This window comes from Pongo abelii, chromosome 9, assembly GCF_028885655.2.
Source record: "Pongo abelii isolate AG06213 chromosome 9, NHGRI_mPonAbe1-v2.0_pri, whole genome shotgun sequence".
In the NCBI taxonomy this organism is placed as follows: Eukaryota; Metazoa; Chordata; class Mammalia; order Primates; family Hominidae; genus Pongo; species Pongo abelii.
The window spans coordinates 21453984-21525514 of record NC_071994.2 but is presented as its reverse complement, the minus strand read 5'-3'; the positions used below and the strand labels follow the sequence as shown (position 1 = coordinate 21525514).

General features: G+C 49.1%; 1 protein-coding gene and 1 long non-coding RNA gene across 2 annotated transcripts; both read right to left on the bottom strand.

Moving 5' to 3' along the window:
* Window positions 1–30262: 30262 nt before the first annotated feature.
* CHST1 (carbohydrate sulfotransferase 1) lies at window positions 30263–32311 on the bottom strand. The gene is made up of 2 exons (XM_054524439.1): window positions 31118–32311; window positions 30263–30477 (listed from the first exon to the last, which is right to left on the bottom strand). Exons 1-2 carry the CDS (start codon window positions 32309–32311, stop codon window positions 30373–30375), a joined length of 1299 nt encoding a protein of 432 aa, XP_054380414.1. The 3' UTR covers window positions 30263–30372.
* Window positions 32312–53945: 21634 nt separating this feature from the next.
* LOC129048961 (uncharacterized) lies at window positions 53946–57738 on the bottom strand. Its single transcript, XR_008511678.2, has 3 exons — window positions 55940–57738; window positions 55481–55554; window positions 53946–54043 (listed from the first exon to the last, which is right to left on the bottom strand). It is a non-coding gene; the product is annotated as an uncharacterized LOC129048961 (long non-coding RNA).
* Between the last annotated feature and the right edge of the window lie 13793 nt (window positions 57739–71531).

Genomic DNA, 71531 nt, shown 5'->3' with positions numbered 1-71531 from the left:
AAAGCCAAAATTGACAAATGGGATCTAATTAAACTCAAGAGCTTCTGCACAGCAAAGGAAACTACCATCAGAGTGAACAGGCAACCTACAAAATGGGAGAACATTTTCGCAACCTACTCATCTGACAAAGGGCTAATATCCAGAATCTACAATGAACTCCAACAAATTTACAAGAAAAAAACAAACAACCCCATCAAAAAGTGGGCGAAGGACATGAACAGACACTTCTCAAAAGAAGACATTTATGCAGCCAAAAAACACATGAAAAAATGCTCACCATCACTGGCCATCAGAGAAATGCAAATCAAAACCACAATGAGATACCATCTCACACCAGTTAGAATGGCAATCATTAAAAAGTCAGGAAACAACAGGTGCTGGAGAGGATGTGGAGAAATAGGAACACTTTTACACTGTTGGTGGGACTGTAAACTAGTTCAACCCTTGTGGAAGTCAGTGTGGCGATTCCTCAGGGATCTAGAACTAGAAATTCCATTTGACCCAGCCATCCCATTACTGGGTATATACCCAAAGGACTATAAATCATGCTGCTATAAAGACACATGCACACGTATGTTTATTGCCACATTATTCACAACAGCAAAGACCTGGAACCAACCCAAATGTCCAACAATGATAGACTGGATTAAGAAAATGTGGCACATATACACCATGGAATACTATGCAGCCATAAAAAATGATGAGTTCACGTCCTTTGTAGGGACATGGATGAAACTGGAAATCATCATTCTCAGTAAACTATCGCAAGAACAAAAAACCAAACACCGCATATTCTCACTCATAGATGGGAATTGAACAATGAGAACACATGGACACAGGAAGGGGAACATCACACTTCGGGGACTGTTGTGGGGTGGGGGGAGGGGGGAGGGATAGCATTGGGAGATATACCTAATGCTAGATGACAAGTTGGTGGGTGCAGCGCACCAGCATGGCACATGCATACATATGTAACTTACCTGCACATTGCGCACATGTACCATAAAACCTAAAGTATAATAATGATAATAATAATAATAATAATAAAAGAAAAATAAAAAATAAAAAAATAAAAAAAAAGACTAAAAAAAAAATAAAATAAAATAAAATAAAATAAAATAAAATATTAATATTACGATGAAAAAAAAAAAAAAATTAAAGGAACTCTATCAAGCACATTAGATGCAGGCAAAGAAGCCCAAAGAGGGATAAGAGGTAATAGAAAAATTCATCCACATATCATTGCATGGACCACTGATGTGAAGGTCAGAAATGAGAAGAGGCTTAAATCAATTCTGAGTTTCCTGAGACTGACCCAAAAAAGCCTGGAGGACCATAACTTAGAGATCAGCGGAGAGGAGTCAAAGGACTAAAAGAGAAAAGCTCTAACATTTTTCTCCATGTGAGGCCAACAGCAGACCTCAGACACCATGGGCCAAGCTGTCAAGGACTTTGACTAGGTCCTTTTGTCAAGGGATCTTTGGGGTGTTGCTTCCCTAGCCAGAAACCTCTATGGCCAGTGGTGCCCTTGCCCAAGTTTTGCTCAGGCCCACTGGGCTCATTCCACCCACTCGGCCTGGCAGGCTGCACTCAGTTCACACTACCAGCCTGGATCCCATGCCTTCTAAGAGCAAGCCAGGCATAGAGTGGTGAGGGGGTGCATGAGCAAGTGAACACAGGGTCTGGCCACTGTGCACAGCCAGGCATGCTGGCTGCAGCGAGGCAGGCAGCTCCAGGCACCAGCATGGGTGCTGGATCCCTGCAAGGCTATGGCTGGACCAGGCATACGTCAAGCAGCTTCCACTGCAGGCAACGGGGAATGTGGTGGCACCCAGTGGCTTGGAGATGCCAGGAACTACAGAGCCCCTAAGAGGGTGTCACAGCCCTGGCTCAGGGAGCTCCTAGGTGGGATCCCCAGGGAGCTGCAGTTCTTCTCTCCTTCTCATCACCTGCAACATGGCGAGCAGGGAGGACATGTTGCAGCCCTGTTTGTGTTACAGCTCTTTCAGTCCTGCCATTCGGCAGGTCCCAAGCTCTTTTCCCACATCCAGGAAGAATGAGGTACACAGACAACTGGAGGGTGAGCAAGGTGAAGAGGTGCTTTATTGAATGATAGTACAGCTCTCAGGAGACCAAAAGTGTGTAGCTCCTTTCTGCAGGCAGGTTGTCCCAACAAGTGCAGCTCTCAGTGGAGAGGAGACCTGGAGTGGGTAGCTCCTATTTGTAGACAGGTTATCCCATCAAGTGTGAAGCCCTCAGCAGAGGGGAGACCTGGAGTGGGTAGCTCCTATTTGTAGACAGGTTATCCCATCAAGTGTGAAGCCCTCAGCAGAGGGGAGACCCAGAGTGGGTAGCTCCTACCTGCAGGCAGGTCATCCTGACATCTCTACAGCCCTCAGTGGAGAGGAGATCCGCAGTGGGTAGCTCCTATCCGCAGGCAGTTTGTCCTGATGTCTCTGCAGCCTTCAGCAGAAAGGAGACCTGGAATGGATATCTCCTATCCACAGGGAGGTCATCTCATTATCTGCTGAGTCTGGCTGAGTCTGGGGTTTTTATGGGCTTCAGAGGGGAGGAAGTGTGTGCTGATTGGTCCATGGGTGGCCATGGGTGGGCCTGGAAAAAGCACCGTAAGTTCTCACTTTGGTTAGCAGAACTGGCAGCCTAGCATCCATGCTTCAGGCTGTACCCCACTTGAAGGGTGGGCTTCACAAGGCACATGCCCCTTTCCACCCAAGAGCCTGTCTGCCTCCTGTTGCCATCAATCTGCCATCCACAGTGCCCACAGCACCCAGGCTGTTCGTGCCAAGGGGCACCTGCAGGCCTGTGCCTAGCTGCCCTCAGTCCCCACCTCAGCCTCCCTCCCATGCTCAACAGCACCCAAAGTCCAGAGGGGGCCAAGGCAGTAGGGAGCTGGCATGTCAGCACTGCTCCAAACATGCACCCAGCCAGGTTGCAACAGCACCCAGGCTCAGCCTCAACTTTGCTCTGAAATCAAAGCAGGCACCAGAAGCAGGCATTTCCGAGCCTGTGGGGGCACGGGAGCTTCCAGGGCCCCAAGAGTGCAAGGATGCCCAGATCTACAGCTGCAGCTGTGCCTGGGAGGGTGAGGCTCTGAGATGGCGGGGCTCCCATTCCTCCAACTTGTAAGGGGGTTGTGCTTCTGCCTGCTCCCACCCCCTACTAGCTCCACGGAGCACGCAGCCCTAACTGCACCTCCCCTTCTGCAGCTGGCATCTTCACAGTGACCACTCCATGTGGGCTGCTGCTGCCATCACTTTCATTCATTCATTCCCGCATATACAACTCACCTCTCAGCCTTCTGGGGATGGTTTAATGACTAAATACATGTAAATCCCCTACAACCATCCCTGGCACAAAATAAGCACTTAACAAACTCAACTGTAGCTCAGCAAACATCCACCACTGAGTACCCACCCTCTCACCAGTACATGGGGGCCCCACAGAGAATAATATGTGATCTCTGCCCTCAGAAAGCTCACAGCCTAGTGGGAAGTCAGCAAAGTGAGCAGGCCTTGGAGGTAGCACAGTGCAATGGATGGAGGGTGAGCCTGGGCATGGACAGTACATTCAGGAACACCCAGAGTGGCTTGCAGAGTCAACTAGGCTTGCTGGAGCAGGGACACCTGAGCTGAGATCCCATGAAGGGAACAGGCTGGCTGAGAGATTCTGCCACAACTTGCTGGCAGGCTTTGGGTCGAGCTTTGGTTTACTAATCAATGAAAGAAGAGTGAGCTCTATTTGGGGGGCTTGCTAAATTTAGGGGTTCCATGAATATGCCTAAGGAGTGACTATAATATCCAGAGTGGACAAGCAAGGCTGGCCCCCAGCCCAGCCCCAATTTACCTTTTGTAATGAACACAGAAATATGCAGCCCAGACCCTCCTTCAGGGAAGGGCTTTGGTGCTCCTACTGCTGGGAGTGCCCCTTCAGTATCCACCTTGACTGCAGAGAGCCACCACCAGAAGTCACACCCATCCCAGGGTGGCCTCCATCCAGTGATAGACCAAAGAGGTGGGCAGGATAAAGTCCTGGCCATCTTGGTACATTCAGACAATGCCGATGGGCCAGTGCTAGCTGCAGAGCTCCCCTTGGGGCTGGCCTGGGATGATCCTGGGCCTGCTTCCCAGCTTGACTTCTCCCTCTGCCCAGTTCTGATTCCTCCCTGTCCCTTCCACAGGTCTTCGTCCCACAGACACTCCTTGATAGACATCCTGCACACTAACCTTTGTCTCAGAGCCTACTTCCAAGACAACCCAACTCGAAACATTATTTTATATATTAAGGTTTGCTTAGAAAATGGCAAAAAACAAAATATCAATGTAATTTGTTATTGGATAGTTATTAATTACTAGTCTGCTGCCAAAAACCAACAAACTTCAAAACAGACAGACTCAATTCTCCTCCAGCCACAACATTCAATGAGAGTAGCCAAAGAGTCATTCATCAAATACCACTGACAATCGGAGCGAGGCTTCAAAATGCTGAGTTGAGTACATGCAGGTCTGGAAGTTACATAACAGTTTCAGTGTTATTTTCTATAATAGGCTCTCTTGGGTATTTCCTAGGGATTTCATTTATTAATTATCCTCATAGCCAGAATTATTGATTTATGTGTGCAAAGTTAGGCTTTTTCCTGTTTTTTTTTGTTTTTTTGTTTTTTCACATCAGCATCCTATTGGAATCCTGTTTCCTTACAATGTCAAGTTTACACGAAAAACTAAAGGGGTTTACAACCACCTGGATCCAAAGCAGGATTTGGTTGTGAAAAAGAAAAGAAAAGGAACAACTCAAGGAAGTGAGGGGGAAATAGTACAGTTGATCTTTAAACAACACAGATGTTGGGGACACAGACCTCCTGCACAGTGGGAAATCTGCATATAACTTTTGACTCCCCAAAAACTGAACTACTAAAAGCCTACTATTGACTGGAGGGCTTACTTATAACAGAAACAGTCAATTAACACATATTTTGTGTGTTATATATATTAGATACTGTATTCTTACAATAAAGTAAGTGAGAGAAAGGAAAATATAACATTTTCGGAAAATCGGAAAATCATACATTCAGAAAATCAGAAGGAAGAGAAAATATATTTACTGTCTATTAAGTGAAAAAGAATCATCATAAAGGTCTTTATCTTCATTGTCTTCACGTCGAGTAGGCTGAAGAAGAGGAGAAAGAAGAGTGTTGGTCTTGCTGTCTCAGGGGTGACAGAGGCAAAAGAAAATTCATGTATAAGTAGACCTGCGCAATTCAACCCCATGTTATTCAAGGGTCAACTATAATAACAGCAATCCTCATTAGTTGAGCACTTAATGCCAGGCACTAGATCCCAGAGCTAGTAAGTGGCAGCACCAACACTTGAACCCACATCTTTCTGACTCCAAAGCCCAGGCATAAGCCCCCCATCACCTGTGCCAGTCAAGTCGTTCTAGAAAACTCTGGAGGCAGAAGTCAAGTTTAAGCTACTAGTAGTGCAAGGAGTGAGGTAAGATATACTCTTGAGGCCCTAGAAAAACAGGCCAGGGGAAACCAGCTGTGGTTAGAGCATGGCCTTATGATGAATCATCTTTTGGGGAGACCCTGAAGCCATCCAGGAAGTATGGGAGCCAAGTGTCTGGGGGACCCCATGCCAGGTGGTGTCTTCAGCAGGCCTGCATGCAGGGAGTTCAGGTCAGGCCCTGAGTGCTCTGACCCCATCTACCCTCCATCACAATTTTGCCCCCGAAAGGAGGAGCAGCTCTGCATTGAAGCACACCCCCAAGTCAGGCCGCCCCTGCTCCTCGCAGCACTATGTTTGCCATAGCAGCCATTTGAGGCAGCTGAGATGCTTCTTTCACTAAAGAAGGGGTCCCTCACAGGGACAGAGGGAGATCAGAGGGTGGAGGAAAGGCAGGGCGGGGAGACTCCTGGAGGGTGTGGCGATTTGCCTTGCTCCTTCCCCCAGTGGATAGAGGGATCCCAATCAGTTCAAAGAAGTGGGGAGCTCGGAAGGTTAGAGCAAGATTTCCAAGGCACTTATGCCTCTGCACACAGAGAACATGATAACATTTGCATGGCACATTGAGGTAAAGTGGAGGTAATTTGGGAGCATCTACAGGAAGCCGGGTGAAAAAAACTATATTACTTTTTTGTATATAATTTTGATAGGAAAAATAAGTACAAAGTAATAGGAAGAATATTAAAAATTGAATATGTATAAAACTTTCCAATAAAATCTTTTCAAAAAATGTAATGAGAAAGTTGAGCTTTCTTCCATGAACACAGTTTTTTTTTCATGTCAGGCTTTGTGTGTGAAATGGCCATATGCAATTCTTGACTAGGGCTTTTTAATGATGATCTCTTCAAATTCTTGAAAGTCACTATCAACAGGAAACTTTTGTTCACACAAGTACATGATAAAAAATGTCAGACCATTTTATAACCAGTCAAAAAAGTAGAACATCTGAAATTTTATTAAAAGAATCTAACAGCTCTTCCTTTTCTTTCTTTGACAAATGTAATGTTGAAACTTCTTATGATAAAGTGAATGGATTGTGAATGCAATCAAACGTTTTATATCAAGTATTTAAAAATAATGATGAAGTTCTAGTTTCCAGAATGTGTGTATTGCTAGAGCTCTCTTGCTGTAGCTAACAAGGATGCCACTAAAAGGGAACATCACCCACAAATAGGTTAAAGTTGCCAATTTTTAAAAAGATGGAAATTTGGAGCCTTCTTCTAGAGCTGCTCCATGCTAGAGACTCTATGCAGCTTCCCTGTCACCCCCTTCATTGGACTAGACACTGTGCTTTCAGTCTCATCTGGTAAGGTGACCAATCATCCCAGTTAGCCTGGATTTGATAGGTTTCCAAGGATATAGTTCTTTCAATGCTAAAATTGGGAAAATCCCAGGCAAACCAAAATGTGTTGGCCATTGTACTAGACCATTTTCATGGGGCTGATAAAGACCTAGGCAAAACTGCGAAGATAAAGAGGTTTAATGAACTCACAGTTCTACGGGGCTGAGGAGACCTCACAATCATGGCAGAAAGTGAAAGGCACTTCTCACATGGCCACAGCAAGAGAGAATTAGAGAATTTGTACAGGGAAACTCCCCTTTATAAAACCATCAGATCTCATGAGACTTACTATCAGGAGAACAGTACAGGAAAGACCCGCCCCCATGATTCAATTACCTCCCACTGTGTCCCTCTCACAACAGGTGGAAATTGTGGGAGCTACAATTCAAGATGAGATTTGGGTGGGGGTACAGACGAACCATATCAGTCATCCTACACAAACACCTGAAGGCTGTTAAGAATCAGTTCCTTGCTGCACAACTGTAACCCACTCAGTGCACACCTGTAGCCCATTTATTGCACACCTGTAACCAATAGCACACACCTATTGGAAACTTCTAAGTTAGAGCAATGTTTCTCAAACTTTCATGTGCACATAAATAACCAGGGGACCTTGTTAAAAGTGAAGACTCTGAACCAGTAAGTGTGGGATGGGGCCCAAGATTTCACATTTCAAACAAGCTCCCAGCTGATGTAGATGTGGTCTGTGGATCACACTTTGAGTGGCAAGGGCTTGGACATAGCACCGAGGAGACCAAGGACAACACTCCATCACCATGAGAGAAGATTTGCAGCCAACAGCCCCAGAGTAACCAGGAAAAGAACAGAGAACAGTCATTGAAACCCATCCTCATCATTTGAAAATCATCCATCTCCAACATCCCACAGATTAAAAGAGTTGTTCTATGCATAGGGCAAGGGTTGCCTATGGGAAAAAATTTCCCATTGTGCCTCCAGATCAGTCTGAGTCAAGATCAGTTGACATCAGCTGGACCCTGGCATAGGTCATTACATAAAGTTTCAGGCAGTGATAAACTCATCAGGCAAAGTCTCTGACCTCATGGTGTTTCCAACATTTCATGCAGGCAAAGCAGCGTGCCTACATGTCCATTCATCCTCTTGTTCATTCATTTATCTACCAAATAGTGTCTGAGGACCTACTATGTGCTAGGTAATAGGAAAGAACACCAAGCATAACCCCAGTAGTTCTGTTTTTGGTAATATTAAATGCCAGATGCCCAGAATGACTCTGCTATTGAAAACAACTTTAAAAATCTAGAAAAAAATAATAAAAGGTCTTTTTATATGTAAGATAAGCTGGCAAGAAAGTAAATAATGCACAAGGCAAAAAAATACAGTGAAGGTAGAAACCAGAAAGGTAACAGGAGAAAAGCAGCTGATGTTTTCCCAGAGGACGTTTACTGAACCTTGTGAAACAGAGTTTTGGTATTCCCAGGATCCTAGCACTCAGGGAAGAGCTAACAAAGCCCAGGATCTTCCCAAGTTGGAAAGTCTGATAAGGGTTTCTCCCACGGAATAGCTGAGACTTCCAAGGGGCTGCTCTCAGGTTTGGGACTAAGGAGAAACATCAAGGACCTCTCCTTCATGAGGACTACAAAGAAAGTTGATTGTCTTAAAACTAAGCACTAAGTGGAAAATGGAAAAAGTACTAAAAATCTGGAACAATCAGCCACTTCTTACACAAGTTTGTAAGCCAGTTTCCTACTCTCTGGGTTGTTCAAGACCCCACAAGCCAAGAATTTAATTTGGAGTGGTTGCTACCATGTAGTGCCCCCAGGAGCCTGGCAGGAGCAAAAAATAAATACTCTTTGGAAGAAGCCTCTACAATCCTAGCTCTCACAAATTTCCATAAGCACAAATCAAAGGAAAATGGGCTACTTGCAGTACCAAACTAACCAAAACACACAAGGAAACAAGGCATCATAACAAAGAAGCAACAGAAACAATTGACTGTAGAACAGACCTGCAAAGGACACAGGTATTAGACTTATTGAATAAAATATAAAAGAATTATGTGTATTACTTTCTAAAAAATAAAAAATACACTTTAAAGTATGTACAGGGGACAAGAAAAGAAACTGTAAAGAATAACTAAGCAACATTGATAAAGTAAAAGGTAACTTCTCTGGTCCATTCCAATGGCCAAATAGGAAGAGCTCTGGTCTGCAGCTCCCAGCGTGATCGACACAGAAGATGGGTGATTTCTGCATTTCCAACTGACGTACCTGGTTCATCTCACTGGGACTGGTTGGACAGTGGGTGCAGCCCACAGAGGGTGAGCCAAAGCAGGGCAGGGCGTCACCTCACCAGAGAAGTACAAGAAGTCAGGTATTTCCCCTTTCCTAGCCAAGGGAAGCCATGACAGACTGTACTGGGAAAATCGGGACACTCTTGCCTTAATACTGCACTTTTCCAATGGTTTTAGCAAACAGCACACCAGGAAATTATATCCCACGCCTGGCTCAACGGGTCCCATGCCCACAGAGCCTTGCTCACTGCTAGTACATCAGTCTGAGATCAAACTGCCAGGCAGCAGCATGGCTGGGGGAGGGGTGTCCACCATTGCTGAGGCTTGAGTAGGAAAACATAGTGGCCTGGAAGCTTGAACTGGGTGGAGCCCACCGCAGGCCTGCCTCCCTCTGTAGACTCCACCTCTGGAGGCAGGGCATAGTTCAACAAAAGGCAGCAGAAATTTCTGCAGACTTAAACATTCCTGTCTGACAGATCTGAAGAGAAGAGTGGTTCTCCCAGCATGGTGTTTGAGCTCTGAGAATGGACAGACTGCCTCCTCAAGTGGGTTCCTGAAGCCCGTGTAGCCTAACTGGGAGACACCTCCCAGTAGGGGCCTATTGACACCTCATACAGCCAGGTGCCCCTCTGAGACAAAGCTTCCAGAGGAAGAATCAGGCAGCAATATTTGCTGTTCTGCAATATTTGCTGTTCTGCAGCCTCCACTGGTGATACCCAGGAAAACAGGGTCTGGAGTGGACCTCCAGCAAACTCCAACAGAGGAGCCCCTGCAGCTGAGGGACCTGACTGTTAGAAGGAAAACTAACAAACAGAAAGGAATAGCATCAACATCAACAAAAAGGACATCCACACAAAACCCCATCTGTAGATCACCATCATCAAAGACCAAAGGTAGATAAAACCACAAAGATGGGGAGAAACCGGAGCAGAAAAGCTGAAAATTCTAAAAACCAGAGCGCCTCTTCTCCTCTAAAGGATCACAGCTCCTCACCAGCAATGGAACAAAGCTGGATGGAGAATGACTTTGACAAGTTGACAGAAGTAGGCTTCAGAAGATTGGTAATAACAAACTTCTCTGAGCTAAAGAAGGATGATGGAACCCATCGCAAGGAAGACAAAAACCTTGAAAAAAGATTAGATGAATGGCTAACTAGAATAAGCAGTGTAGAGAAGACCTTAAATGACCTGATGGAGTGGAAAACCGTAGCATAAGAACTACGTGATGCATACACAAGCTTCAGTAGCCCATTCGATCAAGTGGAAGAAAGGGTATCAGTGATTGAAGATCAAATTAATGAAATGAAGTGAGAAGAGAAGTTTAGAGAAAAAAGAGTAAAAACAAAAGAGCAAAGCTTCCAAGAAATATGAGACTGTGAAAAAACCAAATCTATGTTTGATTGGTTTGCCTGAAAGTGACAGGAGAATGCAACCAAGCTGGAAAACACTCTTCAGGATACTACCTGAAGAATGGGAGAACTTTCCCAACCTAGCAAGGCAGGACAACATTCAAATTCAGGAAATACAGAGACCACGAAGATACTCCTCGAGAAGAGCAACCCCAAGACACATAACCGTCAGATTCACCAAGGTTGAAATGAAGGAAAAAATGTTAAGGGCAGCTAGAGAGAAAGGTCGGGTTACCCACAAAGGGAAGCCCATTGGACTAACAGCGGATCTCTCAGCAGAAACTCTACAAGCCAGAAGAGAGTGAGGGCCAATATTCAACATTCTTAAAGAAAATATTTTTCAACCCGGAATTTCATATCCAGCCAAACTAAGCTTCATAAGTGAAGGAGAAATAAAATCCTTTACAGACAAGCAAATGCTGAGAGATTTTGTCACCACCAGGCCTGCCTTACAAGAGCTCCTGAAGGAAGCACTAAACATGGAAAGGAACAACTGGTACCAGCCACTGCAAAAACATGCCAAATTGTAAAGACCATCAATGCTAGGAAGAAACTCCATCAAGTAACGGGCAAAATAACCAGCTAACATCATAGTGACAGGATCAAATTCACACATAACGATATTAACCTTAAATATAAATTGGCTAACTGCCCCAATTAAAAGACACAGACTGGCAAATTGGATAGTCAAGACCCATCAGTGTGCTGTATTCAGGAGACCCATCTCATGTGCAGAGATAGACATAGGCTTAAAATAAAGGGATGGAGGAAGATCTACCAAGCAAATGGAAAGCAAAAAAAAGCAGGGGTTGCAATCCTAGTCTCTGATAAAACAGACTTTTAAACCAACAAAGATAAAAAGAGATAAAGAAGACCATTACATAATGGTAAAGGGAACAATTCAACAAGAAGAGCTAACTATCCTAAATATATATGCACCCAATACAGGAGCACCCAGATTCACCCAGGTCCTTAGAGACCTACAAAGAGACTTAGACTCCCACACAATTATAATGGGAGACTTTAACACCCCACTGTCAATATTAGACAGATCAATGAGATAGAAGGTTGATAAGAATATCCAGGACCTGAACTCAGCTCTGCACCAAGCAGACCTAATAGACATCAACAGAACTCTCCACCCCAAATCAACAGAATATACATTCTTCTCAGCACCACATCGCACTTATTCCAAAATTGACCACAGAGTTGGAAGCAAAGCACTCCTTAGCAAATGTAAAAGAACAGAAATCACAAGAAACTGTCTCTCAGACCACAGTGCAATCAAATTAGAACTCAGGATTAAGAAACTGACTCAAAACCACACAACTACATGGAAACTGAACAACCTGCTCCTGAATGACTACTGGGCAAATAACGAAATTAAGGCAGAAATAAAGATGTTCTTTGAAACCAATGAGAACAAAGACACAATGTACAGAATCTCTGGGACACATTTAAAGCAGTGTGTAGAGGGAAATTTATAACACTAAATGCACACAAGAGAAAGCAGGAAAGATCTAAAATTGACACCCTAACATCACAATTAAAAGAACTAGAGAAGCAAGAGCAAACAAATTCAAAAGCCAGCAGAAGGCAAGAAATATCGAAGATTAGAGCAAAACTGAAGGAGATAAAGACACAAAAAAGTCTTCAAAAAATCAATGAATCCAGGAGCTGGTTGTTTGAAAAGATCAACAAAATAGATTGCTAGCAAGACTAATAAAGAAGAAAAGAGAGAAGAATCAAATAGGCGCAATAAAAAATGATAAAGGGGATATCATCACTGATCCCACAGAAATACAAACTACCATCAGAGAATACTACAAACACCTCTACGCAAATAAACTAGAAAATCTAGAAGAAATGGATAAATTCCTGGACACATACACCCTCCCAAGACTAAAGCAGGAAGACGTTGAATCCCTGGATAGACCAATAACAGCCTCTGAAATTGAGGCAATAATTAATAGCCTACCAACCAAAAAAAGTCCAGGACCAGACGGATTCACAGCCGAATACTACCAGAGGTTCAAAGAGGAGCTGGTATCATTCCTTCGGAAACTATTCCAATCAATAGAAAAAGAGGGAATCCTCCCTAACTCATTTTCTGAGGCCAGCATCATCCTGATACCAAAGCCTGGCAGAGACACAACAAAAAAAGAGAATTTTAGACCAATATCCCTGATGAACATTGATGCAAAAATCCTCAATAAAACACTGGCAAACCGAATCCAGCAGCACATCAAAAAGTTTATCCACCAAGGTCATGTTGGGTTCATCCCTGGGATCCAAGGCTGGTTCAACATACCCAAATCAATAAACATAATCCATCACATAAACAGAACCAAAGACAAAAACCACATGATTATCTCAATAGATGCAGAAAAGTCCTTTGACAAAATTCTACAGCCCTTCACGCTAAAAACTCTCAATAAACTAGGTATTGATGGGAGGTATCTCAAAATAATAAGAGCTATTTATGACAAACCCACAGCCAATATCATACTGAATGGGCAAAAACTGGAAGCTTTCCCTTTGAGAAGTGGCACAAGACAGGGATGCCCTCTCTCACCACTCCTATTCAACATAGTGTTGGAAGTCCTGGCCAGGACAATCAGGCAAGAGAAAGAAATAAAGGGCATTCAATTAGAAAAAGAGGAAGTCAAATTGTCCCTGTTTGCAGATGACATGACTGTATATTTAGAAAACCCCATCATCTCAGCCCAAAATCTCCTGAAGCTGATAAGCAACTTCAGCAAAGTCTCAGGATACAAAACCAATGTGCAAAAATCACAAACATTCCTATACACTGATAACAGACAAACAGAGAGCCAAATCATGAGTGAACTCCCATTCACAATTGCTACAGAGTAAAATACCTAGGAATCGAACTTACAAGGGATGTGAAGGACCTCTTCAAGGAGAACTACAAACCACTGCTCAGTGAAATAAAAGAGGACACAAACAAATGGAAGAACATTCCATGCTCATGGATAGGAAGAATCAATATTGTGAAAATGGCCATACTGCCCAAGGTAATTTATAGATTCAATGCCATGCCATCAAGCTACCAGTGACTTTCTTCACAGAATTGGAAAAAACTACTTTTAAAGTTAATATGGAACCAAAAAAGAGCCTGCATTGCCAAGACAATCCTAAGCCAAAAGAACAAAGCTGGAGGCATCACACTACCTGACTTCAAACAATACTAAAAGGCTACAGTAACCAAAACAGCATGATACTGGTACCAAAACAGAGATATAGACCAATGGAACAGAACAGAGGCCTCAGAAATAAAACCACACATCTACAACTATTTGGATCTTTGACAAAACTGACAAAAACAAGAAATGGGGAAAGGATTCCCTATTTAATAAATGGTGCTGGAAAAACTGGCTAACCATATGTAGAAAGCTGAAACTGGATCCCTTCCTTACACCTTATACAAAAATTAATTCAAGATGGATTAAAGACTTAAATGTTAGACCTAAAACCATAAAAACCCTAGAAGAAAACCTAAGCAATACCATTCAGGACATAGGCTTGGGCAAGGACTTCATGAATAAAACACCAAAAGCAATGGCAACAAAAGCCAAAATAGACAAATGGGATCTAATTAAACTAAAGAGCTTCTGCATGGCAAAAGAAACTGCCATCAGAGTGAACAGGCAGCTTACAGAATGGGAGAAAATTTCTGCAATCTACCCATCTGACAAAGGGCTAATATCCAGAATCTACAAATAACTTAAACAAATTTACAAGAAAAAATCAAACAACCCTATCAAAAAGTGGGCAAAGGATATGAACAGACACTTTTCAAAAGAAAACATTTTTGCAGCCAACAGATACACGAAAAAATGCTCATCATCACTGGTCATAAGAGAAATGCAAATCAAAACCACAATGAGATACCATCTCACACTAGTTAGAATGGCGATCATTAAAAAGTCAGGAAACAACAGGTGCTGGAGAGGATGTGGAGAAACAGGAATGCTTTTACACTATTGGTGGGGCTGTAAACTAGTTCAACCATTGTGGAAGACAGTGTGGTGATTCCTCAAGGATCTAGAACTAGAAATACCATTTGACCCAGAGATCCCATTAATGGGTATATACCCAAAGGATTATAAATCATGCTGCTATAAAGACACATGCACATGTATGTTTATTGTGGCACTATTCGCAATAGCAAAGACTTGGAACCAACCCAAATGTCCATCAATGATAGACTGGATTAAGAAAATGTGGCACATGTACACCATGGAATACTATGCAGCCATAAAAAAGGATGAGTTCATGTCATTTGTAGGGGCATGGATGAAGCTGGAAACCATCATTCTGAGCAAACTATCACAAGGACAGAAAACCAAATACCGCATGTTCTCACTCATAGGTGGGAATTGGTCAGTGAGAACATTTGGACACAGGACAGGGAACATCACATACCGGGGCTTGTCGTGGGGGGGCGGGAATGGGGGAGGGATAGCATTAGGAGAAATACCTAATGTAAATGATGAATTAATGGGTGCAGCAAACCAACATGGCACATGTACACATATGTAACAAACCTGCACATTGTGCACATGTACCCTAGAACTTAAAGTGTAATAAAAAAAGAAAAAAAGATAACTTCTAAGAATGAAAAACGTCATAACTAAAATTAAATACTGGATAGGCATACTTAACTACAGACTAGATACAGCTAAAGAGAGAACTGGTAACCTGAAAGATAATTACAAGGAAATTATCTAGAATTGAGCAGAAAAAGGCAAAGAAAAAGAAAAATTAAGAGCTTTCTTTAATGAAGGATAAAGTATGACAGTCTAATACATGTCTAATTAGAATTCCAGAAAAAAAGTGCAAGAGAATGAAGCAGAGGCAATATTTTAAAAACTAATAGCTGAGAACTTCAGAACTAACAAAAGACATTGACCCACAGATTCAAAACGCCAGTGAATACAAACGTTACATAAAAAATTTATACTTAGTCCCATCATGGTAAAACTGCAAATTCCAATGTCAATAACAAGATTTTTAAACCAACCAAAGAGAAAATATTATTTTAGGAAAACTACTAGAATAATGGCTTATTCTCATCAGCAGTCATGGAAACCATGAAGAAAATAGAACTGTATTTTCAAAATACTGAAAAAATAAATATCACCCCCAAATTCTACACACAGAGAAGATATATTGAAAGAACAAAGGTAAGAAAAAGGCATTTTCAGATATCCAAAAATTGGAAGTTTACCACTATGAAATCTCACTGAAAGTTATACTCCAGGGTAGAAAAATAAATAAAATAAAAAGAAATCCCAGAAACAAAGTCTGAGGTGGAAGAATAAAGTGGTATATGGCTAAATCTAATCAAACATTAACTGCATTAAATTATTTAAAAAGTAATATATCAAAAGTATATATATTATATGAAAAGTAATATCTTTTTAAATATAGAATTAAAAGGCATGAAAAGGGACTTACGCTTTTGCTCTCAAAGCTTTAAACTGCTACCGGATTTGCTCTACCACAGTAAATAATTCAAAACAAAAAAATTAAGAAAGAAATGTTGGCTAGGTGTGGTGGCTCATGCCTGTAATCCTAGCACTTTGGGAGGCCAAGTGATTTGGTTTGGCCATGTCCTCACTCAAAATTTCATTTTGAATTGTAATCCCCTTAATACCCGTGTGTCAAGAGTGGGACCAGGTGGAGGTAAGTGGATCATGGGTGTGGTTCCCCTATGCTGTTCTTGTGATAGTGAGTGAGTCTCACGAGATCTGATGGTTGTATAAGCATCTGGCATTTCCCCTGCTTGCACTCATTCTGTCCTGCTGCCCTGTGAAGAAGGTGCCTTCTTCTCCTTTGCCTTCCACCATGATTGTAAGTTTCCTGAGGCCTCCCCAGCAATGTGGAACTGTGAGTCAATTAAACCTCTTTCCTTTATAAATTACCCAGTCTCGGGTATTTCTTCATAGCAGTGTGAGAACAGACTAATACAATAAATTGGTACAAAGGCAGTGAGGCACTGCTGTAAAGATACCTGAAAATGTGGAAGCAACTTTGGAACTGGGCAACAGGCAGAGGTTGGAGAGTTTGGAGGACTCAGAAGAAGACAGGAAGAAATTTGGAACTTCCTGAGACTTGTTGAATGGTTTTAACCAAAATGCTGATAGTGATATGGACAATAAAGTCCAAGCTGAAGTGGTCTCAGATGGAGATGAGGAACTTGTTTGCCAATGGAGCAAAGGTGACTCTTCCTATGCCTTAGCAAAGAGACTGGTGGCATTTTGCCCCTACCCTAGAGATCTGTGGAACTTTTAACTTGAGACAGATGATTTAGAGTATCTGGCAGAAGAAATTTATAAGCAGTAATGTGTCCAAGAGGAAACTGTGCATAAAACTTTGAAAAATTTGCAGCCTGACTATGCAAAAGAAAAAAAAAAAACTTTTTCTGGGAAGAAATTCATGCCGACTGCAGAAATTTGCATAAGTAATGAGGAGCTGAATGTTAATCACCAAGGCAATGGGGAAAATGTCCCCAGAGCATGTCAGAGACATTGTCAGCAGCCCCTCCCATCATAGTCCAGGAGGCCTAGGATGGAAAATGGTTTTGTGGTCCGGGCCAAGGGCCCCCCTTCTCTGTGCAGTTTCAGGACATGGTGCCCTGTGTCACAGCTGCTTCAGCTCCAGCTATAACTAAAAGGAGCCAAAGTACAGCTCAGGCCATTGCTTCAGAGGATGCAAGCACCAAGCCTTGGTGACTTCCAAGTGGTATTGAGCCTGTGGGTGCACAGAAGTCAAGAACTGAGGTTTGGGAACCTCTGCCTAGATGTCAGAGGATGTATGGAAACTCCTGGATGTCCAGACAGAGGTTTGCTGCAGGGACGGAGACCTCATGGAGAACCTGTGCTAGGGCAGCATGGAAGGGAAGTGGGGTTGGAGCCCCCGCAGAGTCTCCACTGGGGCATTGCCTACTGGAGCCATGAGAAGTGGACCACTGTCCTCCAGACCCCAGAAAGGTAGATCCACCAACAGCTTGCACTGTGTGCCTGGAAAAGCCACAGACACTCAATGCCAGCCCATGAAACCAGCCAGGAGGGGGCTGTACCCTGCAAAGTCAGAGGAGTAGAGCTGCCCAAGGCCATGGGAGCCCACCTTTTGCAGCAGAGTGATCTGGATGTCAGACATGGAGTCAAAGGAGGTCATTTTGTAACTTTAAGGTTTATTAACTACCCTACTGGATTTCAGACTTGCATGGGACCTGTAGCCCCTTTGTTTTGGCCAATTTCTCCCATTTGGAATGGATGTATTTACCCAATGCCTGTACCCTCTTTGTATCTAGGAAGCAATAACTTGCTTTTAATTTTACAGGCTTATAGGTGGAAGGGACTTGCCTTGTCTCAGATGAGACTTTGGACTTGAACTTTTGGGTTAACGCTGGAATTAGTGAAGACTTTGGGGGACTATTGGAAAGGCATGATTGCATTTTGAAATGCGAGGACATAAGATTTGGGAGGGGCCAAGTGTGGAATGATATGATTTGGTTGTGTTCCTACCCAAAATCTCATCTTGAATTGTAATCCCCAAGTGTCAAGGGTGGGACCAGGTAGAGGTAATTGGATCATGAGGGTGGTTTCCCCCATGCTGTTCTCATGATAATGAGTGAGTCTCATGAGATTGGATGGTTTTATAAGCATCTGGCATTTCCCCTGCCTGCACCCACTCCATCTTTCCACCCTGTTAAGAAGGTGCCTGCTTCTCCTTTGTCTTCTGCCATGATTGTAAGTTTCCTGAGGTCTCCCCAGCAATGTGGAACTGTGAATCTCTTTCCTTTATTACACAGTCTTGGATATTTCTTCATAGTAGCATGAAAACAGACTAATATACCAAGGCAGGCAGATTGCTTGAGCCCAGGAGTTTGAGACCAGCCTGGACAACATGGCAAAATACCATCTCTACAAAAAATTAGCCAGGCATGGGTGCCTGTAGTCCCAGCTACTCAGGAGGCTGAAGTAGGAAGATTGTTTGAGCCCAGGAGGTTGAGGCTGCAGTGAGCCATGTTCATACCACTGCTTTCCAGCCTGGGTGACAGAGTGAGACCCTTTCTCAAAAAAAAAGAAAAAGTTTGCAGACACTCGACAACAGAAAGCTAGGACTGTGATCTCTGAAGGAAGAGAAACAAATGGTATGAGCCTTATGAATGTCCTGGCTAACTTTTGAAACTGCATTTCAGGGAGGGGCAATTCAAACAGAGCCCAGTGGTCTCATTGAGTTGAATAGACAATACCAAAGTTTAGGGAAAACAACACGACTAAAATTTGTGAGGCAAATTATCAGAGAAGAGGGGGATGCACAGAGAGATATACAGAGAGCTTCAGAGGGGTCCTGTTGAGTCTTTAGATGAATATAGGTTGATATATGCATGGGGTAAAATTCCACAAGGTCAGAAAGAATCACTGGAAAGCAATAGGCTAAACAATTTTAGGAGCCCACAGAGAGAGGGGAATAGCTTATGTTCCCACCATCCAGAATGGCAACACCTCATAATACACAGGACATTAAATAGAGTTCTTAGAAGGTTCACAATTTAATAGTAGCAGTAAATTAGCTCTTCTTTTGACCCATCACAACAAATCTTAAGATTAGTCTTTGAATGGATCTGAAGAATCCCACGTAACTTAACTCTGTGATAGAACGAAGTCACACTCTATTTAAAAAAAATAACAAAATCCAGCATTCAACAACAGAGAAAGCATAATATCCATATGTCACTTTACTGTCTCTTAGCTCTAAATGCAAGCTTTGTGATACTGGGGTTGGACTCTGTAAACATATCTCCTTTGCCACTTGGTACTATGTTAGATTTTATCTTTAAAGGGTGCATGGGTTGGGAAAGGTGTCGCTGATGGCTATTGCCCAGGAAGAATCTTCTCTTCCCGTATTCTGGTGTGTTTTATCTCCACAGCTATGAGTGGTGTTTAGGAGACCTAATGACACTCATTCTCCAACAAGTTCTCCAGAAACCCAACCAGAGTGTGGAGGAGCTGATGATAAAGCCTCCCCTTTATCCCCTTTAAAACCACTTTTGGAAGACCAGCACTGGCCCACTGGCACCCCAGTTTATTGGCCTCTTGACAAGCAGGTTCTACAGACTAGCTATGGCCCACCTGCACCCTCCAGTGAATTTTTCAGCCATCCAGTGAACTGCTGATATGAAAAGCTTTGGCCTATATCTTCTGGCAAGTTTCTTTTCCAATGGCAGGCTGAGAGTTCTCATGGCAGCCACGCCATCTCCAACAAGGTCTGAATCTAAGCCCTAGAGGAGGGGATATGAGGAGGGATGCCTCTTCCAAGTTTTTAATTCCTTCTTGATATTCTCTCCCCTCAGCCTTGCAGAAAGTAGGGCTTCCTACATTTGTTATTCCTATATTCCTTAGAGTACTTTTACCTTTTTCATAGTAACTAATCACATTTTCTAGCTAATAGTTCTTTATATTAAATTGTCCCTATTCAAATTACTAATGTGGTTTCTTTCTTTGCCTATCCCTTAACTGATACATCTAGCATCCAATCAAAAATTACCAGGCATGGAGAAAAAAAGTAGTTATATATGACTCATAACCAGGAGGAAAAAAACTAATTAATAAAAACCAGAAATGACAGAGCTGATAGAATTAGTCATCAAAGACTTCAAAACATTATAAATACTCAAAGATGTAAAAAAGAACATGAACACAATGAGGATAAAATGGAAGACATAAAACAAAAAGACCCAAAGACCATATAGAGATGAAAAATACAAACTAAAATGAAAAGTACACTGAGTGGGATTAACAACAGATTAGACATTACATAAGAAAAGATCAGTCAACTTAAAAACAAATCATTAGACACTATCCAAATTTAGCACAAAGAGGAAAAAGAATGGAAAAAATGAACAGAGCCTCAGTCTCCTATGGAACAAATGTCAGGGTGCCTAACATAGGTAATTAGAGTCTCAGCTGGGGGATGGGGGTGGGGACAGAAAAAAATATTTGAAGAAAAAATGGCTAAAACTTTTCTAAATTATTTTTTATTTTATTTTATTGTTTTGTTTTTTTTTTTTTTCTGAGACAGAGTCTCGCTCTGTAGTGCAGTAGCCCTATCCCAGCTCACTGCAAACTCCACCTCCCAGGTTCAAGCGATTATCCCATCTCAATCTCATGAGTAGCTGGAACTACAGGTGCATGCCACCATGCCCGACTTTTTTTGTGTGTGTGTATTTTTAGTAGAGATGGGGTTTCACCATGTGGGCCAGGCTGGTCTTGAACTCTTAACCTCAAGTGATCCGCCCATCTCAGCCTCCCAAAGTGCTAAGATGATAGGCAAGAGCCACCGTGACCAGACAACTTTTCTACAGTTGAAGAAAATTATAAACTCACAAATACAGAAAGCTCAACAAACCCCAAACAGGATAAACACAACAAGGCACATGATAATTAAAACTGCTGAAAATTAGTGATACAGAAAATATCTTTTTTTTTTTTTTGAGATGCAGTTTCGCTCTTATTGCCCAGGCTGGAGTGCAATGGCACGATCTCAGCTCACCTCAACCTCCTCCTCCCTGGTTCAAGCCATTCTCCTGCCTCAGCCTCCCGAGTAGCTGGGATTACAGGCATGCCCCACCATGCCCGTCTAATTTTTGTATTTTTTAGTAGAGACGGGGTTTCTCCGTGTTGGTCAGGCTGGTCTCAAACTCCCAACCTCAGGTGATCTGCCCGCCTTGGCCTCTCAAAGTGCTGGGATTACAGGTGTGAGCCACTGCGCCCAGCTGCAGAGAAAATCTCAGGAGCAGCCAGTGAAAAGGTATATAATGTGTAGATTTAAAAAAAGATGAGAATTATGATAGATACCTCATCAAAAAAATACAAGTCAGAAGACACTGAAGCACAAATCTTTAAAGCACTGAAAGAAAAACTATCAACTTGAAATTCTAAATCCAGGGAACATATCTTCTTAAAATTGAAGGCAAATACAAAGATTTTCAGACAAAACCTGGGAGACTTTATTATCAGCCACCCCACACTCCAAGAAATGTTAAATAAAGTTCTTCAGGCAGAAGGAAAGTGATACCAGGTGGAAATTTGGATCCACACAAAGGAATGAAGAGCACTCAGCAATAAAAAGAAACAGATCACTGAAACATTCAACACCATGAATCTCAAGAGCCATCCTAAGTGAAAGAAGCCAGACACAAAAGACTACATAGTGTATGATTGCATTTATACAGAATTTCAGAAAAGGTAAAACTAAAGTGACAGAAAGCAGTTCAATGGTTGCCAAGGGCTGGGGATGGGGAAAGGAAAGGGCACAAGGGAATTATTTGGCTTGATAGAGATATTTTATCTTTTTAGTGTGGCAGTGATTACATAACTATACATTTGTGAAAAACTCATCAAACAGTATACTTTAAATTAATTAATTTTACTGTGTGCAGATGATGTCCCCCCAAAATTGATTATTTTGGAAAAAATAAAAAATAAAAGACCACATATAATTCATTTGTTTTAAAAATTCATCACAGCTGGTCACAATGGCTTGTGCCTATAATCCCAGCTACTTAGGAAGCTGAGGCAGGAGGACTGCTTGAGGCTAGGAGTTCAAGATCAGCCTGGGCAATATACCAAAACCTCGTCTCTTTAAAATATCAAAATGCATCACAACAACATAGAAGTTTAAAAGAAGGAACAGTGGCCGGGCATGGTGGCTCACGCCTGTAATCCCAGCACTTTGGGAGGCCAAGGCCGGCGGCTCACGACCCACTCACGAGGTCAGGAGATCGAGACCATCCTGGCTAACACAGTGAAACCCCATCTGTACTAAACATGCAAAAAATTAGCCGGGTGTAGTGGCGGGCGCCTGTAGTGCCAGCTACTCGGGAGGCTGAGACAGGAGAGGTTGCAGTGTGCTGAGATTGTGCCACTACACTCCAGCCTGGGCAACAGAGCGAGACTCCATCTCAAAAAAAAAAAAAAGAAGGGAATGTAATTAAAGTGTTTTAAGGTATTAAGTGTGTTTCCCAATAAAAGGATAAAGATATTGATTAACTTTACACGCGGATAAACTGAGAAAGGAATCTGCAGTTTCTAAGGTTGCCTACTAAAGGAATAGAAACAGATATATAATATTCTAATTAGTGGAGGGAAGAAAATATAATAAGAAATACTGAATGAAAATGAGAGATGAAAAAGCATACAATGGATGAGAAAAGTAGGAGGCAAAAATCAGATGGCAGATATAAGTGCAAATACATTAGTAATTGCAAGACATGTGTAAACTGAAAGAATAAGAAACCACACGAATAAGAAACCAAAGGAGGCTGGTGTTGCTATACTGACATTAGACAAAGTAGATTTTGAGGCAAACACATACTATGGTCAGCAGGAACACTCTATAATGATAAAAGGTTCAGTTCACAAGAAATATACAATAACTGTAGATTTGCATGCACCTAAAATTACAGCCTCAACATGATACAGCAAAACATGGCAAGGCTACATGGAGAAATAGATAAATCCACAGTCATGGTATGAAATCTTTAACACATTTTCTCAGTAATCAAAGGAATAAACAGATTTTTTAAGACAGGAGAGACAGATATTCAGTCAATATGTTAAACTTTACTGGATGGACATGAGTAGTCCTCTATATCCAATGGCTACAGAAGACACTTTCTTTTCAATCATTGTCCCCTAGCTTTAGCTGGGACGTTGAGGCTCTAGGAAGATTACTGCTTGGTGCAGCAAGATGCAGTGAAACAAGATCTCAATTTGAGTCTCCTCTCACCTGAATCACTAATTTTCCACTTTTTCTGCATAGCTCTAAATGCCTCCTGCAACCCTTAGTGCAAATGTTCCTGTTCCCAAAGCCACACCCAGCATCTCAAAGCCAGCCCAAAGCCAGCGTGACATTGCTGAAGGCTGAGGTGTTATAAGGAAGGAAGAAGGCAGGAAGCAATGCAGGATAAAGGCATTGTTGCCCACAGCCCAGCTGCTAGGGTTTGCCCGAGGAGGATGTCCACAGACTTTCGGTGTGGTTGGCTGGCTGTTCCCAGACCCAGTCGAGGAAGCTGGAAGATCCAAGCTTAAGACAGTTCTAGAATCTCCATCACTGCATACCTTAGACAGTGGGCTCCCTGGGCCTTAGGAGGAAAACATTCTGAATTCCCAATGCTAAAAACAGTCTTTTGTGGATGGAAAAGGAGCACCACAAATACAGATGCCTCAAAGGGGCAGAAAGGCCAAGTTCATTCGACTTAGTGGTGGTAGCTGGCAGCTGGCTTGGGCTACCCCAGGAGGCCATTTTTCCAGGAAGCTAGATGATCTTGGGAATGTGGTCAGAAAATGGCAAGTTAACTCAGCCAACTTCTCCCTGAGGGTTACTGATCCAACAGTGCCTGGAACCTGCAGGAATCTTCCTGTGGGTGGGCCAGCTTATCCCTACGCTTAGTGGTCATTCTGTGGGCATTTCTGGCTGTCCCTCACTTCTCTTCCCTAGTTAGCCATTGGCTCTAGGCCTTGACTAATAAGGAGGTGACACTGTCTGCTGTGCATTTTATTCAGGTGTAACTTTGGGCATTGGTAGCCATTCAAATCAGGAGAGCTCACTAAAAAATGCATTCATTCGACAAACATTCATTAACTTGCTATCATATTCCTGGCATCTTGCTAGGCACTGTGGGTAAAATGATGATGATAATGATGATGATGATTGCTAGCATTTATTGAGCACTCACTGTGTGCCAAGCACCATTCTATGCATGTAAACACATTACTTTACTCAGTCTTCATAGTAGCCCTCTGAAGCAGGCTCAGAAAGCTTAAATGCTGTGCCCAACATCACACAGCAAGTGGCAGAGATGAAACTGGAATCAGAATCACGCTTTACATCACAGAGTTTCCCAAGATGAATAAGACCCCATTCAATCAGAAGTCATCAGCAGATGGCATCTCCAAGGAGCAGAAGGCGCAACTACAGGCAGGCAGGGTAGGCAGATGTTTCTAGGGAGTGCTTCAAAGCTCTGTGACACTTGGGGATTGTCCCATGTGTCCCCTGCTCAGGAAGTCTGTAGGCTCTCAGGCCAGCCAGATCTCTAACTTGGGAATTAGTCTCCTGGCTCCACCACACACAGACACAAAGCCCACCCTGCTGATGACTGCAACTCGACTCCCTGGTGAGCCCAAACCCTGGCTACTTGCCCATGAGGACTTGATTCCAACCTGCTTTGCAATGCACAGGAGGCAGAAGCGTGTGTTTTGGTGTGTGAAGGTGCTTCCCCAACATCTTTTCCTTCCCCAGAAGTAAAGACATTCCCGCAGGGAGAAATCCTTCCCCAGCAAGTGCTTTTCCTGGGAACAAGATGATTCAGGAAGGGCAGGTTTGTTCCTGCACAATACCCTCTAGGATGATAGGAAGTGGGGCCCAGTGAGTGCCCCAGAATCCCAGGGGAGTGTGGCTAGGAGGCCAGTGTTTGTTGCTGGCAAGGAGAGGAACAAGGGTGAGCAGGTGGGAACACACAAACAGAGGAAGTCCATGATGAAAAGAAATAACTGGACACAATCCCAGACCCATGGGGTGAGAGGGGCCCTGAGTCTGGAGACAAGAGCAGGAAGTTACTCCTTAGGATCTAAGCCATCAAGACGTGAAACACAGAAGCGGTGGGGGCGAGGCCTGTCCTGCCGAAGTGGGGCTCTGACCACCATTTCCTGGCGAGAAAGAGGTGCCTCGGCATCAGCAGGGACAGTCACTGTGGAGGTGTGACTAACAGGAGGGGAAGTGTGCTTCATAAACTGTCAAATTCTATACATGTGTTTGTTGGCTGTTATTCTCCTTCGGAGTATTAGCCTTGGAAACTGTAACAAGCAGCAAGGCAGGTGATGGCATCGTGACAAAGAAATAGGAGAGCCAATGCTGGTCTGTAGAGTTAGAGTTGCTGGCTGTGGGGGAAGGATGTGGACTCTTGGAACAAAACTGAGCTCGGCCTCCTTTAAGTTGTGTGAAACAGTCTGTGAGGGCATGTGCTGCTGCGGGTCTCATTCAGATTCCTTGGAGGCGTTAACCACTCCCAAGTGAAGGCCTTGGACAAGACAGCTCTTTTATCAGAGGGGGAACACCTGTTTTATTTATTCTTTTATCCATTCAATCGCTGTTTATTGGACACCTATTTTGTGCTAGGTCTTGTAATAAAAAGTATGATTACAACTGTAGTAAACACTATAAAAGAGATATACAAGGTGCTATAAGGGTCTATAATCCAGACATGTAAGGTATATAGTCTGCTATATAAGGGCCTACCATCAGGATAATTGAACTAGTCTTGTAAAACCAAGGAAGTGTTCATAATGAAGCTGAAATCCAAAGAGTAGGGAGACATCAACTGGGTAAAGAGGAGACCAGGAACAACGCAGGTATAAGGAACAGTCTATGCAAAGACCTGCAATAGGATAGAGAAAGACGTGTATCAGTTAGCTTTTATTCTGTACCAAGTCACTCCAAAACTTAGTGGCTTAAAACATCCTTTTATTTTATTTTATTTTAATTTTTTGAAACAGAGTTGCACTCTGTTGCCCAGACTGGAGTGCAGTGATGCAACCTCAGCTCACTGCAGCCTCCACCTCCCCAGTTCAAGAGATTCTCCTGTCTCAGCCTCCCACTGGGATTACAGGTGTGCACCAGCACACCCAGCTAATTTTTATATTTTTAGTAGAGACAGGGTTTCACCATGTTGGTCAGGCTGGTCTCAAACTCCTGACCTCAGGTGATCTACCCCTCTCGACCTCCCAAAGTGTTGGGATTACAGGCATAAGCCACCATGCCTGGCCTCATCCAGGCAATGTTATAGGTCAGAAATTTGGCTGGGCTGAGCCGAATGGCTTCAATCCTCTGGGTTAGGTTGTGGCTGATCTCAGCGGAGGCTCACTCATGCATCTTCAACAGTTGCCAAGTCAGTGAGGAACTGGCTGATCAGTGGCTGGGGCTCCTCTTGGTGGGCGTTTCTTCTTCAGCAAGCTAACCTGGGCTTCCTGCACATGGCAGTTGAAGGCTTCCAAGAGGCAGCAAGAAAGAGCATGCTCCAAAGCTCAAGCTCAAGTATTTTCACATCTCTGCACTTGCTACTGTTCCACTGACTAGAGCAAGGCAGGTGGCGGAGCCCAGAGTCCACATGGGAAGACACTACTAAACAGTGTGGGTACAGGGAGGCATGAACAAACTGGAGGCTGTAACTGCAACAATCTACCACTGTGTGTTCATGAAATCACCAGAAAGCAGGAAGGCTGGAGAGTGAAGAGTGGAGGGAACCATGGTACTGGATGAACCATGGTACTGGATGAACTGTGCTACAGGGGCTAGAATGTGCAGGCTTCAAACAGTGCTGGGAGAGTCTGTTCATTATCCTGAAAGCAGGCAAGCTCTCTGGTTCCTGAATTTGTCCTGTGGGTGTGGTCATAAAAACTAAATCCCTTGAAGGCTGAACTGCCCTTGGTGAACTGGCAAGCTTTCCAGGCTTGGGGAGCGGAGGGTGGGATCTGGTACATGGTCTGGCCCCACACACCCCTGCCTGAATCCTGTGCAGCTATCAGTGCCCCAGGCCTTCCCCACTCTGTGCCTTTGCACCACTTCTCCCTCAGCTTCTCCATAGGGCCAGCTCCTACATCCCCAGGAATCAATTCAGGCACCACCTCCTTAGGGAAGACCTCCCTGATTTCTCTAAGCTGGAAGACAGGTAGAATGAGACCATGAGGCCTAGTAAACCAACATGTGTCTCGTTACAGTGGCCTTGGTTTTCCAGGACCAAGTTGGTATGGGGCCCAGCCCTGCCCTTGTGGGCAGAACACTTCACCCAGGCTCTCCCCATCTTTTTGCCTGTTTGCCTTCCACTAGACTGTGTTTCTTGAAGGAATGCCCATAATTCCAGTGCCTGCACATATTTGAATGAATGAATGAATGAGTGAATGAATGAATCCATCACTAAACAGGGCTTTCCTCTGAAAGCTCCAGCCAGCCTTATTAAAGTCTTCTGTTAACGGCAGTTGAGAGGAAGGTTTCTCTCCAGCGAGGCCAAGATCTCCACTGTCTCCCACTTCCAACCTGAAGCCACCCACCCAGAGGAAAGAAGTCTCTGGCTCAGGGACAATCCACCGCAGGGCAGTCAGAGGTGAAGACAATTGTCCCAGCATCACTTACTATAAGAGGGGAAGGATCAGCTAGCTGTGGCCATTGGAGAAGGCTTTCCCTGGGTATTAGAACAGCCAGCCAGGGGCACTGAGTGAGACCTACCTGGGCACTGATGCCATGAAGCCAACTGATGAGTCAACTTCCTCATCGCACCCTGGAGAAGCAGCTCCTATGGATCACAGGCTGACAAGAGCCCCGGGACCTGCCCACCAGTCCTGACAGAGGCTTTTCCAAGTCAGCTTCCTGGTCTTAAAGAATGACGGTGTAAATTAACCTGCCTGTCTTGCACAGAAGAGAAACTGAATCTCAGGGAGATCAGCTTTGGACTCATCAGCCACCTTAACAGTTATGGCCACCCAGATAAAAGACTACATTTCCCAGCCTCCATTGCAGCTAAGAATGGCCATGTGGCCAGGCTGTAGCCAATTAGACATGAGTGAAAGTGATGTCTATAATTTTAAGGTTGTGCTCATACATGGCAGAGGTGTACCATCCTTTCCTGTTTTTCTCCTTCCTGCTGCCTAGCAAGCCATCTAGGACCACATAGCCATGGACAACACCTTAGAAAGATGGAGCAGCAACATAGAAAGAGGCAGGACCCTGAAATCTGGGCGCATGACCTGGGAGCCACCATACCAGTCCTGAACAGCTTATGCCTTTTAAATGAGAGTGAAAGAAAATAAACTATCTAACCACTTCCCACCCATTAGGATGGCTAACTTTCAAAAAAAGAAAGAAAATAACAAGAATTGGTGAGGTTGTGGAAAAACTGAAACGCTTGAGCCATATTTGTGGGAATGTAAAATGGTTCAGCTACTGTGGAAAATAGTATGGCAGTTCCTCAAATTATTAAAAATAAAACTGCCACATGATCCAGCAATTCTATTTCTGGGGATATGCCCAAAGAATGGAAAGCAGGGTCTCAAGAGATAGTTGTACACCCATGTTCACAGCAGCATTACTGACAGTAGCTAAGACATGGAAGCAACTCAAGTGTTCATCTAGGGATGAACGGAGAAGCAAAATATGATATGTCCATACAGTGGAATATTACTCAGCCTTAAAAAGAAAGGAGATTTTGACACATGCTACAACATGGATGAACCTTGAGGACATTATGCTAAGTGAGATAAGCCAGTCATAAAAGGACAAATACTGTATGGTTCCAATTACATGAGGTACTAGAGTAGTCAAATTCCTAGAGACAGAAAGCAGAATGGTGGTTTCCAGGTGCTGGAAGTGGGTGGGTAGGTGGGGAGTTTTTGTTTAATGGGTACAGAGTTTCAGTTTTACAAAATGAACAGAATTACAGAGCTGGATGGTGGCACATGTTGTGAATGTATTTAATGAATGGCACACCTTAAAAAGGTTAAGATGGTAAATTTTATATTCTGTTATTTTACCCCAATAAAATTTTTTAAAAAAGAATATCACCTATCTTGATTAAGCCACTATTAGTTAAGGCATTTGCTAGAGCTGTTGAACTGTCTACATCCTCCTGACACATAAAATAGCCCAGGACTGAGTTTCCTCAGGAAGCCCTTCTTCCAGTTGGCTAGGACCCCTGGGGCTGCCTAATCACCAGACACTCCATTGTCCCAGGACAACAAAGCTGTGTCCTGCAGCCACCCCAGGGGCAGGTTTTCTTGGAATAAGAGCTGGGGAAGCTGCCTGGAGGAACCTGCTAGATTGCCACGGAAGGGAAGGGGAGTAAGCACAGCAGATTCTCTGCCAGTGTAGACACCAGTAAACCTGTACCAGTTATTCAAATAGTCAAATACTTCCAGGTCTGTGGGTCAGCAGCCACTGCCCTGAGGCACCCCACCCCTTGAAGTTTCCCCCTCCCTGGCTATCCTAGACCCGGACCCACCAACTAAATGGGTAACATTTAGCACAAGAAGGGATTCCAGGATGTCATTCTTACCTCCAGCTACTCTGATTCAGCAAGCCATACCACCTGTTAAAGACTTTGAACGTTATCCTTGGCTATAAGTTACCTGGTCTCAACTGACTGAAGGAAAAAAAAAAACACGGCCAGGCGAGGTAGCTCAAGTCTGCAATCCCAGCACTTTGGGAGGCTGAGGCAGGAGGAATGCCTGAGCTCAGGAGTTCGCGACCAGCCTGGACAACACGGTGAAACCTCGTCTCTACTAAAATACAAAAAAAAAAAAAAAATTAGCCAGGTGTGGCAGTGTGCACCTGTAGTCCCAGCCACTCGGGAGCCTGAGGTGGGAGAACTGCTTGAACCTGGGAGGCAGAGGTTGCAGTGAGCCGAGATGGCGCCATTGCACTCCAGCCTGGGTGACAGAGCGAGACTCCATCTCAAAAAAAAAAAAAAAAACTTAAACTAAACTCAGTGTTGAGGGTGACAAGAGTTCTGAAAGGCAGACTTGTCATTTAATTCCCACCTCCACCTCTCTCTCGCTGTCCTCCCCAAAGCTAGGAACACCCAGACCCCGCTAAGGCCCTCTCGTACCCATTCAGAATGTCCCACAATCACACACAGAGATTATTGCACTCTTTTATTTACAGAAAACACAGATAAAGCATTTCAATTTCAGTGTTCATTTAGCAAACTGATCCACTCTTTTTTTTTTCTTTTTGGCACAAAGAAATATCACAGATGGACCCCGAGATCAATCAGAAGCTCATAAGATTCATCAGTCATCACTGGTCCAGGGGCGGCCACGAGACTCAGACAGACAGACAGCATCACCACAGACTGGAAACGGAAACAGGTCCACGTTCACCTCACAGTAAAAACCTGCCTCACCGACAGGCAAGGGCGGGCAGGAGGGGGCAGTTTCGCTGCTCTAAGGGGGGAAATGGGCGTCAGGGGCAGGAGGCAGGGATGGGGAAAGGATGGACACCATTCATAAATTAGAGACAAGTGGTCCTCTTGTTTGTATCCTCTTACCTTGAGTAGTAAGACAGTGCAAAAACTAGATAGCCGACCACTCACCCATTCAAAAGCTTGAGAAGTCGCCTCGCGGGTGCCCGTGTGCGTGTGTGGATGTGTAAATGTGGTGCTTGTAAACATTGTCACCGTCCGCACAGAGACCCAACATCCGTGTGTCTGAATGGGGTGGGGTGGGGGCGGGACCCCACTTCACGCGCCCTCTGCCCCAGTGATTCCCGTCCAAGACGTAGTGCAAATTTCAGAGACAAAAAAGGGGCAGAAGGGAGTGGGGTGAGCTGGGGGCAGGAAGGACACGAAGATGAGGTGGGAGAGGGAGGGGGAAATAAGGCAACAGTTAAAAACGGTCCATTTTATCAAAACCAACACCGTGCGCCTCCCGCCCCCACCCGCGCCGCCCGGGTCACGAGAAGGGGCGGAAGTCCCGCTCCTCCACCAGGCTGACCGAGGGGTTCTTCAGCTCCTCCTCCGAGGCGGCGATCTTGTAGCCCAGCTGGGCCAGCACCTGCTGGCAGGCGTTCTGGGCAAAGGCCACGATGTCGTAGGAGAGGCGGAAGCGCCACTTCTCGGCCGTGGCCGCTGAGTTTCGCACGGTGCCGTATTTGTGCTTGCCCAGGGTGGGGTCGCCCCGCGTGTTGTTCTGGATCCAGCGGGCCACGTGGCTGTCCAGCGGGATGCCCAGGAACCCGTAGATCTCCTCGGTCTTCTTCATAGGGTTCCGGGCCAGGTCCTCGTAGCGCACCAACATGTACTTGCCCTTGAGCCACGGGGGCCGCATGAGGCCGGTGGACACGGAGTTGGAGAAGTCCTCGCACACCGTGGTCAGCTGCGTCACGTCCAGGTTGTAGGGTTTCCTCCCGGTGCCGTACCAGAGCCGCCAGAGCCGGTACGTGTCGCGGAAGGTCTCGCTGCGCGAAGCCAGAATGCCGCGGGGGTCTCGGACCAGCTGGATGACCTTGAGGTTTAACCGCGGGTCTTCCACCAGGGCGCGAAGGTCGTTCACCTCGGGCACGCGCACCGTCTTGATAGCCACGTGGCTGCGCTCGCGGCACGCCTCGGCCGCCACGGTCAGGTTGAGTAGCCCGCACTTGCGCACACAGTCCCCCTCCTCCAGGACCAGGTCGGCTGGCCCCGGAGGGTCGCACACAGGCCGGGAGCAGAGGACCCGGCTGGCCCCGCGGCGGAAGATCCTGTCGGTGGTGTGGTTGACCGGCGGCGGCTTGATGTAGTTCTCCAGGAAGTAGAGGTCGCAGTCGTAGAGGCTCCGCAGGAGGTCGCGGCTGGCGCCCAGCATGACCCGCCGGTCGGCCGGGCTCTTGCCCTGGGTGAAGCGGGGGATGAGCGTGTTCTGGACGTGGTAGAGGGGCTCAAACAGGTAGAAGACGTCCAGGTGCTGGTTGAAGAGCTGGCCCACGAAGGAGGAGCCGCTGCGCGTGGTGGCCAGGATGAGGATGTGGGTCTTGCGGGAGAGGTTGTAGGCGAAGGTGGGGCTCTCCTCGCACAGTCGCTCGGCCAGCCCGGCCTCTGCCAGCCCGGGGCAGGTGTGAAAGGACTTGGCGGTGAAGGTGCGGATGGCCGTGTACTGGATGGCAATGGAGGCCAGGGCAAGGAGGAGGACGGCCTTCCAGGAACATTGCATGGCTGGGCACCTTCATGGGGCTGCTTCTCCACGGGGCGAGGTCTGTAGGCAAAGGCGGCCAGCGGTCAGGTGCCTCCACGGCGGGGGCACTGGCTTGTCCCTTGGAAGAGCTGGTCTCCAGGGGGCCCAGGGAAAGGCCCGGCTCCTGTCCAGTGCTCACCACACACCCTGAAGACCTAAGCAGCTTCTACACTAGACTACCGTTCTCTGGGGGACTCCTGGGAGCTTTGGGGAGCTGAACAAACATTCCTTGCACCCCAGGATTTAACCAGCAGACAGCTGCGGAAGGCTCCTATCGTGAGCTCTGAGTTCCTTAGAGGGGCCTCACGGGGCAAGAGCCTGACTTCCCCTACTCCCACACTGAGGGAATGACCAGGGCCTGCCTCAAACACTGCCCCTCCCCACTGCCAGCGTCTCCCACCCCCACGAGCTGGCGCCCAGTTCTCCGGGTGGTCCTCTTTCCTCTGTCCTCTGCCCATCCCTAGGGGAAAGAAGAGTCCCTATCAGATGCCTCCATCTCACCCCAATCCCCTGAGCATGAAGGACCCCTGCAGACCATGGTCGGTGAGCTGCCAGCACGGCCAGGCAAGGTGGACCACTGTGTCAAGCCCCTTCCAACTCATGGATGCAGGTGACCACTTACTCCAGATGTAGACTTCTGGGGCTCGCGGAGTCTCTAAGAGTCTCTGGAGCAGAGACAGATGTCCAGGGTCTGCTGAGAGGCAACCCTTCCCAGCACCCAGGGTCTGCTCCTGGTCTCTAGGGACAAGGGTCCAGGCCATGGAGGTCACATAATCCCCACTGACACAGAGTGAACTAGCCTGCAAAGAAGATCTTAGGGAGTCAGGGGCCCCCACTCTTACCTCCTGTGTCCCCTCTGCCCACAGAAGGGGGACTGGGGAGGGACCACGGAGAAGCAGAAAGAGCAAATGGGGCTGCTGAGAGTCCGGGGCCAGGAGCCCACCTGAGCATCCTGCAGGCACCCTCTCTGGAGGCTGGCTCAGCTACCAGACCCGAGTGGGGGCTTGGGCTGCTCCCGGGGAGAACACAGGAGGGCTCAACCACTTACCAAAGAGGGACTGCTCCAAGCTGGGGAGTCCACAGCCACCAGCGTCTCCAGGTCCAGCTGGCAGTCCCAGCCAGTGCAGCAGTCCTGTGGCCAGCAGACTGCAAGAGACAGGGAGGGAAAGGGCTCAGAAGGTAGAGCTGGGGTCTCAGTGACCCCTCCCCACTCCTTCCCTTCTGTGTCCTGTGCCTCACAGTCTGCCCCGAGGGCCAGGCAATAAGGGTTCTGCCTGCTCTCCAGATCCATCCCTGACTCAGCGCCCCAACCAACCCAGTGCCATCTCTGATCCCCTGAGTGTGGCCCTCTGAGTCCTGGACTGTATCCCACTCCTGTCACCTTCCTCACCCATCCCACCACATTCTTCTAATAAACCGCAGTTCCTCTGCTCACACCAGAACCCAGCAGGCAGGGAGGCTGGCAAGGTTCTGCATTCTAAATCCATGAAATAATCCTAACCCTTTAAAATTCAACTTGTGCAGCGATTCCCCAGGAAGTGGGTTAGCAGAAGTCAGCAAGGGCAGGGGGGCTTACCCCCACCTCCAGGTCGAAAGGGCGCCTCCGGGGATGCAGCTGGGGAGAGAGTCTTCTTCCAACCACACCGAAGTGACACCAGCTACCTGAAACTCAAAGCGAAAGTGGACCAGGGAGCATTCCTGACCTTGATGCACCTCACAAAGTCTGAATTAAAACACCAAGATCGCCACATTATCTCAGTTAGCATTTTTGCACCAAGCCCCTTCCCTGCATCAGCTCGTGTCCTTCTAGCAAGAACCAGATGTGGAAGCCAATATCTGCCCACTTCACAGGCGAGAAAGCCAAGGCACAGAGGTAGAGGAACCGGCATGAGCTCACAGGCCTGCTTTAACCCCCATCTGGTAGGTTCCCCAGAGTCCAGCTCTTTCCCTCTAAGGAGATTTGGCTTCCTGTTCCTCCAGCTTAAACATATTTGGCCTGCAAACATGCATGCCATTACTGGCCCCAGCCCATTTGTGAATCAGCATGACGGGGACTGGGCAGGCAGATGCTTCTGAGACTTAGAGCATGTTCCTCCCCTTTGCTTTCTGGTCCTGTGGATCTGTTGGTTCACAGCTGACAGGGTGAACTCACGTGCTTTGTGAAGATTCTTCCCACACCCCACTATTTGACATGACTCCTTTGGGAGCGGGTGAGTGAATCCTCGTTTCTCAAACCTGCAGTTCTGCCTGGCTCAGCTCACCCAACTTCTAGCACCATGTTATTCCCTATAAGCACTCTCGGAGGTCAGGGTCCTCACTCCCACTGTTCAGATGGAGAAATCAAGTCGTGTTTTAAATATGAAATTTCACTTCTTTAGGAATCAGTACCAGATCACCAAATGGCAGTCAAGAGGGAAAGGGGCACAGTTTAGAGTCTTAGGAACTTCTCAACGTGATCAGAGAAAAACCACAATCCCGACCACACTGCATCCCACTCCCGACCTCATCCCATAGTGGCAGAGGATGCTGGCCTCCATCATGGGGCCGGGCCAGGTATCCAGGGAGAAAGGCCCCTCTACTTTAAACCTGACTCCCCTGCAAGTGCAGGCCTGCTCTGTCCCAGTGCCCCATGGTGAATGTGAATGGCTTTCAAGAAACAGACAGGGAATGTCATCAATAATAGTGCCAGGTCATATTTTTAAGTTATTTAGGAGTCTGTTCTTTGGCTGCAGCATCATTTCATTTGGATGTGCTTCCTTTGTGTTTATTCACAGACATCTATCAGAACTCCTGTATGTGCCAGGCACTGTTCTAGATGCTATGGGTCCAATAATACCAAGGAAGGCAAGCACTTGCTGGGCATTCACAATGTTGCTCCCAGGCACATGCTTCTTTCACAGCCATCAGCTCATCGCACCCTCATGGCAGCTCTATGAAGTTGATACTGTCACAACCCCATTTTACAGATAAGGAAGCTGAGGCCCCTCAAGGTTGGATAACTTCCCCAAGCTCACACCCATAATAAGGAGCCAGGATTCCAGCCCAGGCAATGTGCTAGGAAGTCCACGTTCAAATCCTTTTCCCTAATTCCACTCATATTACACCCTCCTTGGTCCTCATCGAGACAGGAAACAGAATCCTTAAGGAGTCTTCACTTAATTTTGGGGTTCCAATTCCAAAAGCAGAACTCAACCTAGGGTTTTATTTAAAGAGAAACATCTTGCCATCTTGCTGGGGAGGGGGCCGTTTAAGTTTCTTCCCCCAACTCTTCATCCACCCAGAGAAACTTAAGGCCAGGACTGGAAGCTGCTGCTTTGCTAATAAATCAGAAGTCACTGAAGCAGCTGGATGTTATAAATCCCTAAGACGGCGAGACTCGGCCTCACAAGGTGTGGCCTGGACACCAAGGAGGGGCATGTGTTTGAAGGCCCAGCCACAGGCCATTCCCTTGTACCCCCGGGGAGGGCAAAGCCAGGGCGTGGGAACGGGAAGATGGGGGAAGTCCAGCCCTTCTGGAAATGCCCCCGTTCTCCCAGCCTGGCAGAGCTGGGCCCGGGGCTGGCCAAGTGTCCTTGGTATGCTAAAGGCATCTGCCCTGGAAACCAGAGGCCCTGGGGCCAGGTCCTGTTGTTCCCAAGGAAGCCTTAGCCACTACAAAAGACTCCTCAATGCCCTCATCCTCCAAGCCAGACTGTGGCCCCCAGAGCCCATCCCTAGGCTTCTAGCAACCTCTGGCCTGGCCTCCTTCTACCTCTGCTTAGTAAAAATCCAAGCAAACCTTGGACACAGGAGACCAGGATCTATCATTTCTGTTAGAAAGCAGGCAAGTTGGTGAGCTTTCACTCCCAGGAGAAAGCTCAGATTTCATTATCAGCGAACTTGAGATGAGGGCACAGACTGGGAGCAGTGAACAGCTCTATATTGGAGAACTGTAATTCACAGTAAGAGCTCACCCCCTGAACCATGCCTACCTGGATCTGTCACTCAGCAGGTGTGTGGGCCTGGGTGATTCACCAGCTGTCCCTGAGCCTCAGTTTCCTCATCCATAAGGTGGGCATAGCTACAGTAGTGCTGGTAAGAATTGAAGGTCTTAAAGCATTTAGTCAATGCCAGGCATATAGACACAACCCAGCCTCTGACACCAGCCCTGCTGATCCCAGCTCAGCCACTTACTGGCTGAGAGATCTTGGCTAGCTTTCTTCATCTCTCTGGGCCTCTGTGTTCGCACATGCAAAAATGGGGATAATTATAACAAGGCTGTTGTGAGGACTAATTAGTGAGTACAGTGCCTGGCGCAGCGTAAGCACTCACTAAATGTCAATTAATATCATCATCACTAAATGTCTGGTTTGCTTTTTGTCTCAGGAAAGGGCCTAGAACAAATCATCCAGCAGCCCACGGGGTCTGGCTCTGCCCACCGCCCTTCTTCCTGCAGCTCCTCTCCCGGCCTGGGAACTTCTTCCTGCTGAGCCACCGCAGTGGCTTTCCTGCTGCCCTCTAGTGACCACATCCTGCGGTGCAGCCTCGTAGTCCCGTCGTCGCTGCTGTATTCAGAATTCGGAGGCTGTTGGCTACAACATGATGTGAGGATGCAGCCAGCGGGAGGTGATGTTGCAAGATGCAGTGAGGTGTGAGGATGGCACGCCCACCCGGGCTGCAGCCTCTGTTCCGTGCACCCCCACCCTAGCCGCACTGGGAGAGCCCAGCAGCAACAGGCAGCCTCGCCTTCTCCCCAGGGCCTCTCCCGCTCATCTCATGGTGCTCTGGCAGGGAAGGAGCACAGACCTGAATGTCACAGGCAGGACTGGCCCACACAGCCTCTGCCTTTCCCTGGATGGGTGACCTTGGACTCACCCCCTGGCCTCTCTGTGCCTCGGTTACACCATAGATCCAGTGATGACTGAAGGGCCTCCCAGCTCTAACCCTGGTGTTCTCTATAATCCCAGGAAGGCCCCAGACTTCATTCTCAGGCACAGTTGCGGCCACCCACACAGCAGACAGGGGGACCCTCCATTGGGAGTGGGAAAAACCCAGTCGCCTTCCAGGAAGATTCTAGGACTAGGCATTTCTGTCCCCCACCTCGGCCTGATCTATGGCAGCGCCAGGGGGTGGGGGCCGTAGAACCTAGGGGTGCTGCCTTCTGCCAAGTTAGCCCCCACCTCTTGCTGTACAGAAATCCCATGAAACCCAGGGCTGAGGCCTTGTTTCACCTTTTCTGGGCCACAGACCCTTCGAACCACAATCCCTCCCCTTAGAAATGCCATTAGTGCCCATAATTTTACACACACAATTGAGAATTTCCCCGAACCTCTGAAAGCCCACGTGTGGGCACCCCACCCTTTCCTAGAAGCTTAACCCCTTCGTTATTAACATGTCCAGGGAATTGTCTTTCCAATCGACTATATCAGAGAAGCCTCCTCAGATATGAATATACTGATAGAAAATCACCCAGCATATATAAGTTTCAAAAGCTAGAGCCAGAAAACATGTGCGTAATAGTACACCACCTTTTCAGATTTGTTTAAGGAGTTGGACATGTATATTTGTATATATGCATAAACAATCACTGAAAGAGCTTGCTCTGAACTAGTAACGGGAGATGCCCCAGAGGGAGGGGGCCTCGAGGAGACTGGAGTGGGATGAGACACCATTTACACTGAGCTTTTTGATTCAGTTTGAGTTTATTAATTTTGGGGGACACAGTAAAGCCACTCCATGTAGGAAGTAGAGGGGTGATTGGTGACAGGGTGTGGTACTGAAAATCAGCCCTGGCATCTCACTGTGCCTCCCACCCTCCCCGCCGGGCGCTGCCAGCCAGCTCTCCCCACCCCCATTTCCAAGGCACCAGGGTCAAAGGCACTGCTTTTCCACCAGAAATGGGCTTTGTCTGCTCAGGTGGGCCACTAAGGACATTAGGCAGCTGGGGACTGCTGAGATACAGGGCCGGAGCTGAAATAAAGCTGGATTTCAGAGGGGGCCTGCGGCTACGGGAGCAGCTGAGCCCTGGGATGGGGAAATGACTCTTCTCCCAGACATTTCTCCCTAAAAAACTACTGTGAAGCCCTGGGGGATGAACAAGCAGCACAGTGAGGGTGGGGCAAGAACCTGAACATCGTCTTTCCGGACAAAGTCAGGAGCCATGATGAATGGGGCCCCAAGGCTCTGGGGTCCCAAGAACTGGAGCAAGGGACAAGGGAATGGGACAGGGAGGGAGGAGCTGGCAAACAGGCCTCTAGGATGGAGACTGCAGAGGGGAAATGCTTACTCCCTGGCTCTGATGTAGCCAGCACTAATCCACCATAAATGTTTGTTTAGTTAAGGCTAAAACGCATAAAACAGCAAGGTGTTTTTCTTCCTAAGGAAAATGAGGTGATGAAAATGAGGCAAGGCAAGGGGAAAACAAGAGTATAAGAGTCTGAAAGAACCAGAGGCCAAGTCAGTGTACAAGAGTCACACCATGTGTGGGCTACTGAGCTAGGTCAGAGCTTCCTGGCAGCCAATAGGAAAAGGGAAATATTTCATTTACTTGCTTCACAGGACCCATGAGATAAAGATTAAAGCATCCACTCAAGAGATGTCCAGCTATTCCTGACACTGAATCCAGTGCAAGATTTCTCCCAAGGGAGCTCTTACAGAGCTCTGTGCATGTGCCACCATGAACCCGTCCTCAAGACTTTGTACCTAAGAAATCCAAAGACGAGTTTCATGGGACAGTGTCCTAGAGCATCCTTCCATATGGGCAGTATGCCAACACACAATCCAACCAGTGCAACCTTCCAGGGGGGTGAGCTGCTGGGGTCCAGACTCGGCCTCTGTGGTCTAGGTCAGCCCAGGGGACCCCTTCTCTTTGGGGTCATGCCCACCTCAACTTGAAACACTGTGAGGTCTATGGACCCTCTCTCCAGAACCTGGACCACCACAAACATGGTACTTGCGAACAATCCCTAGAATCCCTGGGCCCCACAGGCAGAACCACTACATTTTCTGAGCACCTCCAGTGGGGAAAAGCTCTCACAGTCATGGTTTCCAAGACAAGCACCTGGAGAGCAATTGGTCTACCGATTTTTCACCATCAGCAGGGCTGCCCAGCTGCCTCTTATGAGCTCTGGTGTCTCCAAGGCAGAGCACTCCAATGTCCATATGATACCCATGGATGTCTCAAGCCTCCTGGAGAAGGTACCCACAAGCATTCACGGAGGCAGTCGGGGGGGGTAGTTAGGCACCCCAGCTGTGGGGCCACAGAGGCCTAGATTTGAATCCGACTGCTGTTGCCTTATAGCTATGAGGCTTTGCGTGAGGCTCTTAACCTCTATAGGCCTCACTTGTCCTTATGTAGGAAATGGGAGAAACGATCACAGAATCTTTCTAATATTTGGGCAGTGACACAGAAGGCCGATGGATGCCCACAGCTTAACACAGTGCTAGGCACAGAGCAAATGCTTATTAAGAGCCATGACCATGATTTTTATGGACTACTAAATGCACAAAGGGGCACCATTGGCCTGGAAATGTTTTTAAAAGTTAAAACAGATGCCACAGCCTGCTCCACTGAAGCGCCAGCAGCCTGCGTGGTTGGAGACCCTGACTGTTGTGGCTGCAGAGACCTTGTCTGGGGTAAGGAAGGCACCTCACATCCTGCCGTGGAGGGTGGGGGTAGGAGGCCGGTGGTCCCAGGCCCGACCTGAGGGGAAAGTTTTCCCCAGCAGTGGGGAGAGTGACTGACCTCCTGGCCACAACACAAGGCCCCAGTGTGCCCAGCTCCTCTGGGGGAGGGATGAGTCAGAAGGTCCCGGTTGCCTGTCTCAGGCCAGTCCTGGTACAGCCTGGCCTGCGGTAGGCGGGACTCTACAGCCCCGACACTGGGCGGAAAAGCCCCGGTTTCCTGTCCCCCGCCCCACCAAGAAGCCACAGCCAGAGTTGGAATAGTACCGAGGCCCCACCCCCTGGACACCGGGGCTCCGGCCCATCCTCCCAGCTTCAAGGATGGGAAACATCAACAGGAGCTGGAACTCAGGCAGCTGCTGCCGGCCAGGCTGGGAGAGGGGCCCGCCTTTCTCTGAATCCAGGAGTCTCCAGCCTGGGCCACCTGCACATTAAGCCTGGCTGGCCCCGTGGGGACGAGGACTGCGGGTGGAGAATGAATAGGACCCAGAGCCTTGAGACTGTCACATGGGATGGAGGAGGCTGCCGACGTGGATACTCAGAGATGATCACAGACCTGGCTCCTATCAGGGGATGCATCCCACAGGCCAGAGGCCACTGCCACCTTTCACAGATGAGGAGCAGTGAGGCTCAGCAAATGTGGGAACTTGTTCAAGCACACACAGCTAGTCTGTGGTGGCGCTAGGATTCAGACTCGGCTTTAAAGAATCCCAAGCCCTGGCCCTAATCACAGAGCTAAAACACCCAGGCCACGCCCAAGAGCATCACCCAGCTAGAGGGAAGGAGAGGGAGCACCAGGGCCAAGGTTGCCACCAGGGTCCCAGGACACATTGGTGCCGATCTCGATCACAGCATTCACCCCCGACCCAGATATTGGTGCATCTGATACCTACTGGCCATCCCCCAGGGTCAGGTCCCTGGGGCATCCACTGGTGGGGCTTGGGGGCTGCCAATGTTGCCCTTCCTGGTTGGTTCCCCTGGCATACCAATAGGTGTGTGCCATCTCACCGCTTCCCAGAGGGTTCTCCCTCCCGGGCTGAATGACAAGAATGAAAATGATCCCAAGTAGGTGTGGACATGGGACTGCTGCACCTGATAGGCAGAAGTCCAAACACACTGTGCTCCCCACGCAGTGACTCCGGGTCTGGGCTAGCCAAGCAGTGAGAACTTTGAGTGGTTTTATGACCAGGGAGCCCAGGAATGCCCAAATCCTATGCCACCAAAAAGACACCAAAGAATGTCTTTATTACCATCTGGCCTGAAACAGTCTGGAATGGGGCATCGGGTTTGGGCTCTCCGCCCAGTTGAGGCTTCCCTGCTCTCTAAGCCCAAAGCTTATCACCAGCCCACAGCTGGTCCCAAGGATGCCCCTGGGCCGGGATGCCAGTGAGGCTCACCCTGTCACCCCTCTTCTGTTGGGTGAAGGGCGTTAGGAGGGGCCACAGCTCCATCCACTGGGCATATGGCCAACCAGATGAGTGTCTCTGCCTGCCATCAACAGGGACCTCCATTGTAGAACACAATGGCAGCTGCTCATATACAGTGGCGGCCTAGCACCATGGTATGACCCTTTCACGCCTCACCTCATTGAATCCTCTCCACATGCCTAGGGGTAAGAACTACAGCTGAATCAATTTCACAGGTGAGGGACTGAGGCTCAGAGAGGTTAAGAGATTTGTTCATGCAACTCAGAAGCGGGGACTGAGGCTCAGAGAGGTTAAGAGATTTGTTCATGCAACTCAGAAGTGGCAGGAAGAGAACGAATGGATTTCAGGCTGTGGAGGTTGTATGTGAGGTTCATATGCGAGTGAGGTCCTCACCTCTCCAAAGCTTTTGCTAGAGGCTTCCCTTCCATCCCCACTCTGACCTCCTAAAATGTGCAAATCACTCCATTCAGCTTTGTTGACCCTTTTTGCCTGTCTTAAATGGCTAGGAGCAGCAAAACAGCATAAACAGAGGGTGAAACCCAGACCTTGAGTCCTGGGCAGCCTTAACCCTTTCTGATTCTCAGATACTCAGGTGAAGGGAGGTCACACTCCTCTCCCAGGGCAGGAGAGGGGCTTAAATAGCATCTGGCATATCAAGCTGTTAGCATAGTGACTGGCACACAGTAATCTCTCAATCAATGGTACCTTCAGAATGTCTGCAGCAGGCTCGTCAGTCTGTTTCACCTGCCCTGCAGAATCCTTGAAGGACAGCACCAGCCCCCCTCCATCTCCTCCCCTAGCTCTCTTCTATCCCTCCTCCCCAAGTGCCCAGCTTGGGGCCCCCCACACACTGCAGGGACTCAGGGAGTCCTAAACAACTCACTGACACTGGCAGAAACTCGGGAGAAAAGAAGCCATGCCTTCTTCCCCATCCCTGAGAAGGAGACAGCATTCCTGACAATTCCCAGACCACCGCCTTCCAGCTTTAATCAAGGAGCAAACACAAAGAGGGAATCTCTAAACATTTAGAAAACGCGGGAACCCTGTGCCCCCATGCGGCACCGTGGGGATTTATAAAGAACAAATCATGCCTGACAAACTTGATAGCTTTCTTGATAGAATTACAAGACGGGTAGATGAAGGAAACGCAGGCAGGGTAATATATCTTGATTTTTAGCAAAGCATTTGATACAGCGCCTCGAGTAATCTTACAAAATTAATTCAAACAGACTTGGCCCTAAGCACTTGTCATGGGGCATAATAGCAGGAGGGGGCAGGTCCCAAGGGCCCCGGGTGGAGGAGGCAAGCCCAGAGGAAGGGGCTGGAGGGCCGCAAGTCTGGGAGTGGGGGCAGGGCTGCCAAGCCTCAGCATTGGGTCAGATCTTATCTAACATCTTCATTAATGATCCTGAGAGAGGGAGTAAACAGTCTGTTAATGAAATTTGCAGAGGATATTAAATTGGAAGGTGTTGTGAACACCAATGAGGACAGCAAAACGGTCCAGAGAGACCTGCCGGGGGTAGAACCTTGGCAGGAACCTGAGAGCTGGCAAGGGGTGTCCATGGGGGTGACGGGCAGCAGCTGGGGCTGCTTGGAGAGCCGGCAAGAAGGGAAGGGCATCCCCAGGGCTGGTGTGTAGCTGAGAGAGGCTACAACTAGTTTGGGCTCTGGCCATACAAGCAAATCCTAGAAATCTGTTTTCCCATCTGTGAAATAGAAGGGTCAGCAGCTAAAGTGCAGGCTTTGCAGCTCTGACAGCTGGTTGTGATGGGCATGGGATGTCTTTAAGGAGCCTGGAGCTGAAGCCCATCTTACAGGAGGGGAGGAGGGAGCCCTGCCAAGGAGCAGGGAACCTGAAAGCCATGGAGGGGAGGGCTGCAGTGAGAGAGAAGGGCCGGTAAGGGAGACCGGCTAAGGCATCAGTGGCACTCAGAATCTCCCCTAGCTGCACTCCTCAATGCTGCTGAGGCAGACACTGAGACGGGGTGCCCCTCACCCTGCCCCAGCAGGCAGGACAATAACAGATCAGCAGCTGCTCAGGCTGGAGCCCCAAGCCTGTCCAGACTCTCAGGGCATGCTGGGAACAATTGAGCACTAGAGGTTCTAACTTGGGGTTAGGAGAGTGTGCAGGATCTGTTACCTTTCTGAAGAGCTCCCTGTCCCTCTCTCGTTGATCAAGAGGGAGATAGATGCTTCTCCCGATGAACCAGCCTCTCTAGGATCAGGGACAGTGGCCTGCCCCCCCCCCCCACCCAACCCCTTCACTCTGTCACAGAGGGCCACCATCTCTGCCTGGACCTCTTCTGCTCCTCTCCGTCTGCCTCAACCCCTAGGGGCTCCAGGGCCGACCCCTCTCTTTAGCGGGAAGGCTGAGGCAGGAAGCTGCCTGTCCATCTGGATTCACTCCCACAAGGCTCCTAGACAGGTAGGGTCTGAACAAAACCCAGGGCTGCCTAGCACTGTGCCAGGCCCTCAGGAACCTGAAACAAATGCTCTGTAGAAAAAAATGGTTGGCTGCTTCCCAGCTGGGGGTGTGCCGGGGCCGCTGGGGAGAGGCTGTTTCAAAGCAGGAGGCCAGCCCAGCCAGATGTCAGGACCACCTGCTGGGACCTAGGGTAAGGATCTAGGTGAGCATGCTTGGGGAGTTTCTTTCAATGTCCTGACTTAATTCCTAGGAATGATGCTTTGGAACACTTACTATGGCACCATTCTAAGTGTGTCTCATATATTACTGCATTTGACCTTCACAACAATGCTATCAGCTCGGTGTTATTTTCTCCATTTACAGAGGGGAAAACTGAGGCAGGGAGAGGTAGCCATGAGCCCGGGCACCTAGCCAGAAGGTCCGTGGGAGAAGCAGCAGCCTGCCAAGAGTCACAGCAGCAGCTGAGCGACATCCAATGGCGGGACCCCAGTGGGTGGGGAGAGGCAGCCCCTCCGACAGGGAGGCCAGAGCCTTGCCCACCCCTCACAGTCCCCACCGAAGGGAGTTGGTCCAAGTCCCGCCACACTTGTGGAGCCTGGTTTTACTATATGTTTCCCTTCTCCCCCACCACAGCCGCTACACAGAGTCCTCTGAACAAGTCTGTTTCCATGGAAACCATACAGTGACTCAGGGCTTCGGGACCTTCTCTGAACCAGATTATGAATATCAAATGCTCCCTCCCCGCACCGATGCAGAGTGGAGTTGGGAAAGTAAAGAGAGATCCACAGCGGGCAAGGGAGGGAGACAGAGGGGTAGGCAAGGGGAATCCAGTAGGGCATGAACCTGGCCCCCCAGGGAGGGCCTGGCACTTGGGCCCCTCCTGCAGACTCAGTGGAACACAGAGGTACTCCTCCTCCAATGCGGCCTGACACACACCCCTTTATCAGTGTGTCAGCACCACCCTTGCCCAGGAGCTAGGGCCCTGTCGGCAACGGTTGAGGGGAGAGTGGTCAGGGAGATACATCCCTCTCCCAGCAGGGGCCTGTGCCTCACAGAGATGGCTCAGGGGCCAGGACAGAGGGAAGCTTGATTTTGGATGTTGGGGAGGAAACCTCTGGTCAAAAGCATTGCAACTACTCAGCAAAGAGGGAGATTTGGATTTTAGGGAAAATGCATTTCTGCTTTGAGATGGGGAAGCTGGGTGTTGAGTGAAGGGGGCTGGGGGTGGCACCTGGCTGTGATTTTGAAGACCCAGCAGAGTTTGGGGGATGATTAGCAGAGACTTGCTCTCCCTGGTTCCCCTCCCCTCCCTACCCCATCACTGTGAAGCATCCTGGCCTAGGGCTGCTCACCGCCAGGATGAGGGACTGGCAACAGGAAAATCAAAGGTGCCGTGCCAGGCTCCTGGCCTCCTGCAGGGGTTCAAGGCCCAAGGGCAAATCCACCCATTCCTTTCCCCAGCAGCTCCCTAAAGACCCGGTAGGGAGGGGAATGGAATAGGTTGGAAGCCTGATACCTCCCTGGTGAATGTGATGTGTGAGTCATGACGGTGAAAGCACTTTGAAAAAGAAACAGGGTCATCATGATGCCTGGAAGTGTCCCCACTGCTGAGGACAGGAGCCTGGGAACTGCCTGCCCAGGTAAGGTCTCTGCCTGAGACAGCAGGCCCCACCGCAAGGGGCTGAGGAACCTCTGGAGGTAGACACCTGGCCCGCTCGTTCCCACCTGCTTGCCTCTGACGTCCCTGTGCTGGTCAAAGCAGCTTCCTCCCAGCCAGGGTGCCTGACTCCTGCGCCCAAGCCTGCCCCCAGCTCCTCCCAGCCCTCCAGAAGATGCTGGACTGAATTTCTGTCCTTGACTGGACAGCCACCTCCCCTGCCCCAGCCTCCAGCTCCATGTCAATGGCCCAAGCCCATCTTCCAGCACCTGGACCCTAGGAGTGGCCCTTCCTAGGCAGTCCCCTGCCGAGGAGCAGTTTTAAGTCCACCAAGAGGAAGCCGGCCCCAGAGCTAAGGAAGGCAGTCCTGTGAAAGGGCAGGCCCGGGGTGGGGGAGGGGGCACACCTGAAATCAGGCCAAGGTGCCACTCCAGGACGACCCCTGGGTCTTACCTTCCTCAGGCAGCCTGGCCTTTTAACGCCCAGCAACCCAGCTAGGGTTACTCTGGGCTGTTACCGCGAAAGCCAGCACTGGGTCCCTGGAGCCTGGGAGGGGTGATCCCCGGGTCCTACCCAGAGAAGAGCGTGAGGGTTGTTCCGGCTTTCCGTGGTGGGCTCTGCACCATCCGGTGGCTCCGGCCCCACAGGGGCCCAGCTCATCGCAGCGGTCTGGGTGCGGAGGCCGGGCCAGGGCTGGGAGCAGGAAGCAGGGAGCGGCGCCCCCGCCTCCGGGTGCAGCTGGGTTTGGAAAGTTGGTGCGGGCGCGGGGACCTCAGGGTCTCAAGGCGCCTCCGCAGACCCGAGCCAGGCGGGTCGTGGGACAGTGAGCCCGGAGCAGCCCCCCAGTGCGCTCCGCAGCGGAGGGGAGCCAAGTGCCTCGGGGGCCACCGCGCGTCTCAAGTTTGCTGCCCTCCTCGAATGGGGGCAGGGAGGGCTGAGGTGATCGCGGCGCTCACCGGCCACCAGCCCCGGCAGCCCCTTCCTGCGCCCAAGACGCCGCCGTTCCTCGCCGCCGCCACCCCTCCGCGCACCGCCGGTAGCTGCTGTCCCCGAGCGGAGGGGCGTCTCCCACCGCGCCCGCGCCCCTCCCGGCTGCTGCGGCGGAGTGTCCGCTCCCGCCCGCCCCGGAGCCCGCGGGGCCCGGCCAATACCTGGTCGGGGGCGCGCCGGGAGCAGCTGCAGCGCCCAGCGCCGGCTCCATCCTCGGGTCTGGAGTCAGGGTCGCCGGGGGCCCGCGAGTGGCGGCGGCGGCGGCGGCAGCAGCCTCGGCGGCATCCTCCGCCTCCCGCGCCCTCCTCCTCGGCCTCCCTCCTCCCTCCTCTTCCTCCGACTCCGCGCGCGCCTCACGGGCCCCTCTTCATGGCCCGGGGGCGCGAGCCCAGGGCGGCTCGAGCAGCTGAGTGCGTTCTCTCCGGCCGGACGCGGGACCCGGGGCCGGGGCTCAGGGACCCGAGAGACGCCGGGACAGGGGCCGGGACCCGGAGCGCCGCAGCCCCGGGCGCCGGAGGAGAGCAGCAGCCGCAGGCACCAGAGGCTCTCGGAGCGCCCGCCCGCGTCCCCGAGCCAAGAGCAGCGGCGGCAGCGGCGGCTACAGCGCCGAGCGAGCGACAGGCGCTGCGGTCCCGGCTCCACCCCCGAGCCGCCCGCCCCTTCTCCTCCCCACCCCTTCGGCGCGCGCCTTCCCGCCCCCCGCGCCGCCCCAGCCGCGAGCACCCCGGACACCCACTACGCAGCCAGGCTCCGGAGCCCGCCCCCACCCACCCGCCGGGGGCAGCCACGCCCACCACCCGGACTTCGGGCGGCCGGCGGGCAAGGGCACCGGCTGTCTCTGGCACTTCTCCGCGTAGCCTCCCTTCCCCTTACCCCCGAGGGCGCTGCTGGCCGGGCCGCCAAAGCCTTTCGCCCCCCAGCGCCAGCCGCCGCGGAAGTCCGGCTGGAGTCCCAGCCTGGCCCCTGGCCCAGCTGTCCTTTACCTCTTCCCCAGCCAGCGGCACAGAGGGACTTCAGAACCCAGAACTGAAGCCAACCATCTCTGTGTGCAATACCCTGACACACACCCCTAGCCCTTCCTCCTTCCCCGCCCCTCTGCTTCTCAAGTGTGGGGATGAATCATTTGTCCCCGCTGCAGTTGTCTCTTTTGGGCAGGGTCAGGGGGTGTCTTAATGGGACCTTGGAGTGGGTTTGCTGGCTGACTGTCTTCTAGGCCGCTCCTGCACCCTGCCCACCTTCTTCTTACCAGACTGCCCCTGGCTTTCTAGGCGGCAATCTGGAGCCACTACTGCTTTTATGGGTGAGGGATGGGAACAGAGCTGGCCAGCCGAGCACCTTGGTCCTTTATCCTCTGCACAAATATTGACTGAGCATCTTCCACAGGCCTGGCCTGCATGGGCGCCAGGGACTGGTTGATGAACCTCTCAGAGTGGAGTGGAGGAGAAGCAGGGTGCATGAGCGGAGCAATATCATGTGATCAGTGGCCCCTGGGCTGGAGAGGACTGCCAGGAATCCCAGCTCTGCCACCACAACTGACATGACTGAGGCTGCCCACCCCAGTGGCCTGTTTCCTCATCCGGAGACTGGGAAGGTGCTTCGTCTGGCTGAACCTCTGATGCTCCTCAGTTATGACCAAATGGTTATTTCTGAAGCAGAGGAACAGTCAGCCTCCATCTCCACCTGGAATCTCTGATTCCCGACTATAGCTCTCCATCACTCCTGGACTGGGGGGCAGAGAGCAGTGGATGGCTTGAAAACTCCAGGCATTCTGGGAAAGCCTCGTCCCCGATGTATGGGCAAGCAGCTGCTGCCTCCATCCCACACAGTGAAGCACAGCAGAATGGTTAGTACAGCACTTTCCTGGGTCAGAGGAACCTGCTGTGTGTTTGCTGGGTGACTTTGTGTGAGTGACTCAGCCTCTCTGCGGCTCAGTTTCCTCATCCAGAAGACAGAGGTACTGGTCCTCACCCTGTAGGGGTGCTGTGAACACTGGATGGTAATGTGTGTAGAGCACTCAGCAGTGTCTGGCACGGGGGTGAGTACTTAATAATTGCACATTGTTGGGTTCAAGGTAGCCAGGAACAAACATTCATTCACTCGCCAAGAGGAGAACATGACAGCTGCACTTCCCTGGAGGACTGGGGTCTCGGGTCATCAAGAAAGTCTCCCTCTCTCCACCCAGAGCAGATGGTATGAAGGCCCTTGCCCCAAGGGTCCCACTAGACCAAATGGTCATTTATCTTGGTCACAATTGCAAACTCATAACTATAAACTCCTCTCCCCCATCTCCACCCCCATCAAGCTGGAGCGGCTAACAGCACCTTCCAGTGCGCATTCCTGTAGCCACAGCACCTGGGATGGCAGAGTCAGTCCTCAGTCCTGACTCCAAGGCTAGCAAGTCTGTTTCTCCACCTGCCTTCCCCCTCCCCACCCCCGCCCAGGGAGTGGCAGCGTACTGAGATGCCTAACAAGAGTGGTGCTGACCTTCAAAAAGCTAAGACTTCATGTTTCCAAATCGCGACTGTCCCTCTATAAAAAACCAAGCTCTAATAGCCTTGGGCTGAGCCATCAGAACCTTCCTTTTCACCCAGAGCTAATCCCTCCCCAAGTTTTCAGGCTGACGAGAATAGTCAGGGTTTAGAGAAAGCTTTCTCTATCTTGCACTACCAGATCCAGCGCCTCATTTTTCAAATTCTGGTGTATTTCGGGTAGAGAGGAGGGAAAAGTACATCTGGCTGACATGAAAAGATTGGTGTGGTTGTAATGTAAAGACAGAGTGGAATTTGGGAAATTTTTGAAGAACATTTAAACTCTAAAAATAGACAAAAGACCCACTCTCAGAAACACTAGGATTCTGTCTCCAGTTTCCTGGAATCCCCCACTTGACAAACACGGGTGTTTTAGGAGCACCTATGGTGTGGATTGCACTGTGACAGGTGCCGTGGGGAAAAGGGGGAGGGGAAAACAGAAGCAAAGGGCTTGTGCTCAAGGAGTTTGGATCCTACACAATGAAGCAGCAAAGAAAAGTCACTACAAATATAATCAAATACAAAAAAAATTAGCCTTGGAAGTCAGAAGGAGGTGGAGCCTTGGAGGCTCATTCAGGGAGGGCTTCCTGGAGGAGGAGAGAGTTGAACTGAGGCTTAAGAGATGGTTGGAATGTAAAAAGGCAGAAAAGCAGGAGAGGCTGTGAAAGGAAACAGCAGCTGGGTGGGCTCATTTATGGGACAGGAGGGAGATTAATATTAGTGGCTAATGTTTGAGGTCTCAAGATGGGCCAGGCACTGTGCTGTTTGCTTTGTGCGAATTATTTTATTTAACTCTCAAAATAACCCCGTGAAGTAACCAATGTCATTCCTGTTTTACAGATGAGGAAACTGAGAGCCAGAAAGGTTAAGCAACTTTCCCAAATTTACAGAGCTGGTGAGCAACAGCGCGCCACAGCAGTCTGGCTCCACGTACCTGGGCACTCTGCTCTGCCACTCTGGCCAGGCTGACTCTAGTAGGGGCACCTGCAGGGAGGAGCTGGAGGTCAGGCAGTCTAAGGAGGCCAATGGCAGGTGGCAGGGCCTTCAGAAGCCCTCAGACAGAGGCGTTTCCTGAAATGCAGCCCCCTGGCCTTCCTAGGGAACTCTAAAATGAGATATTCCCTCTTCTCTCGTCCGCATGCAGGTCCCTGAGGTATTTGGAAATTTGTTAAGGGATTTGGGGGCTCAAGATTCTGGCTTTTTAATATCTTTCGACTGTCCATGTGGCGGCGATCTGTGCCACCCACCTTGTTATTTCAGTCTGTTCTGGGAGATGGATGGCCCAGGCTCTGATTTAAGATCTGCCGCGGCAATCCTCAATTTCCCATGTCTCATGGGGGACAGTGACAAGGCAGCAAACACACGGAAGACGGCTTAGCTGTGACCAGACTCCAAGCCCAAGAGCCCACAGCACCTGCAGAAAAAGTTCCAACCAGAAAAACCTGGGCAAAAACAGACAGGCCCAGCAGACCTTTCCCCCAGGTGATGTGGAAACCCATTCATAATAGAGCCAGAGGGGCCCCAGAGGTGAGCTGAACCAACTGCCTTATCTCACAGCTGGGCAAACTGAGGCCCAGAGAAGTTGCGTGACTTACCCAAGGCCATGCAGAAGTGAATTGAGCCTCCAACTGTGTCTCCTTTTTCAGGAAAAGCCCTCTTACTTGCCTCCTATCCCCCAGTTCTGCCCTGTTCTGGATGAATTCCTCTTCTGGATTAATCAATCTCTTTGTTGTTGAAATTAAACAAAAAGGTGGGGGCCTTACTTCTGCCAGCCACTGTACATATGATCCCATTTCCTCCTCTTACCATCCCCATGGGTCAATGGGTCCGAGGTTGCCAGGCCTTGCCAGCTCATGGATTCGGAACACCGCATCTCCCTGAAACCCCCTTCCTGCCCCACCAGGTCCTCCAGCCAAAGCCCCTTGAAAAGCTACTTCACCTACAAGGGTTTCTGTAAATCCCTCAAAGGGACATTAAGTTACTCCCAGACCAACCTGTCACCTGCATTCACCTCTAGCATGTTCTCTGCTCCTGCTCTAAGAAACTGCCAGAGGCAAAGCAGCTACTTGAAGGAGTGACTCATCCTAGCCTCACCAGGCTTCCCTCGTTATGTCCCTTGTTGGGGAGCTAATGTTCAGGCCAAGGGACAAGCCCTGATGCTCCCATAGCTCCAGGCTGAGGCCACCAGAAGCAGGGAGAATGGCATCTTCCCCAACACAGAGGCCCTTGGGCTCCAGGGCCCCCAAATGCATTGCCACAGTGTCCCAAGGCCTCTCTACAAACAGCCTAGTTGGCTTTGGCTGCAACCTCTAACCCCAGCCTCAAACCCAGGCCGAGAGGCCAGGGAGAAGGGCACCCTTCCCTGTTTATTCTTGGAGCCACAGAAAGTGCTCCTCCTTTCCCAGTTACAGAACCAAATCCCCCAGATAAATTAGAGGATGCCAGCAAATCCTGGTGGGGGAAAACAGAAACTAAGGGCTTGGAAGTAGCCACGCCAGGATTTGAACCCCTATCTTGTGACCCCACCCCCCTGCACAATACACCTGCTGCCCAAACTGCCCCAGCCACCCCAGGGTTCTTGGCCCTCCTGGGACTGGTAGGTGGGAAGGCAGGGAGTGGTCTGTGCTGGGGGAGATTTGATCCTCGGCTCATCAAAGGAGGCTCCACACTCTGGGAGTTTTGTCTTCCTTCCTCTGGCCTCCTGGGTCCAGTCCAGAGCTTGCCGAGGTGAGTCTCTTCCAAGCCCAAAGGTCTTGGGAGGAAGAAAAGATCAGAGGAAGCCAGATATCCCTTCCTTCTGAGGAAGGAGCCTGCTCCAGCTAGCCTTTGAGGAAGGGATCCAGCACAGACGCTGACCTTCCTTAATCTACTCTGCTGGCCATTGCCACACTCTCCCCTGTGGCCCGAGAGCCACAGTGAGTGCTCTCGTCACCCAGTGCTTCCCCCAGTTCCCCACTCAGAGCCTTCCTGCAGTGGAAACGCAGTGCTGTCCATAGGCCCATGTTCATCTTAGGAAGGTCCCCACCTCCCACTGCCCACCCCAACACACCTGGCACCAGGCTACATCCTGAGACACCCAGCCACAGGGCCATGAGGAGACAGACTGACCAAAAGCAAACAAGGCCAAAGACAGGCCCCCGACCCTGAATCTGATCTAAAAATATGACACAGCGAACATCTCACAGGGCCTGGGGTTGGGGAGGTGATGGGAGTTGGGGGCGGACTGCAGAACAGGATCGTGGGCTGCAATTAAAATTCCCATCCCGGGTAATTCCCGGGCCTCTGTGGGGCTGTTTCCATGGCAAGGGAGGCTGGCCCAGGGAAGGCAGGCTCCGTGCAGGGCTGAGCTCCCTCCTCTGCCCCTGCCCACAAAAGCCTCAGCCCTGGGCCGGGCAGTTCCAAGCCGGATCTGTGATCCAGCTCAGAATGTGGCAAGGTGCAGGCAGAGGCCCAGGAGACAGCCCCTGCTCCTAAACACAGTCGGCAGGTGCCCAAACTGGCAGGGAAGGAAAAGAGGGACAGTGTCTGTGCCCAGGGAGCCACTCCGTGACATGTCCTAAAACAATATGAAGCCACTAGGGCCCTGGCCCTAGAGCAGCCAGGTAGCAGGAAGGAAAAGTGAGGAAGAAACCTTCCACCCTCAGGAAGCGTGCTCCTTGTCTGATAAACCCTTCCCACCACCAGGGTCCTTCGGTACCCCCACTGGCCTCCAGGCAAGGCTCCCCCATCCTGCCTCCTGCCCACTCACCTCTCACACATCGTCACCCCTAGTCCTCACTCCCTCTTGCCCACACGGGCTCACCACCTGCTGGACCCCAAGGCAGCCCTTTCTGCAGCCCTGGCTACTGCCGAGAAGGCTGGAGGCCCTTCTTGCATGTTCCCTGCTGGCAGGTGGGGATGAGCAGGGCAGAGTGGGTACACATCTCCACAGGCAGACATCGGAGGTGGTAAGGTCAGGAGAGAGATGCCAGGGCTGTCCCTGAGGCCTCACCTCTGAGGAATCCTGCAGAAGCTCAGTGGGCTGGACAGATAACGTGTAATACCAGTACACAGCACTCCCGCATCTGGAGAGTCTGGCCTGCAAAGGCCACCACAGGTCCTGCCTCCTGGGGGGTGGTTCTGGAGCCTGGGTTCCCTGGGAGGGGAGGCCTGCTTCCAGGTGGTTCCCCTGCAGGCTGCTTCCACGGGGCCCTCAGGCTGCCCATACTCATTCCTCCCAGAAGGGGAGAGAAGTGGAGATAAGTGAATCTGATTTCACTTCCTTTCTCTCACCTAGTCCCCATTCCTGATCTGCCCCCAGCCTCTCTGCTCCAAGTGCACCATCTGCAGGCGGTCCCAGCCCCTGGCATTCAGGAGCCAGTGGACAGCTTGGAGAATGGGAGGTGTCCTCAGGCACCCTGCCCAGCCCCAGCCTCAACTGGTGCTCTTTCCCTCCTCCCTCTGCGGAAGGAGGGGGAGTGGGTGTCCCCGCCAGGTGTGGTCAGCCCTTGGTCAGGAGCCCATGGGCACCTCCCACTAGACAGCCCAGCCCTGGTCAATGCCACACGGGCGGCTCTGGGAACTCGGCCCAGGAACAATGGGGCCATTCACTCAGCCTGGGCTTCACACAATGACCCTCTTGGTCTATCTCCGTGGCTAGACGGTGTGTGAGTGAGAGTGAGTGTGTGTGTGTGTGTGTGTGTGTGTAAGAGACAGAGGGGAACTGGAGGTAACTAGAGAGCCCAAACAGAGGCAGGAGAAAGAGTAGCAACCAGGGATTTCATGATATTCATGCCGGTATCTATCCTATGTGCCAGGCACTGTACTGGGTACTTGCATTATCCTCACAACAGCCCTGTGAGTCAGTCCCAATAGCAGCCCCATTTTTAAGCTAAAGAAACCGAGGTAGGGTCATAGAAGTCAGAATAATAGGAACATCTTGGCGGTGGTATCCTCTAGTTTTATTTGGGTGGTGGTCCCATGGGTGCATACTTATGCAAACGTTCATTGTGCTGTCCACTGAAGAGTTGTCCATTTTGTTGTCTGTAAATTGCATTTCAGTAAAAAATAAAATAAAAATGATGTTGCATCAATTGAATTAAATATTACCCAGCCCTGATTAAAGAATGAGGAAGCTCTTTGTATGCTAATATGCATCTCCAATATACACTATTTAATGAAAAAGAGCAATGTGCAAAACATTGTTTCGCAGGTAGTATGCAAACACATATTTTATTTTATTTATTTATTTATTTATTTATTTTGAGACAGGGTCTCTCTCTGTCACCCAGGCTGGAGTGCAGTCATGAGATCATGGCTCACTGAAGCCTCAACATCCCGGGCTCAAGTTATTCAAGTTATTCGTCCCATTCCTCCCATTTCAGCCTCCCGAATAGCTGAGCTTTTTTGTTTGTTTGTTTTTCTTTTTTGTTTTTGGTGAGATGTGGTTTCGCCATGTTGCCCAGGCTGGTCTCAAACTCTCGAGCTCAAGCAATCCTCCCACCTCAGCCGCCCAAAATGCTGTGATTACAGGCATGAACCACCATGCCCAGTCCTGCAAACGCATATTTTAAAATACCATCTATACAAATCTGCTTGTGCATGTAGATTATCTCCAGACAGACACAGAGAAACCATGCTTCCTCTGGAAGAGCAGCCACGTGGCTGAGACAGAGGCAGGAGGAAGACTTTCCAGGATATACCCTTTTTCTTAACCCATGGGAGTGTATTACTTATTCAAAAATTAAGTGAAATTAAAACAAACAATAAAACAGTGCCTGAGTTGCTGATTCCAAGGCTATTATATCAATTGCTTCAATGCACTTAATTCCAAAGCAAATGGCCTCTCCATTCCTCCCACTCCTTTCCAGCCTGTCTCCCTTCCTCAAACCCAACCAAACTGCACCTGATTGTGGCTGTCCAGCTAGGGAAAGTTCATGGCTGGTCTCCACCATGGACCCTCCAGAACCCACTGCTGTCTGAGAGCCAGGCGGCTGGGCCAGAGCTAGAGCCCTCAAGAAGCTGCTAACTTGGAGAGCCAAGTGCCCCACTGGCTCCTGAATGCAGTGAGTGCCACAGGGTGGCTGACAACTCACTGGGACCTTCCAGCTCAGGGTGACTCCCCGGGTCCCCGTGCAACCCAGTGGTCTCCACCTTACTGTCACTGCCTCCCAGGCTCCCCCCATGGGTCGGCAGGCAAACCCAGCCCAGGCCTGGTCATGAGGAAGATCCCAGGTCCAGAGGCATACAGAAAGTCAACTGTCAGGCAATGAGTGCAGCGAGAGGCAGCCTGCTAGAGGAATCCAAGGCTTTAGCTGACCACAGCTGAGCCTGTGGCTTCTCAAAAAGAGCCAGCTTGGTTTACAGTCCTGGGTTCAAATCCCAGTTCTGCCATTTCCTGGCCACCAGACCTCAGACAAGTAACTTCGTCTCATTGTGCCTCCATTTTCTCATCTACAAAATGAAAACAGTGACACCCACCTGTTGGGATTATTGTGGCAGGGAATGAGATGCTGATGACCCTAAGTCCTGAGCCTGTAGCAGAGTAGGTGAATCTGAAAGAGAAACACTCACTATCACTGAGAACCATGATCTAAGCAGAGCTTTAGAGCAGTTTACAAAGTGCTGCTTGGGCGCAGCCTTCCAGAAGGAGGTAATCGAGAGGAAGGCCCTGCCCCAGCTGGGGCCCCAGGTCCCTCCTGGGCTCCTCCCTGCCTGTGGGTTGTCAAGAAGGGTGTTGACAGGCCAAGGGGGGCCCAGGATGTTGAAGGATTTGGGCATTTGATTGCGGGTCTTAGGGTTGAGAGGCTATAAAGCTTGTGGGGACAAGGGGCCATCTCCAGGTATCCAAGAGTTATCATGAAAATAATAATAATAATAATAATAATAATGGGAGTTTGGGAGGGCCAGGGTCCAGTGCAGCGTATCACTATCACCTACCTGGCTTTCCTTATCACACCAGATTCCCTGGGGTGAAACTGAGTTGCTTTGAGCAAATCACTGAACCTCTGAGCCGTATCTGTGTGGATCCCCTGGACATCCACGCCTGCACTCTCTGTGGACTCTCTGTGGACTCTGGTGGTGGCAGCAGTACCTGCCTTCCTCACTCCCTGGGGTGGTGTCTCATTGCCCTCTGCAGCCCCCACTTGGCCAACATGAAGGGTCACCTCTCTGTCTGGGTCTTATGGTGGATGTGGGAGAGGTGACGATACACAAGCAGCAGCCCCTGCCTTGAAGGAGCTCCCAGGCCAGTGCGGTGGGGGTGAGCAGGGGTGGGGCAGACAGGCCAGAAAGTAAGGAACCAGGCCACATGAGAAATGCCAGAACCAAGGAGGAATCAAATACCCTGAGACCTAGAGGAAGGGATTTGTTCTACTCATAAAGGGAATCCCCTGCAGACCCCAAGTCCCCTGGCACTGGTCCACTTTAAGTGTCACATCAACTACTCCTGTCACCCACAGGGCAGCCAGGGAGGAGGCAGGGAGGTGAGATAGACAGTAACATCTCTGTTCTGCAGGTGAGCACACCGAGGCTCAGAGAAGGCAACTGGCTCAGAGCTAGAATGGAAGCCCAGAATCCCAATGCCTGGGACTGGCTGCTCTTCAGCAGTCCTGTGGCCACTTAATACGTCCCCACCCCACAGGACACCTTTCCAGGTCACTGACTGCACCTGGCCAGGCCCAGCTTCTTTTGTGTAGGTAAGAAACTCCTCACCACCCAGGGTCCTTCCATGGCAGGTGCAAACTATAAACAGGCCCTTCTCTGGGATGACTAGAGTCTCCGCATACCCTAAAATAGCCCTGTCCCTCATCCCTATCCACGCCCCCACTCAAATCTGAACCAGAAATGCTGCCTCAAAAAGGCCCCTGTAATGACTCATCCATCCAACGAGCATCACTGAGTGCCCCACCTCTGCCAGGTTCTCACTGGACCTAAGCATCCTACAGAGCCTGAGAAGAAAATGAGGACTCTGGAAGGTCGGGGGACACCAACCAGCCCATCTCCTAGGCATTCCAGAAAAGTCTTCCCTGGGGGCAAGTTATCTCTGCCTATCTCCAAAATCATTCAACTATTATTACTCAACTATTTTCCAAGCGGTCCCAGAACACATCTGTCCTACAGGGTCTCTTCACATTAATGATAAACTCTTTTTCACCCTCTAACAGAAAGACATCTTTTTAAAGGGCAAAGCCTTCCAACCACAGCCTGAAGAGGCCTGGGCCAGGCTGTGGAAACAGCAAACAGGCACATTCCAGGGTGGCTGGGTGCCTCACTGGCTTCCTGCCCCACTTCTCGGGCAATAGTGGTAAGGACAGTCAAAGAGCGGGGACTGCTGGCCGTCAAGTGAGGGTGGAGGGAGGGATGGAGAGCCCCTGGCCTGGGTTCTAGCTCCCGGGGCAGAGGGAGAATGTCAGGGGCCTAAGACCCAAAGGAAGAGTATTTAAAGAGAGATCTTTGTGTTGCAGACACCTTCTTCAACCCACTGAACAGGTGGGGACCTAAGTCAATGACCCAATAACAGAGAAAATGCTGCCCCCCACCCCACCCTCCACTGCCCAAGTTCAGGAGATCAGGCATGGCTGACATTCCCTCTAATCCAGGGATATGTTGGGGGTAAGAAGGTGTGATGGTTAATATTGAGTGTCAACTTGATTGGATTGAAGGATGCAAAGTATTGTTCCTGGGTGTGTCTGTGAGGGTGTTGACAAACACCCTTTAACATTTGAGTCATTGGGAGAGGCAGACCCACCCTCAATCCAGGTGGACACAATCTAATCAGCTGCCAGTGAGGCCAGAATAAAAGCAGACAGAAGAACATGGAAAGACTAGAATGGCTAAGTCTTCCGGCCTCCATCTTTCTCCTGTGCTGAATGCTTCCAGCCATCAAACATTAGACTCCAAGCTCTTCAGCTCTTGGACTCTTGGACTTACACCAGTGACTTGCCAGGGTCTCTCAGGCCTTCGACCACAGACTGAAGGCTGCACTATCGGCTTCCCTACTTTTGAGGGTTTGGGACTTGGACTGGCTTCCTTGCTCCTCAGCTTGCAGATGGCCTATTGTGGGACTTCACCCTGTGGTTGTGTGAGTCAACTCTCCTAATAAACTCCTCTTGATATATGCATCTGTCCTATTAGTTCTGTCCCTCTAGAGAACCCTAATACAGAAGGGTTTCAGTTAGACCACAAGAGCAACCTTCTGACTGTGACCTGGAAAAAGGCACCCACGGCCTTCTGAAGGAGGAGCAGCTTTTACCCAAGGCCCCTGGGCCTGCTCCATGGATTTCCAAGTCAATCTGGCTGGAGGCAGAGGAGCGCCCTAGCTCACCTTTAGAGTCCCTCCCCTTGGGGAAGAAGAGCCCCTAACAAGGAAGTGGGGAGCCAGTTGCTTCTCACCCCCGCTCTGGGCCTGGTTTAAATGGGGGTGGTATGGGGGAGGTAATAGCACGTACTTCAGAGGAGCAAGGGAGATAAATGTGTAAATAAAGCCTCTAACAAAGTAACACGCACATGGCAGATACTAAATAAACACTAGCTATTATTTTATTTATGTTTTATTTATTTTTTAATTTTTTTTAGACAGAGTTTTGCTCTGTTGCCCAGGCTGGAGTGCAATGGCACCATCTCGGCTCACTGCAACCTCCGCTTCCCAGGTTCAAGCGATTCTCCTTCCTCAGCCTCCTGAGTAGCTGGGATTACAGGTGTATACCACCACACCCGGCTAACTTTTGTATTTTTAGTAGAGACAGGGTTTCACCATGTTGGCCAGGCTGGTCTCGAACTTTTGACCTCAAACAACCCACCCATCTTGGCCTCCCAAAGTGCTGGGATTACAGGCGAGAGCCACCTCACCCGGCCACTAGCTACTATTTTATTATTATGGTTTCAAGACCACCTGTGAAGGGTCCCTCTGCCAGCTCCTGCCCCTGTTCCCACAATTATTGACTGCCTCTGCCAACCAATGATACCTCTGCTCAAACTTGCAAAAAAAAACAGAAAAATCCTGGGTTCCTGCAAGGGCATTCCAGGTCTTGCTTGGAGATGTGCAAAGCCTTTGGAGCCAGAGGTGGAGAGTGGAGGACAATGGCAGAGAGAGGAGACTTTGGCCCCCAGGGAGAGCTGCAGGCAGCAGATGAGGGATAGGGTTGGCCTCAGCAGGAGTGAGCAGACAGAGGGTTGCTCAGACAGGCTGGAAAGAAATTAGAGGGCTCATTAAAGCCAGGGGTGGACACAAAAGCATCCTACAGCCCCACAAGTACAGGCCCTTGTTTCGAATGTGTCTTACAAAAAGGAATAAATGAAAATAAGTGAACTCTGACAAGTGGGAAAATGTTAAGGGCATGCAGAGGGAATTGTCAGCACCTCCGCATGGTGCCAGAGAACAGGACCCGCTCCAAGCTGGAGGGAACTTCCCAGAGCCTTTCAGCTAATGCCAGCTCTCACCACTCCCTCAACCACCCCCTGGCCTCTTCACTCTAGGCCCCCTTCCTGCAGGGAGGAGGGGGAGCTCTCAGGGCACACGCCTTTGAGGCAGGGCATGGTGACCTCCTTTCTGATCTGCCCCCATACCCACGCCCTGGGACAGCACAGTGACCTCAGTGGCTGCTGATGGGTCAACAATTCCCCAGAAGACCAAACCCAGACAAAGCGCCATTTAACATGCTAAGCAGCCCTAGAGTCTGCACAAACCCTTTGTAAGCCCCACCCTCCACCTGCCGTTTTGACACTGACTCGATGCCTGTGGCTTTCAGAGGTGGCCCTGGCACCAGTCCTTCTGCTGGGCTAACGCTGATGCCACCACAGGACTCCCACCTTGGTCAGGGCTGTGGGGCTGTTGGTCCACCGCTTTTCTCAAGATGGCTCGGGCTACCCTGCCTGATGTCACCCCAGGTACCACAGTCTTGGCTGTTGCCATCCATTTTAGAGGAGCCACTGAGGCCTGCTCTCCCCATCTCAAGCTCCTCTGTTGCGGAGCAGCTACTCAGCTTTGGCGTCTCATTCCAGTCGTGCCTTTCCCGCTTTGCCTCCAGTGAAAGTGGAATCCATCCCCTCGCTTTTTACACCCCGCCCACCTCCATTTTGTGTCTTTATATGTTTATGCACCTGCCTCTCCCACTAGACTGAGAGCTCCTTGAAGTCAGAGTTCTAGTTCACTCATCTCTTAAGCCCGGGGCCTAGTTCAGGGCCAGGCTCCTCATAGTAGGTGGTCACTAAGCAGCCACCAAGCGAATCGCGGAGGTGACCACGCAGTGCAAGGTCAATGTCACCCAGCAAGAGAATTCTTCCAATGGACCCTGAAGCTGGGCACCAGGAACTTGAGCTCTGGCCTCATCCCACCAACCCTCCCATGCATGATGGGAAGGCAAACGCCAGCCTTTGTCCTTTGCATAGAGGACCTCAACCTGAGCCTTGGATGGGGAGAGACTCTGTCTGTCCTAGGGACAAAACCTTGTACACAGGGCTGCAAATAAGCCTGTCTGGTTACTCACCATGCCACCCACCAGCCCCTTCTCTTCAGGGACAGAGAAAAGGTGCAGATCCAACTGCCAATGTGAGTGGCCCTGCCCCACTGAGGCCCCAACTTACAGTGAGTCTACTGCCTCGCCCTTACCCCCAAGGGCTGCCTGCAGAGGGGGGCTGGCTGCCCTGTGCTGACCTCGAGCCACACCCTTTGCACAGAAACAGACTCTAGCAGGAGGCAGCGGAGAGGCAGGGAGGCAGGACAGGGCCCAGACGGTGAGACTTGGCTGTGACGCAGGAAGAAGTCTCGAGAAAAACCCCGCTGGGCCTGCAGGTCCGCAGACTGCTTCCTTGAGAAGAGCCTCAGGTATGGCTCTGAGAGTCCCACGAGTGACAAATTGAGAAGGTGTCCACGTAGAAAACTGTTAATTAAAAATATATAATAATAATAATAACAAGAGCTGTAAATTTGGAAAAGGAGAAGGTGACTTTATTTCTTGTAAAGGGTTACAACTGCAAGGTGGCCATCCCACAGGCTCAGAAGCACAGCCTCCAGCCAAGACCAGAGACAGGTATTTCAAAGAAGGAGAGGTTGGGGTAGGAGTTTTATGCTGAAAGGGTTGGCTGAACATAAACATTCATCAGTTTATAGGAAGAGAAAGAGCTGTGAGTATTCATGAAGGTGGCCCTGACACATGTGTATTGAACAAACATGTATATTACAAATGACCTCTGTTTGCATTGAGGTGGAGATTTAATATGGAAGTGTATTACCATTAGGCCCTATAGGTCAAAGGGGCTTTTCAGGACACAAAGGTGCATGAATGCACAGTCTCTGTAAACTGACCAGAGTCGGTCCATGGTCGGTGGCCAACTTATCAGGAGAACGCTACCAAAATCAGCCTCTTGTCCAATCAAAGCTGTAGCTATGGCTGGTGAAACAGGGGCTCAGGCAGTCAACATCTGTGAACTGTGATGAGCTGTAATTGTCGTAATATTGCTTATCTCGAGGCCAGTGCTTGTTTAGCTGCTAGAGAAAAAAACCTCGTGGCCGTTAGAACATAGTTTATTCTTTAAGTATAGATAGTGTGTGACTTACCCTTGCCTGGGGTCCTGTTTATAATTTGGTATATTATTTCCAAAATGATTCTGTCAGTCTTACGATCTCTATTTTCACATTAATGCTTGTCAGTTGTTGTGTCTAAAGTTTGAAAAGGAGGGGGATACAACCAGATGTGTCTGACCTCCTGTCCTGTCATGGTGAGGAACAAAGTTGTAAGGTTTTTCTACGGACCCCCTTGGCCAAGGCAGGGGTCCATTCAATCAGTGGGGGAGCTTAGGATTTTACTTTTAGTTTACAAAGCAGACACTGGTTTTTTTGCTGGATCACTCATTCACTCAACACACAGGAAGCAGTCAGCAAAGAGTCCCAATCCCTCCTCCATGGAGGCCATTGTCCAAGGGAGCAGGGAAGCATATGAATCACTGATTATGCGGCAGGCACCACGCTAGAGGAAATGTAATCATTTCTTGCTTTGGAAGGACAGAAACAGGGAGCAAATCTTATTATGCTTTTAGGCAAAGATGCGCAGAAGCTTGAGGTTGACTCAGGTCAGAGGCCGATGTGCCTGAGACCCAGGTTTTCTAGTAACCGACATTAAGTGGGAGGAAGATTTTGTAACCACGATGGAAAGAAGTTCTCTTTTACCAAGCACCTATTATGGGCTAAGTGCCATCATTTCATTTGCATTGACACCCTGGAAGGTGGGTTCCTCCACTCTCAGGTGGGGGAATTGACAAGCTGCATGCAGTTTATTAAAGTTTATAAAGTATTTTTGGATCTATGACTGCATTTCACCCTCACTAGATCTCTATGAGGAAGGCACTGGTCTCCCTTATTTGGAGGATTCATAAACTGGGGCTCAGAGAGACAAAACATGACTTCCCCAAGGCCAAACTGTCTGACCTCACATCTAGAACACTTTGCTGCCCCCTTACACATCGTAATGAATGGCCAGGCCGAGGGTTTAGAAGACAGGCTACGGGGCTGTGAAGGCACTAGGCTGGGAGGAAACAGACCATCATAAGTCATCAGAGGAAAGGAAACTCCTGCCCTTGGCTTCAAAAAGCCAACTGTGGGCCACCAGGGAAGGGCCCAGGCAGACATTGCCTTAAGAAGCCTTCGGTGCCCTGGTTGACTTTAAGAGCTGACAGGTCAATGAGGGGTTACAGCAGAGGGCTGTTTGGCCTTTAGGAGGCACATAAAGAGTGTGTGGAAAAAGATGGGCAGCCCATCCTGTCCTCCACTCTAAGGACAGATGGCACTGTTAGTACTGAGGGCACTTCTGAGGGCTACACTGTGAGAGGGCACAAAGTGAGCACTGCCCCCTTCATCCAATAGGTGCCTGGAAGGCCCTGCTCTGAGTAAGGTATCATCGCCGTCGACCCTGAACTGAGCCTCGAAGAACCCAACACGATAGATGGGCCCCACCCCAGGTGGAGGGTGCAGACAGTATACTCGAAAGGAGAGGAAGTGACGGGAAGGCCTGGCTTCTCACAGAACCTCAGCCAGGTTCCTTCAAGAGAGAAGTGAAAGACAAAAATCCAGGCAGTCAGAAGAATGGTAGTGGTATGAGGGGACATCCCCTGAAACATGAATAATGGCTCCAAAGAGAATGATGGCAGACACTGGGAGGGTGTGCAGGAGCAAGGAGGCCATGGGGGTGCTGGGATCCATGGGTGGAACCAGAGACCCCAAACAGACACCCAGGGCCAGTTGACTTGACCCAGGCCTCTCCTCCATGTATGTACAGGCTCCACTTCTCCATGCTCCAGCATCGCTTGGTCTTGTGTCACTTAGCCTACTAAGCTTGTCCAGGTCACTCTGCCCGACCTCACCATGAGCCCTCCCTATACTTGTCCCTTCTGCTTAAGGAGCCAGAGAAAACAACTACAGATTCTTGTGCCCTGGGGCGTAAGGGAAACTGTGGATGCCCAGGGGAGAGAGGGAGAGAAGCCTGGGGGTGGCAGGAAGATGGGTGTTAGTAGCCCTCACTACAACCTAAGAAGGCAAAAATCCAGACTAACACAGAAAACAAACTAGATCAATGTTTCCCACTGAGATCAATGTTTCCCACTGTGTGTTCCCCAGAACAAGTCACCAGGAATAAAGGGTTCTGTGGTCCAATAAGTTTGGGAAAAGCAGAGTTAAGCAGATTCCCATAGCAGACTTCCCAGGGCCTTTAATGTGCTAATACGCATGGCGAATCTCCAAGAGGGAGGCAGAGCATGCAGCGCAGCCCAGCCTTATGTGACCAAGGAACCCTTTCATCACAGTGGATTTCTCAGGACCAATGTGCTAGGGAACATGCTTTGGAAAATAGAGAACTAAACCAAGGCGATCCAGTTTCCAAACTGAGTTTTTAGTCTCATGTGGGATTCGGTGATCGAGTGGGGTAGACAGGACTAAGACTTAGCTCTTCCACTCTCTCGGGAGGCACTTTGTCTCTCTGGGCCTCCATGTCCTCATCTCAATAATGAAACCTGTGCTGCCCAACTGCCGTCTCCCAGGATTCTTTTGAGGATCAAAGCAAATACGTAGACCCCTTTTAAACTACAGCTCTGTAAACCAAGGGGCATAAAAGGCAACCTCCCCTTGAAAAGACAACATCTTACCACAACATGATTTGATGTACAAAAGCTCTCTTTACAAATAACTTTTAAAAGAACTTATCCATTGTATAAAGCAAGATCCACCTATGAAAGATAAAGATGAAGCAATGGCAGAAAAGCAAAGGCAATGGCAGAGAAAGCCCTATGATGTGTGGAGCACAGTGGCAGAAAGAAGATGCTGATGGTGCCCAGGACCCTGGGTCTGAGTCTGGTCTGCCCTGGACCTGCTGTGTGGCATCAGCCAAGTCTCTCCTTTTCTTCCGTGCATGAGGGGGTCGGGCAAGATGACCCCCAAGGCCCACCCAGCCCTAAAGTCAGAACTCAAGGCCCCCACACTGCTTTGGGCAGCCCATCCCCCCAGGGGATCTGTCCAGGTGAATATCTGAAAGGTGTCAAAGGGGAAGGACAAAACTGCTCCAGAAGAAGCTCCATGGGGCTAGCCAAAGTAGCCAAATCTGTCCATGGGCATGAATTTGGCTATGAAACTAGAGATGAGCCAAAAATCAGAAACGAGGTCCATGCAGAAAGAGAATTGGAAAAGCTTCCTTCCCCATAAGAATTTCTGCCCCATCTACTTAGGCCTCAGCCCCTTCCTACAGGATGCAGAGGTGACCAAGGGTAAAGAGGGAGAGGCCGGGTTTCAGCCTGGGTTGCTATAGGATCCCTTTGAGGGAAACAGGTCCTCAAAGTACAGGATGTCATAAAGGCTAGTTTGATGGATGAGGGAGCAAGCAGCCCCCTCTTGAGAGTCCCACGGATTAGAGGGACATCCTGCACCTGCTTCCGCTGAGGGCTTCCCTCTGACACCGTGCATGTCACTTTCGCTATTTTTCACAAGAATAAGAAAGTTCACTGTAGACTTGGTGCAGTCTACAATTACTGCTTGGGATGCTGAGGGACAGTCATAAAGAGTGCTCTATCCTTTCTGTACAACAAAAGAGCAGTCTGGACTTGAGCACTTGAGCCCTGTGCTGTGTGTGTGTGTGTGTGTGTGTGTGTGTATACATGTGCACATTCATGTTCAGCAGAGATACTGCTTCCCAGCCCTAGGCTTATGTGAGGAGGGTAAGCATGTGGCAATGAGGTCAGAAGACAACCTGAGATCGTCTGGCACTTAGTGATTCTGTCTGGGGGCATAGCAGGTGCTGACAGAATCTATCACTCTGCAAGTGTACAGACTCTTTGTGACAACAACATACGTAACAGGGTCTCCAGGTGTGTGGAGAGGCTCTTGCCTTATGGGTGAGCATGAACAAGGGACAGACAGTCAGCTTGTGATGCAGTGGGTACGTCTCTCCCCACAGGAGCATATGGGGGCTGTTGGATTGGAGATGTATGTGTTTGTACACACATGCACATTTGAGTGTGTTGGTGGCAGCAGCCTAGAATTCTGGCCCCATCTCTGAACCAACTCACTCTAGGACCTTGGCCATGTTGCTTTCCCCTTTTAGGATCTTGGCCTCCTCAGCTATAAACAGGAGGGGCAGACCACATTGTTCAAGTTCTGCAGTCTGATCTCCTGAAGTGTGTGTGGGTTGGGGGGTGGGAAAACAAGCGGAAGGGATGCAGCCCCAACAGGGCGGAGCCTTCTCCCCCTACCCCTTGCCACAGCAGCCTCTCCTGGCAGCAGGGCCCCAGCCTTCCCAGCGGAGGGCAGAGGAAGAGAAAAATCTCTCCCATGGGAAGGCAAATTTCATTGACTGCCCATGAAATACTCAGGATACACAAGCCAAGAACCCCTCACCTGCTCAGCCCCAGCAAAGGGGGCTGAGTTTGGGGATAGAAGCACTTGGAATGGGGGTTGGAATTTCAGAGCCATGAGCCTGGCCTGAGGCTGGCATCATCTCCCCAGAACCACATCACACTCCCAGTAGCTCTGGACTAGTTTCCAGGCTACAGGCGTGAGAGGCGGAGAGCGTTAACCCCTTGCCAGCCAGAAAAGCTGCCCTGGCTCACCACAGTCAGTATCCTGCACCTCCCACTAACTTGAACTGCCTGATTCAGAGACTGGGAGATGCTCCAAACAAAAATGGAAGGAAAAGCTAAACTACAGCGCCCTGAGCTCCCCTCCAGCCAGCCCTAGTTAAAGGTCATAATGAAGGGACACTTTCCCCAATGGATCTCCTTCTTCGACCACATTTTCCTTTTCCTTTTTTTGTCAGAAAGACTTTAATTGAGTCTCCTTGGGGAGAAGCGGCTTCTTCTAATTCAGCTCTTAATTAACCCAGCACACCCCAAAGAGGCTGCAGAACTACTCATAAATTAAATATGAAAAGCATTATTTATCTAGGCACAGCCTTCCAAGGGCTCCGATTCTGACGTTTATAGTTAATAATGAAGATGGATTTGGAGGGAGAGGAGTCAGAGAGGAGAGAGACTATTGCCCAGGGAGAGAATGGAGCCCGCGGGCCTGGTGAGTGCCTTCCAGGGTTGGGGGAGTGTAGTCCTCTCAGGCCAAGGGACTGCTTGCCTGGATCTTTGGAAGTTGAGGGAGGATCAGTACAGGTTCAGGGATCTTGCAGGGTTATTGGCCGAGGCCCTCTCCCACTAGCCCCAGACCCCTCTCCCTGCCCCATGCCTCATTCCCCTGCCTAACCATTCTCCTCCTTGCTCCCACCCTGTCTCCAGCCCACCCCTTCTTATGGAAGAAAAGGAAGATGGAGGGAGGGGGGAGCAAGAAAAACAGGTGAGAGAACTGTAATGATTCTTCTTATAACATCAATTGCTCAGGAAAAGGCAGCACTATGACTCTCCTTCCTTCTCAGGGCCTTCGCTGCATCTCTAGGAGCTCCCACCCCATGTAGTTGCATGTTCCCAACTTAGTCCAGGTATAGGAGTTCAACTTCCCATTCTTAGAAAACCACAGGAAGGAGGGTTCTAGTTTGGGATTTGCTCTCTCTGGAGTCCTCAGCCTCATTTTTCCTATAGACGAGTCTGTGTTCATGTTTTCCTATGCCTTTTTCCTTCGGGCTCTTTGGCCTCTAGAGAAAAGAGTGACATGTGCCTTGGCTCTCCTAGGAAACCAGTCCCTCTTTAAAAGGTTAAAATCCCTCCAGGCCTTGTCCAGCTGATCATTTCAAGGGCACTCACTGAGTTCCTCCGCCACCCACTCTAAATTAGGTGCAACACTAAACTCAAGAAGGAGCACTAGACATAGGCTCAGCCCCCACAGAGCTTCCAATGCAGTCAAGGAGGACCTATGAGAAAGAAAAAGCATGTCAAGATGCCCCACATTTCCCAGGAAGTGTGTCTCTTTCATAGCAATGGGTCAATAATCCCAACTTTGTTCCACTACAGGCATGTAGGGGAGAGCGCGTTAACAGAGACAGAAGTTCTAGCAAGGTACAGCTAAAGCCCTTGCTGCCTGGAAGCGGGACCCTGGACTCAGTAACAGTACAGACATCTGAGACTATTGTGTCATCACCTCTGCTAGGCTCCACTTAAGCAGCTTCTGTGCCACCTGAAAGCCTGGAGGTTGGGTGTTCTGGTGTTCTGATATCTAGACAAAGACAGCCTTCGAGACCCAAAAGCCCTTACCAGGCACTGTCAACAACTAACACAGCTGAAAAACACCAAGGTGCTGAGCCTTGGGTTCAGGCTTCCCACTGCAGATAGACATCACCTAACTACCAGACATTCCATTCCACTGGAAAACTTCAAACACAATTTTTACAAATTCTCAACAACAAAACAAAAAAGCTGGCTGCAGACAAGGACAGCTTCTGCTTAGCTAACACAACAGACAAGCCGCCAGCTACAGAATTGGACAATCTCTACCCAAAACTATGCAATGAGATTAATTTTGATGCTTCAGCACCCTTTTTCTCTTTGCCACCAATCCTATCTATTGTTGTACTTTGACACTCTCTATCATCTAACTAGAGGATTTCTTACCCTACCTCCCTCATCTTGATCCTGTTATTTTTGACCTCCTGAGGTCTTCTGCCCCTGAAGAAAAAATAATTCTCCAATGTGTTTGTCTCAGCCCATATCCACTGCTCTGTGTTTGACTGACAGCAAACATTTAATAACTGTTCCTTTAAATATTTTAGAAGGGAGCTTTCCTTCTAAAAGTCCTCTGTTTCCCTCCTATAATTAATCCCAAACTTAAATTTTTTTTAAAAATTGGACTTTGGCCCCATGTCAAGAATATACTTCTGTTTAGGTTATTTACAACCCTGTCAGTAAAACTTAGCCCATCAGAAATGGAAACTCATATTGAAAATAGTCTTGCTGTAATGTCAATTTCTTCCCTTCTGACTGCTTTGCAGAAAGTGTTTAACTCCACTCAGGAAAGCTTCCCACCATGAAGGGATAATAAAAACTGGATCCCTCATGTTGCAATAAATGACATTCCCAATATAGTCATATAGTCTGTGACCCACTGGGAATCTACTTCTTTTGTGGCCATCAGGCTTATACCCACCTACCATACACTAACTTTTCCTGTTTTCAGGAGAATTTTTAGAGACTTTCAGATATTTAAAATTACCACCCCTCTAGTAGATCATGTTCCCTGAGAAGAATGTCCAGAAACTTTCAAAAAGAGGCGAGCAGAGGCTACCTGAGAACTGTCAAAGGGGACAACCAACTCTTTCTTTGTGCACAGTGTACAAACTGCAATTCCCACAGTAGGGATCCTTCAGCCAGAAGAGATGGTCCAAAACTTCTCCCTGTCCCTACTAAGACAACATCAGTTATGCAACTTCTGGCTCTGGAAGCCAAACCAACCAGTTTACATGTATATGCATAAGCCACAATTGTCAGGGGTGATCATATGGTCCTTAATTTGGTCTTAGTTAGCTGAGGGGAATTTGCACTACAGCAAACCTTTCTTGCTGCAGCCATATAGACACTACAGACTCAAGTAGAACAGTCTGTAAGTAGGCTAAAAGAAAAAGCCACCTGGATCTCTAGAAAAAGATCAGCTGGATTTGGGACACGTTTTCATTGTCTGGAGTTGATAATCCAGGCTCCTATCTTCAGGGCCTATTATAAGAACCAATAGCAATCTTTGTTTCTGGTCACTGCCTGTGTTGCAGCTGGCTGGTGTCTTCTATTCAGAGTCTTTAATGCTACTGTGCAGCTTTTGTCACAACAGAAGATTAAAAAACTCACCCTGCCACAAAATGAGCAGGAGAGACTAACTCATCCAACAACAGACTGCAGTCTCTGAACAACCTCCTAATCAGCAAAATGCTGGCAATGGTGAAGACCTGAATATCACAGATTCATGTTTTGCAGCTTGGCTTTGCCCTTGGCCAAAAGGGATCACTGGGGAAGAGAAAAGCAGCCCCTGCCAGGGACTGACTTGGCACTCTCAGTTAGTCCTTAGTGTTCTCCAAGTCACAAAAATGACCAGACATCCTCTGATCCTGGCTAATACGAGTGACTGCAGCTTCTTTACCAATTACGGCCTTCGCCTCGCTCCGTTCCTCCTGCCTTCCAGATAAAACATATTAAGACACATTTCTTCCCTTTTCCCAACAGCATGCAATTCACAGCAAAGGCCTGCTTCCTTGAGTCCTTGAGTCCCAAAATCACCTAACCAAACTCAAATCCTATAAAAGGTCCTTTCTAACACCCTTTTGTCAACACTCTCCATGTTCCTCATGAGATGTGTTTACCCTTTGTTGCAATGGCCAATAAATCAACTTTGTTCAGCTCAAGTGTGTTTCTGGTGGCCTTTAGCTGGAGGGCTAAACGCAATGACAGACACAGAAGCAACTTGACAAAAGGCAGACGTCGGAGTGTGTTTTGAGACGTGGCTCTGTTCAAGTGGGAAATTATATTAATATAGAGAGGAATTATTAGGTTAGCACTGAAAGTGAAAAAGGTATCTTGCAAGCATTTCTGGATATGACCACGTTTATGGCTGGAGGAAAGTGTTTTCTGCCTTTTTGCCAGACAGACAGGAAAACAACTATTTTGATCAACAAGATAATCAGGGACTCGAATATGAGAAAGAGAAAGATATTAAGAGTGCTGATGTTGGTTGACTCACCACACAGTGAGAGTGCCCGGGGCAGCGAGCAGGGGTTTGTGCAGAAGACAATGGCTGGGATCCCATGGGGAAGGGCTTGAGGGTAGATAAATAATGTGTTCCACCTGGGAGCTCAGGGATGGCTGGCACCCCAAGCAACACTGCCTGCTGCCCTCCTGCAGGTCTGACCAGTCTCCTGGTGGTATCTGCTAGCTGGCACGCCTTACAAATGACTGTGGCAGCCAGCCTGCCAGAAGGGAAACACTCCCCCACCCCATGCTCCAACCCCCTACCCCACCTCACTCCCAGGGGTGGCGGGAGACTAAGAGTGAGGCAGGAGGGCTACCCACTCACTAAGCAGGAAAAAGTTACCACCAGAACCATGCAGGAGCACAGAGAGGAGAGTCTGTTTAAAAAGAAAGAAACCCATGATGATGACAAAAAAAATAGTTAATACACTTGAGAGTATAATGCCCCCCACAGTGTCAAGAGAACAAGTTAAAACCAACTACACAAAAATCTCCCCTCTTGGCAAAGAGATAAACACCGCAATTCGGCAAATACAGGAGGATACACGGGGACTTCCCTAGCCAGACTCATTTCTTGAGCCCTCCCTATCTAACGTTTCTTCTGAGTCTTCGTGTTCACCCTACCAAACACCATACCAATCCCAGACCGAAGGGCCTTTGCATTTCATTATAAAATGACCATGAAGCAGAAGTAGCTCTCGTTTCAAAAATGTCTTGTTTGACAAATGAGAAAACTGAAGGCTGGCAGTATAACCCAGCTGATGATGACTGGAGTGTCCAATCCAGGTTCTTTAACCCCAAATCTATTGTCTGCTTTTTTTTCCCACTGATGGCAACTCAAACACAGCTTCTGAAATCTGCACAGCCTAGACTGGGACCAGCTTCCCTTCTCTTTGACATGTTCTAGCATGGTGGGAACACCTGGGGTATAACAGATTAAAGCAGAAGTAAGCAGTCTACAGCGTGTCCAAGGCCTTTGCTATTAAGAAACATTTCAGATGCTGAACACGCACCTAGAGTATGATAGTCCAGCGCCTGGTTACCTCTTTTCCTTTCCTATAACAGGCATTATGGATACATAATTACAGTAGTCAAGAAACTAAACCATTGGGTGGGCCAGCACTCTTCTCCAGGGATTCTAAGAGTTATGTTCGCACATGCCTTATACCTTGTGAGGTATTTGGAATCCTCACTATAAAAAGTAAAATAGAGATTTCTCTTCAAAGACTTTTCTCCTCATCTAATTAGGAATAAATAGTAACTTATTTTAGAAAGAAAATTTATTCAAAGACCTGTGCTAATGTTCTTAAATATCTGCTAGCCGTAATAAAAAAACAATATAATTTATGTTCTTAGCTCCCACAGTTTAGCCTAAATATTTGCCCTGACA

What these genes read in the sequence shown, in the direction of transcription:
- CHST1 (XM_054524439.1), bottom strand. Translation starts at nt 32,311, where the DNA reads ATGCAATGTTCCTGGAAGGCCGTCCTCCTCCTTGCCCTGGCCTCCATT. An exon ending in AGGAGCTGAAGAACCCCTCG is followed by an intron (nt 30,478 to 31,117) that starts GTCAGCCTGGTG and finishes TTCCGTTTCCAG; the next exon opens with TCTGTGGTGATGCTGTCTGT.